This window comes from Trifolium pratense, linkage group LG4, assembly GCF_020283565.1.
Source record: "Trifolium pratense cultivar HEN17-A07 linkage group LG4, ARS_RC_1.1, whole genome shotgun sequence".
In the NCBI taxonomy this organism is placed as follows: domain Eukaryota; kingdom Viridiplantae; phylum Streptophyta; class Magnoliopsida; order Fabales; family Fabaceae; genus Trifolium; species Trifolium pratense.
Window position 1 is genome coordinate 41,188,452 of NC_060062.1, and position 61,919 is coordinate 41,250,370.

The 61,919-nt window shown below is 32.6% G+C and overlaps 7 protein-coding genes across 8 annotated transcripts; 6 read left to right on the top strand and 1 right to left on the bottom strand.

Annotated features, from left to right (window-relative positions):
• Positions 1 to 337: 337 nt before the first annotated feature.
• LOC123919613 (adenylate isopentenyltransferase 5, chloroplastic-like) lies at positions 338 to 2,608 on the bottom strand. The gene is made up of 2 exons (XM_045971574.1): positions 2,350 to 2,608; positions 338 to 1,880 (listed from the first exon to the last, which is right to left on the bottom strand). Exon 2 carries the CDS (start codon positions 1,838 to 1,840, stop codon positions 836 to 838), a length of 1,005 nt encoding a protein of 334 aa, XP_045827530.1. The 5' UTR covers positions 1,841 to 1,880; positions 2,350 to 2,608; the 3' UTR covers positions 338 to 835.
• Positions 2,609 to 13,531: 10,923 nt separating this feature from the next.
• Positions 13,532 to 21,314, top strand: LOC123919614 (UPF0613 protein PB24D3.06c). Its single transcript, XM_045971575.1, has 9 exons — positions 13,532 to 13,899; positions 15,756 to 15,832; positions 16,645 to 16,750; positions 17,967 to 18,059; positions 18,177 to 18,242; positions 18,728 to 18,873; positions 19,779 to 19,887; positions 20,794 to 20,858; positions 20,978 to 21,314. Exons 1-9 carry the CDS (start codon positions 13,663 to 13,665, stop codon positions 21,123 to 21,125), a joined length of 1,047 nt encoding a protein of 348 aa, XP_045827531.1. The 5' UTR covers positions 13,532 to 13,662; the 3' UTR covers positions 21,126 to 21,314.
• A 3,721-nt stretch (positions 21,315 to 25,035) lies between these two features.
• On the top strand, positions 25,036 to 27,470 carry LOC123919615. The gene has a single exon (XM_045971576.1). It carries the CDS (start codon positions 25,324 to 25,326, stop codon positions 27,097 to 27,099), a length of 1,776 nt encoding a protein of 591 aa, XP_045827532.1. The 5' UTR covers positions 25,036 to 25,323; the 3' UTR covers positions 27,100 to 27,470.
• Positions 27,471 to 29,350: 1,880 nt separating this feature from the next.
• LOC123919616 (TVP38/TMEM64 family membrane protein slr0305) lies at positions 29,351 to 33,103 on the top strand. Its single transcript, XM_045971577.1, has 10 exons — positions 29,351 to 29,494; positions 29,586 to 29,688; positions 30,078 to 30,139; positions 30,405 to 30,459; positions 30,535 to 30,633; positions 30,780 to 30,866; positions 31,026 to 31,142; positions 31,390 to 31,482; positions 32,057 to 32,087; positions 32,585 to 33,103. Exons 2-10 carry the CDS (start codon positions 29,593 to 29,595, stop codon positions 32,800 to 32,802), a joined length of 858 nt encoding a protein of 285 aa, XP_045827533.1. The 5' UTR covers positions 29,351 to 29,494; positions 29,586 to 29,592; the 3' UTR covers positions 32,803 to 33,103.
• Positions 33,104 to 36,468: 3,365 nt separating this feature from the next.
• LOC123919618 lies at positions 36,469 to 37,314 on the top strand. Its single transcript, XM_045971579.1, has one exon. The coding sequence runs from the start codon at positions 36,653 to 36,655 to the stop codon at positions 37,124 to 37,126; it is 474 nt and encodes a 157-aa protein (XP_045827535.1). The 5' UTR covers positions 36,469 to 36,652; the 3' UTR covers positions 37,127 to 37,314.
• Positions 37,315 to 38,121: 807 nt separating this feature from the next.
• Positions 38,122 to 41,397, top strand: LOC123919619 (protein BUD31 homolog 2-like). Its single transcript, XM_045971580.1, has 4 exons — positions 38,122 to 38,277; positions 39,297 to 39,396; positions 39,503 to 39,690; positions 40,948 to 41,397. Exons 2-4 carry the CDS (start codon positions 39,303 to 39,305, stop codon positions 41,101 to 41,103), a joined length of 438 nt encoding a protein of 145 aa, XP_045827536.1. The 5' UTR covers positions 38,122 to 38,277; positions 39,297 to 39,302; the 3' UTR covers positions 41,104 to 41,397.
• A 210-nt stretch (positions 41,398 to 41,607) lies between these two features.
• Positions 41,608 to 44,245, top strand: LOC123919617 (probable E3 ubiquitin-protein ligase LUL4). Of its 2 annotated transcripts, XR_006813286.1 has the most exons (4): positions 41,926 to 42,516; positions 43,134 to 43,644; positions 43,766 to 43,958; positions 43,999 to 44,245. XR_006813286.1 is itself a non-coding variant. In XM_045971578.1 (3 exons), exons 1-3 carry the CDS (start codon positions 41,942 to 41,944, stop codon positions 43,880 to 43,882), a joined length of 1,203 nt encoding a protein of 400 aa, XP_045827534.1. In that variant the 5' UTR covers positions 41,608 to 41,941; the 3' UTR covers positions 43,883 to 44,245. The 2 variants fall into 2 exon arrangements, 1 of the variants encoding a protein (XP_045827534.1); XM_045971578.1 differs by having other exon boundaries at positions 41,608 to 42,516; positions 43,766 to 44,245.
• Positions 44,246 to 61,919: the final 17,674 nt, after the last annotated feature.

The following is a 61,919-nucleotide window of genomic DNA, read 5'->3' on the forward strand; positions in this document are numbered from 1 at the left end:
AATATATTCAAACACACACACATCAAATGTCCCAACAACAATTTTGTTTTGTGTCTCAATTTCCCTTACGGGGATTTTTCGGTGCAAGTTTACAATGGTTAGTTATATTACACCAACAATGCAGCAAATTAAACAAGCAGTGTAGTACTGTATAATTAATATCCCAAACTCCATTAATTATTAAAATATATAATGTAATTCAGCCGATCATATCACTATTAGTATTAAGTACTATTATATATTTTGATCGGCCGTTGTAATTGTTGTAACAGTATTACATCGATATTTTACATCCATATGTATAGCATAAATAAATGTATAATCTTCACCAAAATAATAATAATGATAAATGTATAATATTGCACTCCAGTATATGTTAAATATAAAAACTGTCCAGTAGTTTAATTAACAAAAAAAGAAAACATTATCTATATATGTATAGCAACCGCTAGTAAGTATACAAGTAAACCTTTTACTACCAGTGACATGATCACACTAACGAGGAAGAGTGGGATGTGACAAAAATAATGAAAAAAAAATATGTGAAATGCCAAATATTGTAATGTCAGTGGTGAGGTTTGATCTATATAATAATAAATTTTTTTTTTTTTATTCTTCCCTTGCTGGCTCGACCCTACCTCTAATGGGTTACCCCGCCGCCACCTTGGCAGAAGGCACAATACCACCACCATGACCACAGACCACCAACACAGTGATATTAAGATTTGGTGTTCAACTCACTTGTATGGTTGTTCTTGGTCTAAAATGAATGATCTTTCATATTATCTCTTCATGATCCAACAATAGTATTAGAACCAGTGATTCAATTGACTCCTTATATGAATCGATGATTCACACTTGAAGAAGCCATTGATGACCCAACACCACAACCACCACCAACGCGAGTATTGTAACAATCCTCGTATAGAAACTTATTAACAATCCTAAGACTTTTAGCCAAAACACAATCCTCCCAATTCCTTTCCTTAAGAACAACATCCGTTGCATCAAGACGGTGCATGTTTCTTTTCCACATACCATAAAGCCTATTGATCTTCGAAACTTGTCTATTCGCAAGCTTAATATTATTCATTTTAAGAGCATGAATAGAAACTTCTAGAAGCTTCTTCATGGTTCTTTCATCAACTCTCCCATCTAACTCAGCTCTAAAAAATTCGTCAAATTCCGGCACACCAATGGCTCTTCGTACTCCTCTTGTGTAATCACGATTTTTTTCGTCAAAAAATTCACGAACTTCATTTACCTGACCCGCTTCAATCATACGATCAACTCGTGCGGATAACGACGAATGAAGCACGGGAAATGCAACATCAACCCAAAGAAAACAACATTCGTACCTTGTACGAAACTCAGGATAATGATTAACCAAAGCTTCAATGTACGAATTGGATCCACCGGCTATAATAGGTAACCCGTTTCTTGCAACAATAGAAGCAACTGTTTCCGTAGCGTGTTCACAAAAATCGTTGGATGTGAAATTCAAATTAGGATCAACGGTTCCAAGTAAATGATGGTGGACCCCACAACACTCTTCATCGGTAACTTTGTTTGTTGTTATATCAAGTCCTTTGTAAACTTGAATTTTATCGGAGTTGATAATCTCAGCCGGTGAAAAATGTGTTGCTATATCTATTGCTAACTTGGATTTCCCGGTTCCGGTAGCACCCATGACAACAACAACTTTGTTTTTATTGTTGTTATTACGATGATGTTTTTGTTGGAACAATGAATTGTTGTTATTATCCATTAGTGCCGGTTGGAAACTCAATGGAGGCTTGCAAGAAACAACACCCGGAACCATCGAAAATACATTCATCATTTTTTTTTTTTTTTGACAATTTGATGAATGTATAATTAATCTGCAAAACATAAAGTTGACTAATTAATTTTTAATTTACTCGTGTTATCAATTGTATTAACAAAAACAGCTCATATGTTTATTAGTTTAATTATAATTACATCCAACTACAAAATAGAATCTAACAAGGGGGAGAGAAGAGAATAATGGATCTAAAAAAAATTAAAAAATAAATGAGAGGTTAATCTATTAACTGCAAGCAAAGCAATGCTTTGTATATGGTATGAAAATGAAAAGGGGACAAGATATATAGAAAGAGTTTTTGTTAAGTGAGTATAAACATGACAACTAATAGAAGCATGCATGTTTTGTTTTGCAATTAAGTTGTAATTATTGTTTTTATCCATGTAAAGCAAAAGCAAACAGACAAGAAATAAAATTAATTAATTTTACCAACATATTTTTTATATATAATATAAAGTTTTATATTTATATTCTTTGGTCACATATAATTCCAGGGAATACCGTACCTTTAATGTCAGAAACACGCGGCGAGCTGAAGAATATTTGCAAGTAGAGGTTAGGATTAATGGATGAAGTATATAGAGTGTGATAATTTTAATGTTGAATGTATAAATTGATTATGTGTTTTAGTCTTGATGAAAAATATTATGTTCACACACAAAAAAAAAAGTGTGAGGAAAAAGAGGAATCGTGAGAAAGAAATGAAAGTAGATTCCAAGAATGGTGAAGGAGATGAAGGAATTGTGAGTAACTGAAGGTTATGGTAAGACACTCATAGCATAGCTTGCTATATTTATACTAATAGGGAACTCATATAATATGTTCTGGCCCACCATATATATAACGGCCACTGGTCTTTTGTTTTTTCACTTATAATCGCATCTTAAGGATTAATTAATTTTGTTATGTTACATTGTTGGCTTGATAACAACAATTTAACACTGCTATGAATTTTATAAGAATGTGACTCTTCAATTTGGTTTAATATTCATATTTCGGTTTATTGATTTTTTTAAGGTTTTGTTTGCAAGTATGGAGGAGAAGAGAAAGGAGAATTTGGGAAGAAAAAAAAGGAGCAAATGAAAAGAATATAAAACTTTGAGAGTGTAGAGAGCAGGGGAGAATAAGCGACCTATAAGTTATAAACTCATAAACTACTTAAAATAGCATCCGAAAAATAAACTAAATCAATAAAATAAGCTATAAGACAGTTTAGTGGTCTTGCCAAACAAACCCTTATAGAATTCATTTTTCTCTATGATACAAAACCTCCTAATTTGAACGAATTCAAAAACTGTATTGGAGGATATTTTTTAAGGATTTTGAAGGATTTATATGAACTAAAATTAGTCTAAATTCATTCATTAATTTACGTAATTTTTTTCCTCTTAATTTCTCTCCCTCAAAACAAACAACCCAGAACAATAAAGTTTAGGTGCATAACTACAAGCATCGGAAAAGCATAGCCGTGTACCAACTAGCAAGTGAAATCATCCACAGGTTTCCACGTGTTGCTTGCACACAATCAAAGTAAGCGTGCACCTATTTATGGTGTATCAAGATTCTGCAGTTTTGCTGGTCTTATATATTTATGGAAAATGCTAAATAATGTATCGGGGTATTGGTTAAGCATATTAAAATAGAAATTTTATTTCGAAATACATGTATTCAATACCTCAAAAGCATAAAAAATTGTCTATTCAATATAAAGTTTATTTTTTATTTCCTTTTTTTGTATGCTTAACAAGTGCTTCGGGGCACTGTTTAACATATAAAAATTTAAATAAAAGAAAAAATGAAGAGAGATAATTAATTAGCAATAACAAAAAATACCTTCAAATAAAAGATTTCTTTTTATTACCATTTTTTCAAAAAAAAAAAAACGTTTTTTATTCTTGAAAAAAAGAAACAAAATTTAAAAACAATTTTTTTTTAAATGTTCCCTCACAATTTAATAATTGAGATTTTTTGTTTTTTTTTTTATTTTTTTCAAGAATAAAAACATTTTTTTTAAAAAAATAATAAAAATAAATCTTTTTTGTCAAGATTATCCCCTCCCTTCCATCTACTTCGAACCAATCGGCCATAAATGTAAAAAATTGAGAAAAAAAATATAGAAAAAAAAAAGATATATACTTTTTTAATTTAAAAGGAAACAAGATATATACTTGAAGCTCATAATAATATATATATACTAGACGATTACCCGTGCATAATATTAACTATTTTGAACCAAAAATAATAAAATACACAAAATAATAAAATCAAAAAAATAAATTAAAATGAATAGTAACTCAAAATAATAAAAATAATAATAATAATAACAACAATTATTACCACTCATTAAATTAATTAATATAAGTGGGTGATGTGACTAAATAAAAGGTTTTCATTGGTTTAAGTGAGTGATGTGGATTAGGGTTTAGATAGTCAATTGGACAACTATCTAAGATATATATATATATATATATATATATATATATATATATATATATATATATATATATATATATATATATATATATATATATATATATATATATATATATATATATATATACAACGAGACTAGGCATTACCTAGAGAAACAAAAGTCACAAAAAATTAAGCTAAACGATAATAAGAAAGACCAAACTTTTCATGTAAAAAATCATCATGGAGAAATGGAAGCAAAGAGTCATACCACATAGACTCGTTATTTTTTTTAGGAAATGTTTAAGGAATCAAATATAGTAATATGACTTTGGTACTTGTACAGTCAACTTCTCAAAAGTTTAAAAAGTGTTATTTTCAATTTGAAACTTGCTTTTTTTGGTTTCCTTAACCCGTGTCCCGAAAGCACCGGTTAGCATGATCCTTTTTTTTTTATATGACTTCATGCAAACTACCCAAAGTTGGATCACGCTTGAGCTTATACGGGAAAGGCTGGGAAAACACCAAAATAATTTTGACTCAATTTAATACACTGACACTACATTTTTTTGATTTTTTATCCTGACTTATTTTGACAGCTCTATAGATATACTTCACTATGTTTTGTGGTTGAACTCAAGATTGGATACACACACGAAGATTCACTGCCCCCCCCCCCCCCCCCCCCCCTAATAAATTAGATTAACGATAACACTTGGAGTTGGACTGAATGAATAACACACAAAACTTGGTTACTTCCTTTTGTAATTGAAAATTTAGTTACGGGTAGCTGCATAATAATATGCCTATTGGCAAGTTGCACAATCCTTTTTCCTGTATACTACTTGTTAATGGAGCACTCAAGACAGAGTTAAAATCGCAATCAATTCTTATTATTCTGTGGTACATTGATTAAATTATAAAAACAAAGCGACGACGATCGAACACTGAATATTGACTATCTTTTCTTAGTAGTATATTACACTTGTCAGCAATTGATCTCCATTACTTTGCATAAACAATTCAGGAAAAATCAACATCATGTAGTAGTAAAAGCACGAGTCTAATGCACTCAAGTGAATTGCCCACAATAATCATTAGTAGAAATAATTATTTACATTATCTACGGGTACCAACTTGTTAATTATAAACTCAATGCAAAATTATATACTAGGAGTATTCTTTAAAAGAAAATGTTAAACAGAACACTAGTTAAACATATAAATAAAGAAATTATGTCTTAAAATTGATATGCATTTAATACATTAAAGGTATATAAAATTACTAAATATTAGTTGGTTCAATGATGATTAGCGCTAGATTTAGTAGGGAGGACCACGATTCGATCCTCCGCAACTACATTTGGGAGGGGTCTGAAACCACTTGATGCAAGAACTCGCCCCAAACTCTGGACTACTAAGACCCCCTTCTCATAGGAACGAGAAGGTGAAAACCAAAAAATTGTATAAAATTATCTTATCAACATTAATTTTATTTTTTATTTTTGGTATGTTTAATAAGTGTCACGGGAACACCGTTTAGCACGACTATTCTTTAAATTATGTTCAAGTTTCATATTCATCGTATATAAATCTAACTCAATCCCCTTCTTCTCCATCAACATCCACTACAAATCCCTCACCTCCAACCACACCAATCCAATCTTATTTTATGCATCACCAGCAACACTAGATCCGAAGCCACAAAAATGAATTAATATCTTCTTAACTTTGTGAATTTTAGGTTAATTATTTCTGGTTTGTTATTCTCCTTGTTAAATTGCTGGTGTTTTTTCTTGTTTATTGTTGTTGTTGTTGCAAGAAGTCGAAGGTGTTGAAAAAATGGCAATTTAGGGTTTCTAGAATTATTAAGTTTCAGATATTTTTTTCACTTTTGAATCTTTCTTAATTTATAATGAAGAAGATGAATATTTTGATGAACAATATAATTATGTTCTTGATTCTTATTCTTAACGATTTTTGGTTAAAATCGATAAAAAATGACTAACTGAACGATAGTTAAGGGACCAAAATAAAATAGAAAATAATTAAAAGACCGAAATAAATTTGAAAAAAAAAAAGAAAAGAAGAGGACAAAATACTAATTTAACCAAAGTAGAAAGTGTAGTCTTACATGACACTATAATACTATAATGATGACAAAAAGGATGAAATTGACGTTCATATATAAATAAACACTATACTTTCTGTCAAATAAATAAATAAATATAAATTAACACTAAACATCAAAATATAAATCAAACTCATAAAAGACTTATCTTTGTATAATATATATGTCCACATATAAAAGAGTTGTTTGTTTCCCAACAATAATTAATGTGCAATACAAATTTATTGTAATTTTTTTTTAATTGATATGCATTGGCGGTGTAAAATAGTTTTACACGATCGTCCAATAAATAACCATCATTTTGTCATGTCATATCAAGAAAGTGGGGTGATGTGGCGGAAAACATGGTTGATATTGGTTGACAGTGTAAAACTATTTTACATCGTCGGTGTATATCAATTAAATCCAAAAAAATAATAATGTGTAATACAAATGGTAAATATTTGAGCTATTTAATTATTTGGTCTATAATTTGAAATTATGAGACAACAATATTGAAAGATATATCAATACTTTAAATAAATTTCAGTTATTTTGTGAGATTAGTTTTTTAAGTTGCGTGATTTTTTTTTTGTGTGCATAGATGAAATGATAAAACTATCTTAAACTCATACACAAGTGAGAGAGTCGGTTCCAAACTTTAATTATCAAAAAAGGGCCGTTTGTTTTTTTCTTTTTTTTTTGAAGAAGCTAAATTAGCCCACCCAAATTGGCGCCAGAGAGAATCGAACATCAGACCTCAAGAGGAGCACACTCCCAGGTCCCAAGCCAATACCAATGCACCAACCCAAGTGGGTACAAAAAATTAATATATCACCCAAGCCCGTCCCGAGCCGGCCGGACGGACGGACGGCGGCGGCGCGCGCGCATGATATTCGACATTCTGTGCGGTCTCCCTTTCTTACAAAAGTGGGTACCCCAAGGACACCCGTTTGTTTTTTTCTTATTACCAATATCAATCTATTATGGTGTGTTTGATTTGTTAAAGGGTAAGTACTGGACATAACAGTACAAGACAGAACAGCACAACACATGACAGAACAACACAGAACAAACTTTTGGGATATTGAACATTTTTTTGTCTTATACGATATTTTGTTAATAAAATGGTATTTTGGCATTTTAGACAACTTGTACTGCAGACAAAAAGTTGTGATGTGGTTTAGTGAGGTACAAAAAATTCTGTTTTTGTCCTGTCCATTGCTTCCCAGTTTGTCCAGTTCCTGAAACAGTTTTACAATCAAACACAGTACAACTACAGTTATCCTGTCCAGTCCCTTATTTTTAGCGAATCAAACGGACCCTTAGTGCTGGTGGGGTTTAATTTGTGTGAACCAAAAGTTGGTTTTTGCATTTCAAATTCAAAATGCTAGTCGCACTAAATATAGTGAGAAAAGATATATAGCACACTCTAAATTTTAACATCTCTAACCATTAACCATTAATTAATCAAATCAAATATAGTAGAGAAGTAGTCACCATAAAACAATGGCCACAAACTAATCATTAATATGTGAAGCGTGAAATGTAAAGATCAATTATTAGCCATGCTATAGTTTATATACATATGATTATACAGTAGTTTTATTTTGACATGTTTATATATAGTTAGATACTTAGATGTGCTTTTGCTTCAAAAAAAAAGATACTTAGATGTGCTTTCTTCATAATTTGTCATGATTGCTCGTGTAAATTAAACAGCGTTTACAATATCTAGTTTATTGACCAATTTACATCTACAACCACCAAATTCAAAAGCAAATATATATATTTCAAAATAAAATCTAATTCAAGAGTTAGTTTTGGCATGATGATGAGTGCAGCGGCAAAAATGGTGCAAGTGTATTTATATTTGAGGGAGAGATTGTTGTGGCAAGTGTGAGTTAAGTCATACTATTGCTTAGAATAATGGAGGCTGAACACTTTATAAGTGAGATGACCCATAAACCTAACGCGTTAAGAATTTGGGTTAAAGTGTAATATCCAATTCACTTGTATAGTTATTCTTAAACCCAATATGAATGATTCTCAGTTGCCCCCTCGTGACTCAACACCTTCCCGATCGCAGTTGCAAGTGCTCAAATTGTGATCATCCCTACCAAATCTAGTATTAATCACCATTGGACAGACTAACAATTTGTCAAACAAACTTTTGATGTTTAATTCGTTCCAATATAGGGTCTTAGGATGACTATAGCATAAAAGTAATTAATATTGTTGAAATGCAATGATGGGCAATTATAAAGTCAATAATGGGATTTTCATCAATCTTAGTTAAAATTTTATTTCAAGATATGATAACCACTAAGTATGAACCCGTGCAACACCCATTATGATGATATAATAATAATGAGAGACTTTTAACAGGGCACAAACACATTTCTAGTAGTAATATTATACTTCTATACATTTAAATTATTGAAGTGTACGTTGTTTGATATTTTGAGTTTTGATTCCTAACGACCCCACAATTTTTGAGTGCATTTGTCCTAGCTAGAGTTCCATCATGTTCTGTTTATATTTTGTATAAATTAATCACATTGTCACATGTATACTTATATTTATACAGAACCTGGTTTTAACCTTAAAGGGAATAGAACATGAATAGGATATTTGTGCTGAGACCATTTTCGGATGTCAAGATGAGCAAATTCCGGAGCCTATGCTTTTTTTGTCTGGTTCTGTTCTTCATTAGTTATTAGTTAACGTACATAAGTACTCATATTATTAATTAATTAATTAATTAAGCATCTTCTTTATTAAAAAGTTTAGATGAGTTCGGTATTGAAGACTCGCCAGAACTAGAGCGGTTCTTATGGCTCATAATAGCGAGAGTTGAATACAAATCCATTGTGGATATAAGTAAATCAAGGCCGACCCATAGGGTCTGCAACTAAAGCAAGAGCTATAGGTCTCAAATATTTTAGGCCTCTTATTTTTTTCCCAAGTCTTTTTTTTATTTTGAATATATTTACAGTAAACCGAATTTTGTAAATATGTTCATGCCTAATTCAGATGGATGTTAAATGGAGAATCATATAGCTTAGAATAGAATGAAATTCTAGCACTAATGAGTTGTGTCTAGTGGAAGGGGTAGACACTCCCAGTGTGACATACCATGATTCAAATTTCGACTAAGAGAAGTATTCACATTTAGTGTTTGACACGTCTCGATAAAATTACTTTTCTATCAACTTAAAAGCCTCAATTTAAAGTTGGTTTTAGGTCTAAAAAACATTGAACCAATCCTAAATCAATTTACTATCAACTGAACTTTGACTACTACCTCCAATCCTGAATACACAAACTAAATACACAAACTTTTTATTGACTTAATTTGAGAGTATTAATTAAGCATACAACAAAAATTAAAAGGATATAGTAATAGTAGTACTTTATAGTTTATATTTATAATTTAGCAATGGGGTCATGTGCAAACTGCAAACTAAGCAATGGGGTCATAATATAATACTGTAAATCTGTTAGAATCGTGGAATGGCTTATAATGTAGATGGAGCTTGCCAATGAGTGACGGGGTTTTATATCAGCCACAAATTTTTCCCCTAAACAATTAAGATCATGTGCAATTGACACTATTTTATAAATCATATATCCCCACACAATTGTACAAGCTAATTAATATAGCTATGAATATAACCCAAAATGATTTAATAAAATGACGTGAATTTCTTCTATCTTAACCAAAATTTTGAATTTAATTTTTGGTTTAGGCACAAGATAGTGTTAAATTTTCAAGAGAGAGTTTGTCACCTATTTTAAATTTCATATAATTTGACGAATTAATCTCTACAATTACGAGTAGAAGATACTCAATTTCCGGGAAAAAAAAAATGGCCAGGCGTATATTGGCATAAGGGTAATGGTAACTCTAATCATTAAATATCAACATGGGAGTTTTTTTTAATGTAGAAAAAGTGCTGGCAAGCCCTGCATATAACCACTAAGAATCAAAATGAAGGAGGAAATATGAGACTTTAGCTCGGTTGATAGGAACATCATATTATATATGTAAGAGTCGAGGTTCGAACCATGAACATTTCATATTCATTTGGCGTAGAATGGTTAGTCACTAGACTATTTGACAAAAAATATATACGAGAGTATTTGGAAAACGTAAACATGTTTTGTTTTAACCAAGTGGTGGAGGATTCAGGCCAGCCTAACATAGTTAGAGACCTAAAACAAATTTTATTTTAAGGTCTTATAAAACAAAATATTTTTTTTGAAAAGAATAAAACAAAATATTATATATAGCTTTATGAAAAATAAATAAAAAATCTAAACATTGCTATGGTCAAAGATTGAACTTGTGTCTAGAATAATTTGAGTCTTTAACTTTATTAATTGAACCGAAGATACTTGAAATTTAACTGTGCTATCATATATTTATAATTAAATGAAAAAAATTCGAGGTTTTTTTTTTAGTCTAAAATTTTGAAGCCTAAAACTTTTATTTGAGTTGCTTGACTCTTATTAAAATAATCATTGATAAAATTTTACTTTTTTTCAACCGAATTTCAAATAATCATGACATATTTTCCTTAAAGTTAGACGGTTAAGACCCAAAAGATTTGATATATGGCCTAAGACAACTATGTATGTATATTAGTATATGTATTAATTGTTGTTTGTTACTAGTTGTTACCCCAACTTGATTATTGAATTCTACTTGGATTGGGAGTAAATTATGAGAGTGACAGAGCTGACTTCTCATTGCCCTCAACTTCCATCCATATCGTGCATAGGAATTAGGGAAACTATATAGTATTATTATCAATTATCAAATTGCATAACATTGGTTTGGGACGTTAGGCTTTCACTACGTACACTCAGCTAGCACAGGCATATGTATACTGGATATTGTTTTCAATAAGCTTGATATGTGATATGATAAAACCAATTACAAGTCTCAATCAATTCATATTGGCCTGCAAAGTTGCACACAAGACGTGGCTTTGTGAATTTGAGACATGTTGGGTTTATTTCCCACATTGCTATTGTTTATTTTCTTTCACCAAAATAAAAATGATTCCACGTTATGAGGAGACATAATAGTTTCTTGTTTAGGTCTTTGGGTGCAGTTTCTGATTCTAGTATTACTATTATTCCTAACTCCAAAGCCGGCAATTGTTTATGATCAAAATCAATGTGGATTAAGACATTTCTAGTGTTTGATCATACAGTATTCATATATAAAATGAGTTCCTATATATACTTCCTACTCAATTAAGTCATGTCTTTGGATATCGTGAGCAACATACTATTGGAAGGATACCATATTGTTTGATTAGTGTCTCAATAAAGTCAATTTCCACTCATAAGTATCTCTCAATTCTCACACAAGTCATGTCATTTTTAGTTAATTTATTAGCCGTCTGGCCAAATTATAAAAATGATGTTTCAAAAGGATGAAGGATTAGTTTACATTTATTAATTCTAGATTTTTAAGTGCTGTCTATTTTTCTGCATTAACAGTTATCTAAATGAAAATCAAACATAACATTGGTGGCTAGCACTGCCGGTGACTGTGAGTATATTTTTATGGTGGTACTGATATTTCAAAGGGTCAACGAAGCTTGTAATTGAAATGAAATTTACTCCAATATTCTTCACTAGACTTCATGATTAATTTGTTTCATAGATTTTTTAATGTTTTTTACATGTAACTTTAAATTGTATACATTTAGTATAATTTTTTTTTGTTTCATATTTATTCAAGTATTACGTACAAGTGACATATTATACCCAAAAATTCATGGAAAAAGTTAATATGAGCTCTAACGACACATGTTAAAAACTCAATATAAAAATATCTAACTAAAAATTCGTAGATTCAACTTTATAAAAGTTTAAGATATTATTTTTTTCAATAGTATAATTTTTTCACTTTTGAATTCAATAATATGTGTTCTTAGCTAGGATGCATGTTCTTAACACGTGTCCATATGTTAGCAACAAGACCTTTTGCACAAAGCCTCAAAATGGTTCTTAGTAGTTTTTATTGATACCCTCACTTATTATTTGAACGACACTTTGATTTGAGGTCAAAATTTGAGACGGCCCTGGCCATATATTAGTAAAAATAATTAGATTAACTATAATATAAATAACTTCCGAGTCGGCTCAACATTTGTTTCTATCATGTAGCACTTTCGGTTCCCTCTGGTTTCTCGTCAGTTCGTGGATTGGTTCTTCATATTAGTGACTGCTCAGATTCTATCAGATCATTTCGTTCAGTTTACTACTTCAGCAGGGGGTCTACGAGCATGATGCTCCTTCATGCAACTCATGGCTAGCTTGCGTGTGAGTTGTGTAGACTGAGAGAAACCACAGATTGTTCAGAGGCTCAACATCTTCAACACAACACATGTTGAACAAGATCAATCTTTTTCTTATAGGTGGTTAAGAGCGACAAGTAGTACTTTAGCTTTAAACTGTCATAGCTGGTGGTCTAGTCATATACTTTGTTTGGACCTTGTATAATTATTTATGGTTTTTGTATTGTGTTTCTCTTGTAACTCTTCTAGTCTACCTTGATACCCTCATGCAATGCAATGTCGGAGAGAAGCATCAACTCTTTGAAAATTTACAACAAAATCTACATATAATATCTCAATTGTAGAATTTTAGTCTATAATACATGTCACAAATGGTGTGAATCTATTTCACAACTTAAGTAACTTGCTTTCGAGTTTAATAATTCAAAACAAGTTGCTCGAGTTCTAGAATTGTTCAAGTTTTAAAACTCGAACGTGCAAAATACAATTTGAGTGGAATACTTTTAAAAATTGAGGGGGCGTGCAATAAGTTTAGGAAGTGGCAAAAGAAATTGTCTTTTAGCAAATGTATCATTATAAGCCCACATTATGGTTCAATAGACAAAAGTCATTTGAACGAAACACAAAAGATTTAAAATTTCTCTCCTCTCCTTTCCTCTCTTTAATAAAATCTCTCTCATCCCAATTCCCGTGAGTTTAGCGTAGTTACGAGACTTTCAAAGAACAGGAGTGCAAAAAATAATGCAGTTTTGAATTGGTAAATTTATCGATTAACAAAGCCCATGAGAATTTCAAGCCCATGTCCAGAAGGTGATTAGTTCAGTTCAACGACCGCGCTAAACAGATCAGGAAGATAGTTCCACGCGCGTAAGAACACACATTGATGACACGCGCATGCAAGTTTCTTCCCTGAAACTGTAACCGAAAGAGTCCATCGATTAATCTTCAGTATGAATACAATGTCCAAATGACAAGGCAATGAATCCTTCAATCATTCCTTCAAATTCAATCAAGTCGCCACCAAAGTCTCCTTCTTCTTCTTCCACCTCCTGGTTTTCCGGAATCGTTCGAGGTGGCCGTAACAAGTCGCCCACCTCGAATATGTCAGGTAACTCCACCATATCCGCCTCCGGCTCCGGAGATTTTTCCGGTTCCGTAAGCCGTAAAAATCAACTCCGAGGAGTTCTTTTCAAATACGGTCCTAATCCTATTCAGGTCCGTTGTTTTTTTATTTATTATCAATTTTCGCTTTTGATCTGATTTAAATTATCAATTATTTAATTGTAGATTCTAATTTACTTCATGTTGTTTAAATTGATTGTAATTACGGCACCTGATCAAGTTTAATAATAAGATTAATATAAATCATTTCAGTTTCAGCATGAAATGAAACAAATCTGAAACAGTTTGAATTGTCAATTTTCAGTGCTTGACATGCATATTATACGTCCCTTAACAATACGCTAGAGACTAGTTTACCTTGCGTTTTCGTATGGTCCTTGTGTTGGATTACGCTAGAGACTAGTACTCTGTAAATTTGATGATGAACTTTCTTGTAGAGAAGAAAAATTAGCATCCCTAAAGTTGTTAATCTAATTTCACATATCCTTTTTCTTGGTGTCACTGCATTTCAGCGTCATTTTGCTGTTGGGCACAATACATTTTAGACTTTGAACAATCCTTCAATTTGAAATGTCAGTGCTACATAGTGGTGTACAAAACCTGATCTTTCCCATGAACTCTTCCTGGCCTGCAAGCTATGGGTTGGGTCTGACCGTAACCCGAAAAAATAGGGACAAAATTGGGTGTCGAACTTGGTCATGGTCAGGTGGAAGCAGGGACCGGGTTGACATATAGGTCACTCGTCCCGTTCCATTAGTTATCGAGGGCTCTACTGGTGTTACACAATATATGTTGTTTTATTTTATTTTTTGAAGAAGCTAAATAAGCCCACACAAATTGGCACCAGAGAGAATCGAACCTGAGACCTTAAGGAGGAGCACACTCCCATGTCCCAAGCCAATACCACCAGACCAACCCAAGTGGGTTATATATGTTGTTTTATTAGGTGACTTATTTTATTATGCTATATATTTTGTCAGTGTTTATTTCCCCGTAATTGAAACTTTGATCGTATCTTGTAGTTGTATTCTAGAATATAGTATAGTAGTTGCATTGCACCTTGCGCTAATATAAGACTGAAGTAGTTATGCCAAATGAATTTGTAAAAACATTGTTATGTTTGTAAATATGTATTACTATTTGGTGACTTGGGAGCAACCTAGTTTTGTATCGACCCATCCTCATTGAACCGATACCTTATTCGGTTAAGGATCAGGTTCGAGTCTAAAAAATTGGCACAGTATATTGTTAGGGCCGAGTAAGGGACACACATCATCTGGCCTAACCTATCATTAGTACACCTCTAGTGTTATGAAGCACGGAAATCTCTATGATTAGGCGTGTCGCGGTGTCCGACACTTGTATGACACTTGTACGACACGTGTCAGATAGCTCAGACCGGTGTCCAAAAAAATAATTTTTCCTTTACTTTGACACTCCTTTGATCGGTATCCGACACCTGTAAGACCCTCGTACGACACAAGTGTCCCAAAAAAAATGTTTTTTCTTTGGTTATACTCACCTTAGACATATATCAGACATATCTACTAGAATTAAAAATGTGTTGAAACAACATTATTGATCAATGAGGGGTTGAAGACATTACATTTTGATTACAATATTTTTAGCTTTTTCGGTAGTAGATGGATAAATAAAGGTAAAATACTATCATATCTTGTTTTAAAACTTTTTTTAAGAAATAACTTCCTCAACTTAGATTTACATGTATACATTTTAATTCTCAATTTATATCTTTTAAATATGTAGCGGTGTCGGTGTCTTATATTTTTTACATTAGCGGTGTCGCTGTGTCCCTGTCCGTGTCGTGTCGCCGTGTTCGTGTCCGTGCTTCATAACATAACATTTTTCTCTATGGCTTCTAAAATCCACTTTTTCCCCTTTATGTTTTTCGTGAAGTGCCTTGTGATAAATTCTTTTATTTGTTGCAGGTTGCCTTCAAAAGTGGTGATTTCAAACGTCAAGTTATTTTTATTGGTGGATTAACCGATGGATTTCTTGCTACCGCGTAAGTTCAATATTTCATAATTTCTGGCATTGAATAATTTTTTGTGGACTGTATGCCATAGAAGAGCAGAAGCAAGTGTGAATTTTTCAAGCATGTGAATTCTTAGTACAATCCTTCAAAAAAATTATCAAGCCTGTGAATCTATAATTACAAAAAACATTATGCTCACACGTATCAGAAGCAATATAAGCCGCTGTAATACCTTTGGTGCGTGAACTTTGTTATTGTCTTTTGAGCTTGTTGTGAGTTAACAGCTTAGAAAATGTTTCTTATTTGTGATGATCTATATAACTGTGGCCTGCTTCTCAACCCCCTCTATGTGTCTCAAATATAGTATGTCTATATTAGAAGGAAAAAAAATTAAGTTTTTTCCCCCAACATTCAAAAATCTATCATGTTAAAAGAATAAAGTGAAACACTTTATATAAATATAAATATAATTCTTTGTAAATTTCAAATTTATTGTTTTAACTTTTACAAAGACAACTTAATTTTAAAAGACAGCAATTGGTTCTAATCCACTTGGTGTTGATATCTAGTAGTTTAATTGATGTATGGTTTTCTTTTTTTTCATTTGAAGATAAAATTACAAGAAGTTGGTATGATCATAAGTTTATTTGTAAATATGGTATATGATAGGACATTATGACGTCATTTGATCCATGTAGCTTGCCCCACTTAGTGGGATAAGGCCAGTTTGTTGTTGTAGAATATCTGTAATGGGGGCATTCACCTCTCCCTTTTTTAAGCTCTGCATCAGGATATTAACCTTAGAAGAGTTTCGTTCTAATGTCCATTTTCTCCACTTGTAGATATTTAGAACCTCTAGCAATTGCTCTGGACCGCGAGAATTGGTCACTAGTTCAATTTCTTATGTCATCTTCTTACAATGGATATGGCACCTCCAGTTTACAACAAGTAATTAATTAAACTTTAATTCCTAGTGTTCTGTTGCTATTAATTTCCTAGTTGACAGTTTTTTGTTTATTAATTTGACATGTTATGAGCTCAAAAACAAGCTTTTACTTTATATGATTGATATTGAAAATATGAAAAGTAAGCTTCCGGTGAAATGTGAAATTTCTTTTTACCTTGGCATAGCATACATAGTATCTGCACAAACATAACCTTGCAAAGAATCTGCTCTTGGTGATTACATTAGGTTTTTGTGGCAGAGAATCTGCTCTTTGTTTAGGAGACCAAAACAATGCTTGGGGTTTTGTATGAGTTACTTGAGAGATTAGCTCTCAGCCTTATAATTGTTATTTAAGTTGCAACATAGTTGAATGAATTGAATCCCTTTATTTCAGGGATCAAACGAACTATTTATTCATGAATCCAGAATTTCCTAAAATTCTATATTTCTATATTTATGTTCAATTATCTGATTCAGGTCAGAATTTATTCACAACGACAACTAAAGACAATTTTTACTTTTTGATCAAATTTATGTAAATAATGTATTCTGCTATTTAACTATAGACCTTTAGGATTATCACAACCAACAGTGTATTCAGATTTCAGAATGCACTTATCTTTTTATTAAAAAAAAATGTAGCTTTTTGGTTAAGAGGGGTGCTAGTAGCAACACACTCTCTAACCCACTCTTTCCAACACACACTCTTCAATTAGTTGCAATTCAAATGGATTACATTAAATCATGTAAGCCCCACATAAATTTAGCGGGACATATATGAATTTCAATCAATAAAAGAGTGTGTTGAGAAGAGTGTGTTACTAGTGTAATTCATTTTGTTAAATATTATAAACTAAGTATCCTCCTGATAACCCAAGACCATTAAACTAGTGACCTTGAACTAAAAAGCATGTAGCTATTTTCTTGTTTTTTGAAACAACAAATGTTAGTATTGTTACTATTTTATTGAAGGGGGCCCTATAGAAAGGGACAAGTAAATTTCTTCAGAGAGTTCTTTATATAAAGATGGAGATAGTATATTTGGAATGCATTACCTCAATATCATGGCCGTTTAAGACCTTCATTCTCAAGCTTTAATGTGCTCTATTTTCTTTCTCAGGTTTAAGTGAAAAGTGCAATATTAGTATTTCCATCTGATTGATGAGAATAATTATCTTGATGATTGAGTTTGCAATTGCTTGTTAATTGATTTTGAAGGATGCTAAGGATCTGGATCAGCTGATTAATTATTTAATTAACAAAGAAGATTCTGAAGGTGTGGCATTACTTGGCCATAGTACTGGTTGTCAGGTAATATTTTATTCCATTAAAATCCTGAACCACACTTTACTTCCACTTCCTTTCTTGCTATTGGCGCTTTCTGTGAAAGTTAAAAAAACTTTTCTTGTGTTTGATCATTTTCTCCAGGACATTGTGAATTACATGCGTACAAATTTTGCTTGCACCCGAGCTGTTCGTGCTGCCATCTTGCAGGTACTTGTTGATAGTAGATCAGTTTATGAACTTTTTATGTAGAACCAAGTAATCCTGGAGTACTTCTTTTTATTTTAAGTTTTAGTATTTTTAACATTAATAGAATAATATTCTATTACAAAATTAAAAAATGTTAAAATTTATATTCATGTAGTGATATGATAAATTGTAAGTCTGAGTGCGTATTAGTTTGACCACGGTTATGCCGTCAAACTGCAAATTAGTCTCTTAACCAACTGAATGACCTGCCCAGTTTTTTAGAACCCTGCATAAGTTTGGATCAGTTGCTCCTATTTACTTTGGTTTTCTAAGTCTGTATAATTTAAAATATTTAAGTCAGAGGATTGAAATGTTGGAGTGTAGTGTTACCCAAGCCAAAATGAAATTGTAGATGCTTAGTTTGATAAATGTCAATATATAACTTGTTATAGTGTCTGTTCTCTCTCACTGAAAGCTTTGTTTTCTATTTCTATTTAATTGTATAGGCTCCAGTCAGTGATAGGGAATATCAATCTACACTCCCTCAAACAGCCACTATGATTGACTTGGCTGCTAAAATGATAAGTGAAGGCCGAGGTTCAGAAATAATGCCCAGGGAAGCAGATCCTTGTGCCCCAATTACTGCATACAGGTGAGAGTGTACATAGATAATGTAGCAGTATAAATACTAATATTCCAAATATGTGTAATCTTCGTTTTCTTTTAGAAACTAATGATGCTCTTTATTTTTTTTTTAAAAAAAACAAAGAACCAATAATTTTATTCAATTGAAGAAAATCTTTTGCTCTTCATTTATCAGTCCAAAATGGTTGTATGTATAGAAGTCCAATAGTGTTATTCAATTGAAGAAAATCTTTTGCTCTTCATTATTATCATGTATACCAACATTTTTCAAAGATTTGTGTATTTCTAAAAGAGGACCCCTACAGCCTTAACATGTGTCAAAATAATGAGTGCCTATTGCCTATGTATGGGCATGCCCAAATAAGAAATACCTGTAGCATAAAAATTTTAAATTTTTAAATGCCTGCTAATTCACAAGTATGATTGTTTTTCTATATTCATCATACTTTGAATTATATGCTAGCCAAACGCCCAAACCTAATTTCCTTTCAAATAATGGTTTTGGGAAACCCAAGTATCCTTCCTTCTGGTTTCATGTCACTTGCAAAAGCCACAAGGTGCGAAATCTGGATGATGACAGCCTTCCAAAGAAGTCAGTGCTATACTGTACATTCGTACAAGGTTTTAAGTTGTTATATACTTTTTAACTCGGATATATCAGTTATCCAATAGACTACTTGTCCCCTATTAAGTAATCTGTTTTAAAAGACAATGTGTTTTTTACACCTTTTATTCCTCTTATTTCTCCCTCCTTACTTTTGTCTCCTTAGCGGAATAATACCACATGCCCAACTTGTTGATGCGTGAGAACTATTTACTGTTTATTATTATTGACATTGTTTCGATACACCAGAAAAGATATTTTTTGTCTTATGTTATTTCTCTTCTCCTAACAAACAGTTTCTTTTGCAGGTATCACTCCCTTTGTGCATATAATGGTGACGATGACTTGTTCAGCTCTGACCTGAGTGATGATCAATTGAGGATGAGACTTGGGCATATGTCTAGCACACATTGCCAGGTGTGCATATATATCCATGTAACATTATTATTGTTCTTGTTTTTCCCTATAAAACTTTTGGCCAAGAAAAACCCTTGCTAGGTTCATTTCCTCTTTCTCCTCTATGTAGAAGGTATACAATAATGCTCTTTTGAAATGTAATTTGGCAACATAAGAGGGCATAAATTACAAGCTAAAAGGTCGCCTAGAGTTGGCTCAGATGGTTAGGGAGCTGGGTTGAAGATATAAGTTTACCTAGAGGCAAGCATCACCTTCAAGCCGGTTTTGTAGGGTTGAGTTAGACCCAACTCTCAATTTTAAGATGGTATCAGAGCCTCTCCAAGATCCGTTTAGTTTGGTCACCTAGGTTTCCACTATAGGGCCACCCACCAATTTATAAACCGAGGTTTGGGACATCTGATGCGAGACTTCTTAACAGTCTGGGAGTTCGGTTGAAGATATAATAAGTTAATACTTTGCTAGTGATTCTACATATACCAAAAAAAGAGGGCTTATGGTTTTTTACCATCTAATTATCAATAGGAACTCATTATTTGTCTAAGTGATGCTAAACGTTGGTGCCTTTGTAGTGAAATGATACCCTGAGTGCTGCTAAATGTTGGTGCCTTCATAGTGAAATGATACCATTTTGATCATTTTCATTTTGGTGTCTTCATTGTAAAATGATACCATTTTGTAAAATGTTAAAAGCCTTTTCCCAATAAGTGGCGTCAGTTATATAGATCAAACAAAGTTATAATGCCCTCTAAAATGTAGCAAGTTTTACTACAATCAAAGTAGATCTTACTCTAATTTGGAGTCAAAACAGGAGATGTGATAGGTTGATATAGCTGCCTAGTTTTTTTGTAAGTAAAGAAAATGTCTAACTGAAGTTTGTCATCTTGGTATGGCATGGTTTTTTGGCAGGTTATATTTTCAATGGCTGATGAGTATGTGCCAGATTATGTTGATAAGAAAGCACTAGTTGAACGGTAAAATCTCTATTCCTATCTGGTGCTTTTTGTATGCTAAATAACCGGATTAACCGCATTTTAAGAACGCCAACATATATGATGATGATGGTCATTGAGTACATTTTGAATACGTGCAGATTATGCAGAGCTATGGGAGGTGCTGAGAAAGTAGAAATCGAATATGGAAATCACTCCCTTTCCAACAGAGTTGAAGAAGCTGTCAATGCTATTATTGACTTCTTAAAAAGAGAAGGACCCAAGGGCTGGGACGATCCATGGAATTAATGGAGGTGTCTAGCAAATTTTGGTTGCTATTGTAGTTGTTTCCTTTTCGTCAATATTTTCAATCTTTTATTTTTGTCGTTTTTTTTTCTTCATTGTTTGGGTTGGTTATTGCAGCCTTATTTTTTGTTAATATAATAGTAGATGCTAATATACATTACCTTAAGGAAAAAAATTGTTTTTTTCTTTGAATTATTTAATATCATGACCGTAGCATTCGTATAGCACATGTATGTCATGTGTTTGGATCCTCTCTCACATGCAGCAGTGAGTTTCCAGCAAATTGGAAAAGAGAAAGAAAGAGACAAGACAATAAGATGAGAAAGAAAACATGAGAGGTAGAAAGAATAATATAAATATTGGGTGTGGAGATTTTTTCAGGATAGCTCTTAAACGGTGCACCTATCCTCTTTCATAATCTCACAAGAACTATGCATCAAAATCAAATGCGACTATAATATTTTATTTCAATTAAAGATTGGTGGTAATTTTTTATGAAGGCCTAGTTTGCAATATTTAATCAATTAAATACAATACCGTAAAACAATTGTGTAAAAGGTAATTGGACCATTATTTGTGATGCTCTGGTGATAATCAACAGACATGCTTCAATGTCTCTTTTGGTGGCAACTGGCAACAAATAAAAAAGAAACAAGTATTGTGTGTTGTGGGGTTGTCTGCATCATGTTATGTGGTCACATTCCTAATGACATAAATGCCCCATCTGTCCCACATATTTTATCTTTTACTTACTGCTATTGGTATTATCATTCTGTGATGCTGGCTAGCTAGCTAGTTTGTGATTCAAAATTCAATCTTCACAGTTCATACTTCGTTGTGTGTCGGTGTCGGTGAGGTGCACTGTTGTGCCAACGTTCACATTTCAGCTTGATGATGCTCCACACTTGAGGTTAAGGGCACACTATCAAGACTGATTTTTTTTTGTTTGAAAATGAAACTTGTATTCACTGATTATACTACATTAGGACTTACTAGTATTCATCGAATACGGTATAAGTAGGAAGATCCATAAAACTAATGTCTTAAGGTTTTGAACTAAGATGTGGTATCAAACTCACTTATGTAGTTGTTCAAGGTTCAATGACGAGACCCATCATAACCCAACATTTGTGTTGAAAATCTTTGTCACTAGGGTGTTCAGACGGCATGTCCCTTTGATGGATTTCCAACGATAGTGCATGTAGATGAAAAAGCTTATGTTTGTAGGGGATCATACTAAAAATAATGGATGGACTCACACTTGAGGGAGATGAATTTGAGTAATATGCATAAGATCATGAGTTAGATCTTCTACTCTATTATAAAAAATAAAATAAAAACTATATCAAATTATTTTCTCTCATTATTATTTATTTTCTTAGGTTTATCTTATCTCTTTGTCATATATGGTACTAGTAGTCTACTATCTCTAGAAATATATAATACTATACACTTGAAATGACATGAAATATATAAAAAAATTAATAGATATAAATCTTACACTACATTATAAAAAATAGAAAATATAATATTTTTTCAAACCAATTAGATTTGCGGGTTCATGGATTTAAAATCATAAATCCGTTAACCAATTCAAACCACTTCGAATTTGAATGGGTTGGTTCGAATTAGACTCACACTTTAATGGTTTAGAAAAGATATACATTAAATTGACTCACTTGATTTAATGAGTTATCGGTATCCGTGAACATCTCCAAATTATAGTAGATGACTCGACTCAACAAACTTTAAACTGTTTTTAATTTTTATTTTTGGCATTTTATTAATATAAAATTAACTTGTAATACGAGTGAGAGTGATTGCAATTGCATTATAAAGAATTTGTCTCTTCTCAATGTGAGATTTAAATTTTCTACAACATTTTTTTTGTCAAGTTTTTCACAACATATTTGAATATCACAAAAATGTGACATCATATAAATATTTACCTAACACAGTTATAAACAAACAAAGAGATAAAAGAAAATCAATAAAAAAATACAAAATTTTGTCGTAACCAGTTCACAAAGAACTTGTCATGGAGTATATATTCATATTCTCTTGGATCCTTTTGCTCTTTTATTGATGCTACTAAATATTTAATTAGATTTTCATAATTAACAAATTTATACATTGGTTTTGTCTTTTATTTTTACATAGTTCATTTATGTCACCTAAGGAAGTTAGCATTTACCTTCGAAACAGAGAATGAGGAGTCACGGACGGATGAGGAATCTATAAAATAGGAGGCCGGAATAACTAAATAATAAATATTAAATAAATAATAATTATAATAATATTTAAATATACTCAATAAAAAATAAAAAATATATCACATTGTTTATCTAAATTGTACACGACATTGTTCTATATCATAAAATTCATCAACATCTGAATTTGTATTAAACTTTTTAGCAATTCTTCTCTCGGTGTAAGTAATCACACAATTAGTTTGAAATTCATTTTCTAAGTTGTTTCTCAACCTATTTTTCACAATCTTCATAGTAGAAATTAAAATAATCTCTCACTTGTAGCAAACAATCAGAACTAACTTAATTGAATTTGAACTTTAGTAGTGTATAATATATATTATCAAAATATTTTAAAGTAAATTGTTACAATTACTATGTCGTGGGTACATCTTTTGCACCAAACAATAGTTACTAATTTTTAAACACATCTCTCAAATATAAATTTATGTGTACATATGTATTAAGAACAAGTATATGAAAAAAATAAAACGACAAGAGGGGGGCATCAGCCCCTACTTGCCCCCTTATGTCCATCCCTGTGAGGAGTGTCTTTTAAGTATGAGATTAAAAATTGAATAAATAAATTTATGAGAAATAATTAACACAATAATTCAACTTATATTTTAATAATATTATATAACAAATTTTTAAATATTTAATCTTAAATAAATTTTTTACATTAATATATTGACAAACTCAAATATCAAATAAAAGTCAATAGATACGTGCGAATTCACGGATCTCTAACAAGTTTAATATTAAAATTAAAATACAAAGACAGAGGTTAATGTAAAACTCACAAGAAACGGCGGTGAATCTTTATCATTAAATTGCGGACGTAATGTACCACTCGTTAGTTGGTTCAGTGGTGATTGGTGCTGAACTTGGTAGGGAGGACCGCGGTTCGATCCCCCACAACTGCGGTCGGGAGGGGGCTGGAACCACTTGATGCCAGAACTGACCCCCCGAACCAGATTCAACTGGTGGTGAAAAGCCGGAAAAAAAAATTGCGGACGTAATGTTGTCAAACCAATTTCCGGAGTGTGTTAAATCTTACAACTTCCATAAATAGCAACCACAAGAACAACACCAAAAGTAATTAATAAGGGGGGGAAAAAATTAAAGCTTTGATTATAAACAGGATAGGAAGAATCACGGTTCGATCCCCACAACTGCGATCGGGAGGAGGCTGGAACCACTTGATGCCAGAATTGACTCCGAACCAGATTAAACTGGTTGTAAAAAACAAAAACAAAAACACAAAATAAAGAAGAAAAACAATCCAAATTTGAAAGCAAATCAAAGTTCACCAATAATAATTGTGTTTAATTCGTAAAACAGCAAGGACTTGACAGAACAATACAATACAGAACAAGATAACACAGGACAGGACAAAATTGTACCGGAGAGATATAGAATGATAATATTTTTATATTAAAAAATAAAATGAATATTTTCGTATTTTTTATAGTTGTACCGTGGACAAAAAGTTATCTCGTGGTTCAGTGAAGCATAAAAAATCCCTTTGCTACCTAATTTGTCTAGTCTCATAACCGATTTCAAATCAAACAGGATACAACAAAAATTATCCTGTCCAATCCTCTATTTTTTAGCTATCAAACGCATCCTTAATCATTCATTTAAAAAAGGAAAGAATAATGATAATAAATAAAACTAAAAAGATAAGCTAAGAAAAAACTTTGAGGTTGATGGGTTCTTTTTGTACAAGAACCTCCCAAAGATGCTTTTCATGAGTCCAATGTGAAACAACTTCTTCCCTTTACTCTGCAACTTACCTCAAAACCCCATTTTCTGCATACTCTTCTTTTCAACCTTGTAAGTATCACAACAATAATTTCTTCTTTCATTTGTGCTTCTTTAAACAAACTTTTGGATTTTAGTGTATTTGTTGGATTTTCTTGGATTTGTATCTTTTTTGGAACTTTGTGATGCCGGAAAAAGTAGTTATTTCATCACCAACAACTCAATGGTCGATTCCAATACTTCAATGGCGAGTTGGGTTACTCACTGTTTTTGTTTTATTTGGAATGTTCATTGTTTGGAGCATTGATGGTTGCACTGTTAAGAATGTTTTTCAAGCTTTAAGGTATCGTCGTTCACACTATCTTCCTCATTCTTCACCTAATTTTACACTTTCAAATCAAAAACTGTTTCCTATTAGTTTAGATCAAAACCAACCCAATAAAACCCATGTTTCTGTTAATGTTACTTTAGCTGAGAAACTTGGTAAAAACTCAAAAAGTTTTGATCTTGTTAATGGGGTTGGAACTTGGGTTTCAACTGAATTAGAGGCTAATTTGACTTCAAATCTTTTAGCTAGATGGTTAGCTAGGGGTGGTGAACCTTGTAAAGATTCTAAGACTGTTGAGATTTCGATACCTGGTTTGGATTTTGATGGTGGGAATTTGGTAGATTTGTCAGCTGGAGATGTGCATGAGTTTGTTTTTCAAGCATTGGATGATTCGGGTAAGGCTCGTTGTTTAGGTGGTGATTACTTTGAGACTGATCTTTCGGGGGAATCGTGGAAATCTAGGCCTTTGGTGAAGGATTTTAATAATGGATCTTACTCAATTTCGTTGCAAGTTCATCCTGATTTTGTTGGGGTTTATAATCTTACTATGTTCTTGCTTTATAGACATTTTGAAGGTTTGAAGTTTACACCGTGGAGATTTGTTTTTGATCGAATGGTTCGTAGTATTGCTATTAGATTCTATAAGAGTGATGTTTTGATGCCGGAACTGCAGACTTGTAAGGCTGCTGATTTTGAAAGGGATGTTTGGGTTGGAAGGTGGACAAGGCATGGTAAGAATGATGACTGCTTTGTTGGCAATGATGGTAGGTACCGATGCTTAGCATCGGATTTTCCTTGTAAAGCTCCTTGGTGTGATGGTTCTTTGGGAGTTTTGGAGAGTAATGGTTGGGTGTACTCGACGCATTGCTCATTCAAGATGTATTCGGCTGAGTCTGCTTGGAATTGTTTGAAGAATCGATGGATTTTCTTTTGGGGCGATTCAAATCATGTTGACACGATACGTAATATGCTCAATTTTATTTTGGACTTGCCTGAGGTACATTCTGTCCCGAGACGATTTGACATGAACTTTTCAAATCCAAAAGACCCGTCTCAAACCGTTAGGTTTACAAGCATTTTCAATGGTCATTGGAATGAAACACAAAACTATCTAGGATTGGATTCTCTGAGAAATGAAGGGTTTCGAAATTTGTTGAAGAAATACTTCTCAGAAGATACAATCCCGGACACTGTGATCATGAACTCCGGCTTGCATGATGGTGTCCACTTTCGTAATATAAGGGCATTCACTGTTGGAGCCGAGTACGCAGCATCTTTTTGGGAAGATGTTATGAAGACAGTGAAGCAAAGGGGATTGACATTGCCAAAAGTCTTTTACCGAAACACGGTTGCAACCGGTGGATACGCAAGATCACTAGCATTTAATCCCAACAAGATGGAGGTGTTCAATGGTGTTTTCTTAGAGAAATTGAAGCAAGCGGGCGTTGTATCAGGTGTGATTGATAACTTTGATATGACATTTCCGTGGCATTATGATAACCGGTGTAACGATGGAGTTCATTATGGAAGGGCTCCGGCAAAGATGAAGTGGAGAGATGGTCAAATTGGTCATCAATATTTTGTGGACCTCATGTTAGCTCATGTCCTTCTCAATGCACTGTGTGCAAGATAAGCTTCTGTTAGAAGAGATTATTTGAACTTGAAGATTATTAAGGTAGATTCCACTTGGTTACACTTTTGCATTTTTTCGGAAATATTAGATTTGGTATTCTTTGTTGCTCATATATTCTTGTCCACTTGTAGATTAATACAACAGAGGATTTTAACTCCTCAAAACACATTTTACTACTATCATATTATACTATAGTTCAAAGGCCATTATATTCTTTGTTTCAAACACCAATGGACTTAAAATATTACTACCTCAATTCTATATTTCATATTGAGACCGATGTAGTAGAATTCATGCAATAAGTTGTACCCATGTGGAGTATGTAATCTATAATCATGTGGTCAGTTTTGAATGAATTGTTTTGTGGCTTTCTTGTTGGTGGTGGGCAACTGCAATTAATGATGGCACCAAACAAACAACTACCAAAGTTCTTAATTAGTACTCCAGTATTTGTAAGAATAAACCATATATGTTAAGATACAAGTTAATGTTTCATGTTAAGAGAAATCCTTGATTAGGCACAACAGTGGAAATCTTCACCATTCAATATGTTTTTTTCATTACATAACTATATGAGTGTCTTTGTACCAAAAGAAAAAAAAACTTACCAGTGTCCATATATAATGATTCAATGGTCAAATTTATTAAAAAAAAAAAACTTTGATAAATTAACATATTCTCTACGCATAACTGAAGTGGTTAAGTATCGAGATAATTAAAATTTATTTAAATGGTTGATATTTCTTAACAAATGATTTTCCATTCGCACTGCTTAAGGATGAAATTTTGCATAAAACTATTAATTGGTATAAGTTTAAACTTTGATCCTTGATGTATTTTGTTCCAATTTTTCTTATGTAATAATATATGTCGAACTTTTCTCTCCCGACCCCCCATTTCTTTTATACCCCCAAAAATCTCATTTTGCTCCTTGCGGTTTAAAAAAATTTTGCCAAAAAACTTCGGTTTATATTCATTGAAGCCTTATTCCTTTGACAAAGTGTTTTGACGCAAATGATGAATATTTTAAGTTTTTGCTGATATATTAGACCATTTCGGTAACTGCGAACCGAACATTAGCGTTTTCGGTACCCAGAAATCGAACGTCAGCTTGTTCAGTACCTGCGAACCGAAATGTCCTAGATTTCGGTATGTTGTTACCGAAAATTTCATTGGGTCGCTGGAATTAGGCCATTTCGGCAGAAGTTTACCGAAATAAATGTTTCGGTACCTGCGAACCGAAATGTCCCAGATTTCGGTAAGTGGTTACCGAAATTTTCATTGGCTCACTGGAATAAGGACATTTCGGAAAACCGAAGTTTATCGGCATGTCAAATTCCTTCGATAAACCGCAGTACCCCAAGAGCAAAAACGGAAATTCAGGGGATGGAAAAGAAATGAGGGGGTCGGGAGAAAAAAGTTCCTATATGTCGTCATTTTATGTATGGAAAATTTGAAACAACTGTTTTGATCTGTGCTATAGGAGTGGACAGTGAGCTGGGCTTAGAATTTAACCCAAAACTTAATCTTTATCATAAACTCAAACATTCATTTTTAGGGAGTTGTTTTTAACGCCTCCATTTTTAAAAGAAGAAGAAGAATATACCATCAACTGACTTGATTGTTGAAGTGTGCAGAGACTATACCACCCCTTCCTTCACAACGGAGGTACAACCATCAACAAAAAATGATTACAATCTTTTACGGTGTGACTTCCACCGCATTATGAACTAGATATCAAATAATACGGGATTTTTCATTTTAAATTAATCATAAAAAATGTGTGATTTTAATCTTTAAATTCAAAACTGATTTAAAACACACCGTTAACACATAACTTTTGACATATTAATTAAAAAACTAACATTATGATTATAAAAACATAAGATATTTATTAATCAGTCAAACTATATTAAAATCAGTCAAAGAAGAATATATTTAATATGATCATTGTAAGTATTTTTATTTTATTTTTCTTTTTTGGTTACAAAGTAGTACTATTTTGTTTAAAATGCATAATGTAAACAATTTTTTTAGAAAAAATATAAACTCTTTCTTAATTTTTTTAAACAAAAACAACTTAAATACACATTGACTATTAGTAAGAAAAAAAGAGGGCACATTTACTTTTATTTCAACCTTAACGACATTGAGTCAAAAAAATGTCTTAACGACATTTGTCATAATAGCAAAAATATCGCTTGAACGTAAGAAGCTGGATCATAACATTTTTACCAGAAAACAACAATTCACAAAAAACAAGCAAGTACCTAAATTCTTGTTCTTTCTCTTTTTGTTTTTTTGATGCAGGAAAGTACCTAAATTCATTCATTCATTATATCGTTACTGTATTTTATTTTGAGTCATGATTGAATTTGCAGGCACAAACCTTAAGGTAAGACATTATGCATGATAATACCTTATTTATCTATTCAGATTATTGTAAATGAATGTTTCTGAACCAAACAACAACCTCTGATTCGCAGGTTAAACATGTTTTTGACATGGGCCTCTGCTCTAAGGATCACTCTTTTGCTTCTCCTTATTGCTGCTATTGTTTTCGCTTGCTTTACTCTCCCAATTGAAAAGGTTCTTTTTTTTCTTCTGGGTCTCTCTCATTTCATCATTCTTTATGTAACAACATTTATTAAGCTCTTTATAATTGTTCATTATGTTCTATTGGGGTGGCTGCATTTATGTTCAATTGATTAATTTCCGCGTTTTGAATAACTTTTTCATCAAATTGGGTTTCATGATCATTGTGTTATTACTTTGATGCATGTCAATAGAAGATATCTATTGAATTTGAATTTATCCAATAGAAGATAAGATAGCATCTCATAAGTTATAACATACCGATGTACTAATACTATATTAGTATTGCATTCAAATTGCAATGCCATTACATGCACCACATTTGGATTTTCATTCTTGAAAAATCACCACAAACATTTTGGTTCTACATTTTTGCTCTGCAGATTCTGAAGGATTTCTTGCTATGGGTTCATCGCGATCTTGGTCCGTGGGGTCCACTTGCTTTGTAAGTCAATATTAACTTTTAACTACTAACTAAAAATTTCAACTTCCAAACGTCTCCTATTGTATTTTGGTCAATCTCATAGCCTTGATGCCTGTTTATGTTAGTGTCTATGTGCTTCCATATTCTGATTAGTTTTATTTTAATCATAATTACAGAAATGAGTATTTTTTTTTTTATACATATACAAGTGACTTAGTGAGTATAAAATGTTGCATGGATGTTAATATTAGGCCGTTTATGTGGATATTTGTTTGGTTATTTTCAGGGCACTTGCTTACATTCCTTTGACTATATTCGCAGTTCCAGCTTCTGTACTTACAGTAAGTATCGTTAATGAACTCACATATCTTAGAAAATAATTTATTGAGGCACCTTACTTGATAATTTTTGCTCAGCTCGGCGGTGGTTATCTATTCGGCCTTCCAATTGGCATTGTTGCTGATTCTATTGGTGCAACCATGGGTGCTGTAGCTGCATTTCTTGTTGGTGGAACAGTAAGTTTTGCATTTATTTATAGTACCAGATGCTCTTTCTTCATGTACATAATTCTGTGGTTATAGTTGGGCTGCATATTGGTCCGTGCCTATAGTTATTTGTTTCCTCTGTGGTTATTTATTCGTATATTTGTTGCTTAATACAGATTGGGAAATCATTTGTTGTTTCTAAGTTGAAGGATTATCCACAGTTTAGATCAGTGTCAATTGCAATTGAGAAATCTGGCTTTAAGGTTAGTATAGTTAGTCGCGTGCTTACTCATTCCTTTGTTTGGTTAATTTCAGTTCACTTGCTTACATTCCTTTAAGATAAATGGCAATTACTATTCATTGATTACACTGTTCATTTTTCCATTTTTTTCCTGGCTAATGTCTGACTTTTTTCCTTCCAGATTGTGTTTCTGCTTCGCCTTGTTCCGTTACTACCATTTAACATGTTAAATTACCTTCTTTCTGTGACTCCGGTTCCATTAGGCGAATACGCGTTGGCTTCCTGGTTAGGAATGATGGTATCTTCTTCATTGGAATTCTCATTTTAAGTTACTTCTTGCATGCCAGATGGTTTTTATTTAAGAGTTACATTACATATGATTAACGGAAAACAAAACAGGACACCTTTAAGAGCTATCATAGTTGTTCTTTTTTATGTGTGACCAAATAAATACAAAGTTAAATTAATTGTGACTGTTATTATAGCAAACTAGATGGCGTTTCAGTTACAGCAATTTCTTAATACCTCCAATGTTACTTTCGCAGCCAATAACGATGGCACTTGTGTATGCTGGAACAACGCTCAAAGATCTATCTGATGTGACACGTGATATGGGAGAGTTCTCGAAGACTCGTTTGGTAAGAGATGCCATCCTCAATTACGATATACTAGCGTGAGGAATTGTCTCACATGGTCTACGGTGGACTGATGCTTGAAAATTGCTTAAAACTTCAACAAAGACAGATGTCACCACCGTTGAGTATATTTCAGAATCCTTTGTGTCCTTATGGTAGAAAAAGTGACCTGATTGGTGTTGATTCGACAAAAACAAGAGATAACAAATATAAGTTGAGTTTTGAGGATCTAATATTTGTTTTCTCTTGTTTTTTGACAAACCGGCCCCTATTGGGTCACCATCTCAGTCATTAAGAATGAGTCATACTATGAGCTTCTACTTACGAGGAGCGACATCTGTTATTGTTATATTTTGAAACCATTTTCAATCACTGGTCCACCATATACCATATGAGACACTTCCCTATCTTAGACGTCACCATATTAATGAACCTTTAAAGGTAACATTTTCTAATGAGCATCTAAGATGCCTTGGAGGGTGTTATCTTTTTATTATCTTGACGGGATCAAATAGGCGGGATTTATTCAATTTTATCTTCAATTGATATATCGTAAACTTATCTCTTTTGGATGCAGGCTTTCATCATTTTTAGTGTAGTGATGTCTGGTAAGTCACATTTTTTGCACACATAAGTGCTTTATGTCTCTCTACCGTTTGTCTTGCTCTTATTTTCTCTGGCATCAGCTTGGGGGCTGAGCCTGGTGCAATAGCTGAGTTGTATGTTGGTGGCTCACAAGCTTAGAGTTTAAGGGTATGTTTGGATGGAGGGTTTTGGACGGGAGGGGAAGGCTTACTTTTCTCTTTTAAATTATTGACACTATAAAAAGTTTTTAAAAATCAATAAGTGTATTTGAAGTATTATATGATCATGTTATTCTTTTATAGGCCCTTAAAAACCCTCCTAAACAGACCCTAAGGCACAGGCCTGTTTAATTTCTTTTTTTATAAAGAGTTTTTAGCTTTTCAAAATTAAAAAGAACTAGTTCAATTAATTTGTTTTTTAAAACTATATTACAAAACTTGTTTTTGACTATATTACAAAACTTCTTTTTTTCCCTTTTTCTAATTAGTCAGGCTAAATTGTTAATTTTGGTTACTTGCAGTGGTTATGATGATTTGTGTTACTAAAGTTGCCAAGTCTACTTTAGATAAGGCATTGGCTGAATGTGAACAAGATACGGATGAAGCTTCATCTTCCGCGGAACAACCCATGGTCGTTGGACGTTCAGTAGATCTCAATGAGCCTGGACGTTCAGTAGGTCTCAATGAGCCTCTTGTAGAGATAGAACAGGATCAAGAACAAGACAATCAACAAAAGTAAACATTCACAATTTGTAAATTCTTTCTCCATAACAATTTAGTCAAACTACAAAAAATTCAAGGAAATTGCCTATGAGTGGTAGGCCAAAAACATACAATAGTATGAATGAGTGGTATATCTCTATCTAATCTCCGCCTATTCATATATCCACTTGAAGTCGATATCCATTTCATCCTTTACTTCTAATGCTTGAAACATAAAGCATGTATTTCAAAATGTGTCAAACAGGTTTCAGCATAATCCTCATCCTCATCGTGTGATATAGATGGTACAAGAATACTTTCAAATTTACAATCACCGATTACACACAAATATGAATGTGATTGAGTTTCCTAAAGGTTATTTATGTTGTTTTTTTAAAATAGTACAGGTTAATAATTAGAGGAATAACAATATTTGCAACTTACTTTTTATAACAGTATATTTCATCCGTTTCTTTCTTATTATAGGTTCAATGAATAACCATGTATATGGTTCAATGAATAATAGTATGGTTTATATTATTCTAAAAGTGAATTTTCACTTATAGTAGGAAATAGAGGGAGTACGTTAGAAAATAAGAATTTTTAGTACTCGTGTGTTTCCAACAATATGTCTTATTTTTATGCATGTGTGCCAAAATAAGAAATTGAAAAGAAATACAAAAGAATAGAGGAAAACACGTGACACAAATATATAAGTAATTATATTTTGATGAAATAATAAAATATTACAAAATTTTATGCAATCTAAATACTCTCTCCCTCCCAAAATATAAGGGAAAATTGGTCAAAGAAAGTTAATGTACTCCCTCCGGTCCTTTTTATAAGAAACAATTTGGAAAAAAAATTTGGTCCTTTTTATAAGAAACAATCATTAAATTTATTCTTACAATTCCATTTTTACCCTTATTAAATTGTATCCATTCCAAAGTTATGCATTAATTAGAGTGATATATTCCCTAAGGATAAATTAATACACCAAGGTTAATTTTGGAATAGATTGTAAAATTTTAGAATTTTTATTAAGAAAGATAAGGTTTCTTGGTATGTGTGTTTTTTCCAAATTGTTTCTCATAATAAGGACCGGAGGGAGTATTTGGTTAAGAATTTGGACTAAATACATCAACTTTGTTTAACCAATTTTCCCTTATATTTTGGGAAGGATGGAGTATAATAAGTTTTTTAATAAATAATAGATACATAAATGTAATAGGGGTTTCGTAAAAATAAAATAAGTGGGGTTAAAATTTACAATACAATCACTTTTTATTTTTATCATATATAATAGTCATTCTTAGATGACATGCATAATTTAAAGAGTCATATTTAATACATGAAAAAAAAAATATTATTCTTTACGAGATATATAGTTATTAGTGCTATTTGTTGAGAAAATCAAGACTTTTTGACATGTATATTTTCAACCAACAATATTTAATATTGAAATGCATGACTATAGTCATAATTAATTCATGAGAATGAGAGAAAATTAATTGAATGTGAATTATCTAAAAGTAGAATAAACTTTTTAATAATTTTTAAAAGCAGAATAAACAATTTTCTCTTAACAATTTTACACGGACTAGAATTTTCTCTTAAAAAATATATAATATGTGTGTTGTGTACTTGTGTGTAGTGAGTGGATGGAGAGGAGTACAAATTTTAGACTCACGTAACAAGTTTATGTTGGAATGTACTATACTGTAAATGAATGTGGTCAAGAAAATAAAAGTGCAACACACTTATAAAAAAAAAAATCAAATATTTGTGCAGACCAGTGCCCCAATGTCTTCTAAGTGCCTTCCTCCCTGAGTATCTGCCTTTTCATTCTTCGCATATTCTTTTTCAACCTAAAAATATTGACTAGTTTTCATGGTTGTAGTTCATAAACCAAAGGAAAGTGAAAATGGTTTTTAGGTCCCCATGTTAATGATTTTGTACGAAAAAATTATAGAATTTGACTGGCAGTTAGGGGTGTGCAAAAAATTTGGTTATCCTTAACCAAATTACTAACCAATCCATATCCAATTTTAGTTTGCAAAATCCATTTAAAAAAAAAACCACACCACTCCAATAAAAAAACACCAATTATAAACCATAACCACTTTTTGTAATTTGGTTTGGAATTGGTTTGAAAATGTAGGCCCAATCTTTAATTTTTTAAAATTTTTTATTATATAATAAAATAATTAATTAAAAGAGGGGTGGAGGACCGGTGGTCAACCGGTGGTCAACGCTGGACCACCGGCGGCCGGTGCGGCAGCGGGCGGCGGCGGGCGGCGGACCTCCGGCGGCGGCGGGCGGACCTCCGGTGGCGGGCGGCGGACCTCCGGCGGCCGGCGGCGGACCTCCGGCGGCCGGTGGTGGTGCTCCGGCGGTCGGCGGTGGTGCTCCGGCGACCGGCCACCACCAACCACCCATGCTATTTTAATATTATTTTATTTTAAAAATCAGATTTTTAATAATTATTTTAAAAATAATTAAAAAAATCAGTTTTTAATGTTTTTAATTTTTAAAAATAATTAAAAAAATCAGTTTTTTTTTAAAATAATTAAAAAATCAGTTTTTAATGTTTTTAGTTTTTCAAAAATTTAGTATTTTAATTTTTTTCCTATTTATTAGTTTTTTTTGTATTTAAAAATCAGATTTTTAAATTTTAAAAATTACTCTTTTTTAAAATAATAAAATATATTTTTAAAACAATATAAAAAATAAGTTTTCGGCTAAGTAAAAAATAATTTGGGTTTAAAAAAAATATTTTGTGGGTTGATTATAAACCAATTCAATCATAAAATTAATGAAAAATTATGTTTTTAAAATAATTAATAAATCTATTTTTTTTAATCAACTAATAAAAAAAACTAGTTTAAGTAAAAAACCTATTTAAAATTGGATCATGTGAATAACTTAAATTTTATTACAAACCGGTTATAAATTGGTTCGATCCGGTTAATAACCAAATCCAAATTAGTTTTAAAAAATAACCGGTTTGTTATTGAAATGGTTTTGGTTTAGAACCAAAACCATCAATTAGGTGTGGTGTGGTGTGGTTTCCAAACCATGCACACCCCTACTGGCAGCAACCAACACTAACCACCATATCTATCTTCTGTTGTAACCAACAGCCTAGGGTTATGCTTGTTAGTTACAAGGTTCCCTGTCACACTTTTAAGTGTAATTAAAAACAGTTAAGAGAAAAAGGAATCAATTTCTTATCATATGGAATTTATTTATTCATGTTTGATTAAATCAAAAGCAACCCTCCTTGCAATAAAGGTGAGGCAACATCACATGCTGAATCAAAAAGCAACCAATCACTTGGTTAATCAAAAAGCAACTTTAATCGGGTGATTGAACTCAAATGTTTATTGAACTTCAGTTTAGGTCGAATGGTTGGAAAAATTCACAAATTCTGAAACAATTATTGATCAGATTTTATTACCTTCCGACCAAACTCTTAATTACTATGACCTCCCGAGAACCGGATGGTGATTCCGAAAATATCAAAATCAACCCTTGTAGTATTGGTGCCAATAGTCTCATTTTTGTTCCTAGGGAAACAAAAGAAAAGCTATACACTACTAATTTTATTAAATCTTGTCATAAATAAACTTTGCTACTGTAATGTTGCTGAATCTTAGGGCTCAAGGGACCCTACCAATTCCTTGATGGAAGGGCTAAACAGAATTCTGTAGTTGTAAGGTTTCTAAAGTGCAACACACACACACTTTATTTTATTTATTCTATGGCAATAGCCTCATTACTAAGTTTCACAAGAAAAAAAAATAGAGAGATTGGTTCACAAAAGTGAAGTTTCAACAGCAAAGAAACATATACTGCATATGCAATGAGCAAAGAATAAGAAACACATGAAGTCTCTCATGGGAAAAGTGCAATGTTTTACCCTTCCATCTCTTGGCGGTTGCTTTGACGGTTGTCGCGACCAAGCAAAAGGCTCGGGATTCGGAACGAGGATATGGAACCTAAGTGATAAGCCAGTGGAGCTGCAAATAAGGGTGGGATCAATACTGAAAAAGATTCATACATTGAAACCAGGGTCTTCAAAGAGATTGAAATGTAAAAACATTTATAAGGCATATATGCCTAAGAGTGGTAGTGTTGGTGGAAGCTTGAAGAACTTGTTGTATTCCTATGATGAAACTAGTCACCCTTATATTTGGATTCATGACACAGGGAGTCATAATTCTTTAAGGATGTTTAATCAACAATATATTAGCCTTGAGGATATGAAGGATTCTTCTGAGATCAAAATCTTTAGGGATCATCAAAGAGGTTCCATATCAGTTAGGAAGAGAATGAGATCAGATTTCTGCTCAATTTGAATTTCACACTATTTGTTTCTTATGAGTTGGAACTTTTTTTTTTTTTGGTTACAAGTTGGAACTTTTTCTTATGAGTTAGTGACACTTTTTATCCATTGTTTTTTTTTTTTTCCTTTTGCCTATATATTGTTGTGTGATAGTTCTTTTGAACAATGAATAGAAGTTGGGATTTTTATTGTTTTAGATTACATAATAATTTCCTATAATAATTTTTGGTTTGGATTAACTTATTTTTGAGTTTATGCAAAATAGTTTATGTAAATAAATTGAACAAGTTATTTTGTATAAGCCAGAAATAAATTAATCCAAACATTCTCTAAAAGTAGCAATTTGAATTTTAAAAATCTCAAATATGAGTTAAATTAGCATTACCTTTGGGATGGGTCCATTTTGATAAACAACTTAAACTTATAGTATACACACTTATCATGATAAGTGATTATGCATAAGCTTACATAAGTTATTTCTATAGAAAAAATAAAATAAAGTCAACGATTTTATGTTATAAGTTATTTTTATAAGCTATTTTAATAAACTTATAAAAATAACCTGGAAAAAATTTATGAAAAATATCATAAACTGATTTCATAATTCACAAACCCCTAACCTAAAACAATTTTATCCATATTTAAAATTCTAAGATAAAATTAGTACTAATATTTATTTATTTTTAATGAACCTGTTTATGTTTTTCCTTCCAAGAACTAGGACCCATTTAGATTTAGCTTATTTTTGAATTTATGCAAATAAATTTTTATGTGAATTTATAAGTTTTTACTAACAAAAATTGTATTTTTATAAGTTATTTTTCATAAACTACCTTAAAAAATTTATAATATTGCATAAAAATTTATTTACATAAATTATTTGGCCTAAACTCAAAAATAAATCAATTCAAACGGACTAAGAGGTTTCCTCAAAAAGCAAGAAAAAAAAATAGGTAGGGTCTTTACTCTTTTTAAGTTTAGGATGTGTTTGGATTCCGAGTTAATTAATCGTTTATTTATCGCATAAATTACTACTAGACACTAGTATTATTATTGTCTTACTCACTCTTCTTCTCGTCTGTCGACTAGTAGACCGGTAAACTCCGTCTCCTCCGGCAGTTGTGCGACCAACCACCGCTCACCTTTGTTTATTCTCCTCTCAGGGTTTGTATTTAATACTTGTTCATTGCTCTAGTTTCAGCTTTCTTCAGCTTTTCCTTGCATTTGCATCTTTATGTAAATAGTACACTGCCTGTTCTTCCAAAAAAAATAAAAATTAGGGTTCTCCTAACTATGATTTTAATTAAACTTATCATTAAGGTTCTTTTGTTCTTGTTTTCCAAGTTTTATAATTCAAATATAATGCCCTTGTAGTTTGAGATGCTTATTGGTTAACATGTTTGAATTATTAAGTATGGATCCTTTGTAATTTGAGCACATTTGTATTGTGTATTTTCTTAATATTATAAACTGTTTGTCTTATTCACTTAATTTGGGCTTATCAATACCTTTGTTAAGCTCTGATTTAAGTAGACGGTGGGATTGGTGTCCCTCAATTAGTCGGTTTTTAGGCCGGATACCGAGTCTTGAAAAACTAAATTGATAAGTATCTAAGCACTTTGGAAACCCTCCCTTAAAAGCTAGCTATCAAGGGAGAATAACCAAGTCACTCAAATACTCCACTGAGCATCCCATACTACTCGATGTGGAATTTGGGTGCCCTGTAATACCCATAGTGATTTAAGTAGCATAGCACCATCCTGAGAGCCGATGTCCCGACAGTTTCACTATACAACGCTTTATTTGGCCTTTCCGGTTGGTCCTTCCGTAGATAGGCATCTCCAGAAACTAATTGGTATTATATTACTACTAGAGAAAATAGGTAAAATCCCACAATTTACAGTAAAACACCTAGTGTATTGGAGAGACAGAGACTCTAGACTCTCCCAATACCGGAAGGCCCCAACTCTATACAAATGATAAGATAGCTCACTCTTATTTATAGGCAGCATGTCTTACTATATCTATTAACTAACTCAACCTAACTAACCAACTCAACTCTCCATAACTAATTACTAATTGAACCTGTTGACAATAAAAAATTGACCTATCACAACTTCATAGCTTGTCTTGCTAGAGTGATGTAAACTGATCCTTCTATATCATACTTTCATATTTCACAGATAAAAATGCCAAAAGTGATGACAAGCCGAGTTAAATACCCAGAAGGCTGGGAACTAATTGAGCCTACGCTTCGTGAACTTCAAGGAAAGATGAGGGAAGGTTGGAATATTATATGTTTTGGTCATTCTTTACTGTATATGTTTTTTCGTTCTGAAATCTTTGAAAATTATTATATATTTATATCGTTATATCCTTTGTGTGGCAGCTGAGAATGATCCTCATGATGGCAAAAGAAAATGTGAGACTTTATGGCCTATATTCAAAATTGCACACCAGAAGAGCCGCTACGTATTTGACCTCTACCATCGGAGAAAGGAAATTTCTAAAGAATTGTATGAATTCTGTTTAGATCAAGGATATGCCGACCGCAATTTGATTGCAAAATGGAAGAAGGTATTTTTTATTTAATTTGAAAGTGCATTTTTTTTTCACAGGGAAAGAAATTTCATTTGAGGGAAATTAGAATTAGTACAACCAGGAGGAAGTGAGAAACCCATATCTAAGATAGCAACACTTCTCACACCAAAAGGGTAGGAAGATGTAACCCTATTTCAAATTAATGGTGAAGTAACCTTATGTATCAGGATATTTCTCAACAACCACATACACCATAGGCCTGCAAATGTTGCACACTGCCTTCAATTATAATCACCTTGTATCTGTCAAAGATTTTCTGTAGAACCGTAAAAAATTTAAGGTAGAGCACCTAGTGCTCTCTGATCATCCTAAAAGTTCATTCATTACATAGGAGATGAGTCACCTTATAGTACAAGAAGAAATTGTCTAATGCTTCTGAGCTAGATCCATATATGACACAACACGCATGTTAGGAGACGCAGTGGTATAAAGATGTGAACTTGCAACACGTCATTAGTATTAAACATGTTGAGTAACGTCCACAGTAAAAGACTTTATCTTTTTGCGAGCTTTTGGTTTTAAAATGGGTTTTTCAGTGAGATCTTTTAAAGTTATGCATGTCATCTAAGTAAGGAACCTACAATGTCTCAAGTAAATTGATTGAGAGATAGATAGACTCAATTAATACCTAAAGGTGATTTTAGTTCCCAGCTTTAGCCATAGATTTTGGAGATTCTACCACAATTTTCTCCGCACCATCGTAAAGGACCAGATTAACATTAAATGAATGAAGCAAATGGCGTGAGTCTTGGAAACTCCCCTGACTGGCTTAATTGAAAATGTTGTTTGAGTTTCCTACTTTAAGTATGTCTTAGCTGTGGTTCTGGCACTGGCTCTATAATATGAAGATATAAAATCTGAGCCAATGCCCCCTGCTAAAGCAATTGCTTTACATTAAAACTTAACAGCATAGCCATCATAGTTGCTACATGGATGTCTTTGATTGTGAGATATACTATATCTACTCGATACAGTTGGAGAGTCTTATTGTCGGTCTGTTATTGATATCAACGCTTTGGACAACTTTTTTCCAAGAGATAAAAGGTCAATGTTATTGGCAAAAAATTGTTTAAATATTCTGAAAACCACTAATATCACTATCTGTTTTTCACCTTTTGATTGCTGTCAGTTAATTGATCTATAATTTTTTTTACTTTTAAGAACTTTTGAAAATGAAATGTATAGCTTTTGTCTGAGTACTTGACTCATGGTGCTTTTGTTTCTGAATTGCAGCCTGGTTATGAACGCCTATGTTGCTTGAGGTGCATACAGCCACGCGATCACAATTATGCCACAACTTGTGTTTGCAGAGTGCCCAAGCAACTCAGGGAGGAGAAGGTTATTGAATGTGTTCACTGTGGTTGCAAGGGTTGTGCAAGTGGGGACTGATCGAACCTCAATTCTATTACCTGGAGCCTGGAGGGTTTGTTGCGGTTCAACTTCTCCACTTTGTATTACCGTTTACTAACTTCACAAGAGCTATGCATTGGGATATTTTAAGTTAATTATTATATTATCTGCATAGTTCAAAACCTGACTCGAGTTTTGTAACATTTGGAGTAGAATAATCGAACAACTTGTAATACTTTTTTTGCTCCTTGTTGTATTATTATTATTTGTTAGACTTCTTCTGCCTTTTCTCAATAGTCAATACAAAGCATAAATAATGTTTTGTTACTTCAAGTTTATCCATAACTTAATCAATTTTTCATATTGCTCCTTTTTCTAAGCAAAAAACTAAAAAATTCGGGTAATTTCGAGATACTGCTTGATTCTTGTCATCCATCTTCAGTCAACTCTTTTGATGAGGAAATCTTCAAATTTGATTGACAATTTTTTGTGAAATGTACTTCTAACTACTTATAGTGTAAATGCTTATTACATAAGTAGTTTTATAAGTTATTCTGATGATTGTGTGAGAAAATAAGTTGAATACAACTTATGAACATGTCAATAACAATTTTTATAAGCTCTATTGAATGGTTTCACAATGTAAGACCAAGAGTAGTTGTATCAAGTGCTTCTTAAACCTTTGACAGTAATTTCAAATATAAGATTAAGACAAGAATCTCAACTACCTCCTTTGTTTGCAGTTTTAAACAAAAATCAATCCTTAGACCATGATACAATAAAAAATTGAAGATTTTTATCAACACCATCTTTTACTTTTTAAACACATTATATTTTATAATATATTTTTTAACTAAATAAATTTATACGCCAAAGAATGAAAGTGAAACAAGGATTAAAAATTAGCAAGTGGTGTTCTATTTCTGAGGAAAGAACTGGATCTGGTGGAGTTGACACAAACATTGTCTGTCCTGTCTCTGTGTCTGTGACTGTGTGTGCTTCAGTTGAGATGGGTGGTTCATGGAGTAACGGTAATAACAGGAACACAAGAAGAAGAAACAGTTACCATGAACACTATCCACCACCACCTCCTCCAGCATACTATTATCATTACTCTTCTCAGCCTCTCATGCCACAACCACCTCAAGGTTACTTTCCTCCTCCTCCTCTTCCTCATCAGTACTACTCAAATGGATACACTCCTCCACTTCATAATCATCACCCTCCTTTTCATGCAACAACAAATACTCAACCATCTGATGTAGATTTAAATTTAAATGTTGTTCAACCTCTACCACTTCCACCACCACCTTCTTATGTTGACCATGAAACCACTAAGAAAGTAAGGAATGATGTCAACTTGCATAAAAACACTCTCCAGCTCCATCTTGATCCCAACAATCCCCATCACCACTTGATTTCCTTCGATTTCGATGCCCTTTTCGATGGCAGGTTTGTAACTCTCTCTTTACTTATATTTCTGTCTAGTTTCACTAATGAGTAATAATTAGGCTATTAGTTTCTGTTTATCTTAATTATATTTGTCTACTTACCTATTAACTGAATATTCAGTCATGTAGTAGAACAACAACTCAATGTTCATAATTGAAATTCTTTATGCTCTTCAATTTTACTTTTGTCTGTGCAATCTCCTTATCAGCAATTTTTCATTTATTTATTTGAAAGCATCAAATTACCTAAATCCTGACAAGTTTACCTGTCAATGAAAGAGCAGTTTGAAACCACAATTAATGTGTTAGGTTTAGAGCTTCAATCAGTTTGTTTGACTAATTATTATTTTTGTCTTAATAACTCTCCAATTCTCAAGGGAAGGGACTCTGGTAATCCAGAGTTCGGCCGGGAGGTAAGAAAAGTATGGCCAAGGATTGTTCCAATCAAGATTCAAACTTGAATTCTTTTGAACGATTTGTCTTTAACTGCCTGAGTTCAACCACTTTATTTTGTTTGACTGATTATGAAGAGAATACTTGAATGATTATCAAATGTATATAATGGAATTGGTTTTGCTTGTATAATGATGTAATACTTCTTTTATTTGTAATGACCAGAATTACGATCTTCTACTTAGCCAAAGAAGAAGAACATAAATGTAGGTTTGTTCCTCTATTTCCCGAAGCATTTGAGCCGATCACGTTTCCATTCGAGAAAGGAGTTGGCCAGAAATTTTGTCAGCCTTCAGGAACAGGCATTGATTTAGGTTTCTTTGAGTTGGATGATCTTTCAAACCCTTCACCTGAAGAAGATGTATTTCCCCTTGTAATATGTGCCGAAACAACCCCTTTGGAAGATCATGAAACTCCTGCTAGTTCCTTACTAGATGCATCCCCTCACATGCAAATAACTCAAGCTGTCTTGGAGAAAATCGATGGTAATGCTCCTTTCCAGGTTAAAGTTATTAGGCAGATTCTATGGATCGATCAAGTTCGTTATGAGCTCAGAGAGTTATATGGAATTGGTAACTCAACAGCACCTGATTTTGATCGTAATGATCCTGGAAAGGAGTGTGTAATATGCATGACTGAACCCAAGGATACTGCTGTCTTACCTTGCCGACACATGGTACCATTTCTTCTCCAATCTACTATGTTATATGCCGGCACCAACGGATACTAGTTGTTTGGTTTTCACATCTGTATTATGTTGTTGCATTATTTCATATTATATTTGTTCTCTTTTACAGTGTATGTGCAGTGAGTGTGCAAAAGCTTTGCTGTTACAATCAGATAAATGCCCTATATGCCGCCAAGCTATCGAGGAGCTTATAGAGATCAAGATAAACAATGGCGACGACCAATGACATCTTTTTCCCTGAAGCCAGGCTGAATTAAGTACATGGTTTTATTTTTATGTTTTATTCACTTTATGTAAATTGCAGTCAATAATCTGTTTATAGTTCATATGTACTGTAATTGTAATCAATAGAAAATTAGATTCTATGTGGTTATCCTGTTATTGAATGTTACTCCTGCTCATTTAAATTGTATAGGTGATTATTTTGTTTTGTTTTGGTCTGTGTGTGATATTTAAGAGAGGATCATTATTCATTTGTATTGTGTAGATCTGATTTGATCACTGGATGACCTCTTTGTATGTATCTTGAGGGTGAAGGTTCCTCTACTGTATTGTGTTCGAAAGTTATCATAACTTTAATTTAATCATATGCTAGGGAAAATATATTCAAGGATCTTTAAGTTTCGAATTTGTGTCAGTTAGGTCATTTGGCCTATATATAAAGCAATTAGGGAAAAATTTACAGTCAGTGGCGGAGCCATGATTATTAAAGAGCTTGGGAAAAATTTCACATGTGACATAATATATAAATAGTCCAACAAAAAATCCAAGTTTTGCCCTAAACTAACCCCTAAAATACCAACAATTTTGGCCAGAGACGAGCAACTGCCTAGGCTTGCTGGGCCTTAGAACCGCCACTGTTTGCAGTAGTTAAAATTTTAAAACTTCTGATCTTAAATGACTTTGATGAAAGAGTTGGTTTATCAATGAGTGTGAAGTGAGTGGTATAAAGAAAAAAGTAAAGAATTTAGGTGTTCTTTTTCTTCTTTTCACTAACAAAAAGAAAGATGGTCACCTAAGATTGTCACACAAGGCACCATCTATGTAGATACAAATACAGAATCTTCCAAACTTGGAGATGTTCTCAGACATTAACTTTTGAACAAATGTAAAAGTAAATTAATCATAGGTAACAGGTCTTTTTTATCTGCACACTTTATTTGAAAAATGGAGCTTTCACCATTTCAGTTTGCAACAGCTGAGGTGTAGCAAATATTTAATCCTCAAGATTACTAAAACATGAACAAGTTTTACTTGTATCTCAGAGTTTTCAATTGCTTCACTATTTGGAAGTCTGCATTGCAAGGTTTTGGCTTCAAATTAGCATAAAGCTGATTTTCATAATTTTACATACTTGCTAAGTTGGCAAATGAAAAGTGGTAATTCTGTACTTTTATAATGTGAAAAATTGCATCACATATGCCTAAATAATTTTGAGCTCAAAATATCATAATTTATTAGTTCAACTGTTTATTTTTTTATAAGCAAATTTTAGTGATGAATTTGTTAAGGGTGGATAATTTATTTCCATCAAGAATCAAACCTTAAACTAGCTAACAGAAGGACCAAGTGTTGGGTTATGACTTATGAGGGGACAGCCAGAGGATCATTCATATTGGACCTCAGAACAATCATACAAGTGAGTTTGACATCATATCTTTACCCAAAACCTTAAGGCATTATATTTATGAGTCATCGATCTCACTTATAAAATATTTAACCTCCATTTCTTTAAGCAGTGTGGGACTTAACTCACATCACATTTGCCACAACGTATGGGAAGAAACTTTATCACCGAAAAAGTCATTGGTTTTCAGTGATGATATACTAGAAAATGATAACAAATGAAGATTGGGGCATTTTAAAGAAAATTTACAAGCTGTGGGTATTATATTCATTATTCAATGCCAGAGATTCTCATTATTACTTGGTAAACGGTCATTCTTGCAATTCACTACAAGTCTGTCTCTAAAAGTAATCAATTGACTCAAGATTAATGGCAAACCACTCAAGATTAATTATGAGATGAAGATAAGATGAATGAAGCCTAGTTTAAATCTTGGTTGCCTCTCATTTTCCTCACAAATTGTTTGAAAAATTAACACACTTGCAATAATAATGTAATTATATTTGTAGGGTTGGCACAAATAGTTAGACACGCTACTTACACCTACTTACACCGACTTGAATCAAGTTCAAATTTCACGATTGATAAGATACATACATTCAATCGTAAGTTTTTTTTATTAAAGTTGATAGTTCTTTCTGACTTTGCATTAGGACGTGTCTCTCATTAATATAGATTTTATATTATAAAGGAAGTAACTTTTCTTAATAATAGGAGTATAAAAAAGTATTTTTTTCATATGAAAATTACATGTAGAATTATAATAGTTTGCTGTTTTATTTTTATTGTCAAATTGAGGAGCTTTATATATATATATATATATATATATATATATATATAGGGAGGGATCAAATTACACCGGTGTAACATTTGAGTAATGTTACACCGCTCAATAACGCTTTAATGAATACAAATTTTACAAAATCCACCGTTGGATTGAAAGTTTATATCGTATAGATCATCCATATTAATTTTTACAAAAATCTAAAATTGTTTGGTATGTTATTGAGACCAATCAAGATTAATGGTTTATGCGTTTTTATTGAATATCGTTCATCTTGATCGATCTCAATAACATATCAAACGATTTTAGATTTTTATAAATTATAACATAGATGATCTATGTGATATAAACTCTCAATCCAACGGTGGATTTTGTAAAATTTGTATTCGTTAAAGCGTTATTGAGCGGTGTAACATTACTCAAATGTTACACCGGTGTAATTTGATCCCTCCCCTATATATATATATATATATATATATATATATATATATATATATATATATATATATATATACACACACACAAAGAAATGCTTTCCTAGAACATGCGCTATTAGATATGACAAGAGACAAAGTATAAGGGTCTGTTTGATCTGCAAAATATAAATACTGGACAGAACAGTACAAGACAGAACAGCACAAGACAAACGTTTAAGGTATTGAACAAACTTTGTGTTGTACGATGTTTGGTGGACAAAAGGTTATTTTGGTATTTTAGACAACTTGTGCTGAGGACAAAAAGTTGTCTCGTGGTTCTGTGGGGACAAGAATTTCAAGTTTTGTCATGTCCCTTGACCCCAGTTTGTCCAGTACCAGGAACAGTTTTAAAATCAAACACAGTACAACAGGAGTTGTCCTGTCCAGTCCCTTATTTTTTAGCAGATCAAACGCACCCTAAGTATATAATTGAGCTTTTTATATTTTGTCGAGCAAAAGAGAAAAGAAAAAGTATAAAAACCAAGAAGCAGGGCAAGGTACCACCGTATCAATCAAAGTTAAACAAAAACTTGCTACAATTTCAAGACACCGACTCAAATATATTCTAGTATCTTTTACTAAGAAACAACCAAAAATAAAATGCCTGAATATACAAAGTAAAAAAGAAATAATTGAGGCATCTAGAATAGATATTCATGTGTCCTTCACTTGCATGCTGTCCCTTTTCTCCACTTGCTTTTTCTAGACAAAGTACTAGTAATTACCACCAAAAATTTATATACACAACTACAAAAAAATTGATTTGAATCCGAATGAATGTGTTATATTTAACAAACATATTCATTTTCCAGTTGAATTAAATTTTACATTTGACTAAAATACCACTCATAAAATGAATATAAGTAAAATGTTTGAAGTTTGTATCCCAATTTTTACATGTATAATATCAATAGTGCGTTAGGATTTCACACATTCAGATATCCGAAATAGGTGGTTGTACCATCAAGATCAAACAGTTTAAATATAAACTTCGTGTTTTGAATGATAGAACAAAATTTTTTGTTTCACCACCATCAGTATTCGGTACACTGAACCGCCTAATCTCGTTCTGAGATCAGTTATGGCGTCAATTGATTTCAGTCTCTTCCAAATCGTAGTTACAGGGATCATACCGTAATTCTCCTTACTAAGTTCAGCGTCTATCATCACTGAACTAAACTATTGCTAAAATATATATATAGTTTTAAACCATTCAATGTTGATGGAACGATCACTATTATCATAAATGCATGAAAATGTGTAAAATCCCCAATTTAATCAGAAATCCTCCCGAGTAAGTAGAAGGAAAGGTTGAAGTTGAACAAAGTAGTGTAAGAATCAAAATTTTCCCATATGGTCAAAGTTTCTCAACACCAACACTCCATTATTATTTTCCCATACCATACTAAAATCTAACGCAAAAAAAAAAAAAAAAAAAAAAAAAAAAGACCATGTGTGAGATGCAAATTACAACTGAAATTGTACTCTTGTAGGTGAAACTCAATAAATACTCCCTTCTCATTGTGCACTATAATCAATCACTATCCAAACACCATGTGGTTCATCATGTGAAGTCTTAAACATATATAGAAGTGGGTTTTGCATGGCTGCCCAAGTAATTCCATATTAGAACCTTAGTGACAAATTTGTAAATATCATATCCCAAATATAGATACCCTATTAAACTCTCGCATAAAAAAAAATTGCCCATCATTCTTTCATTCTTATATTTATGACATCACAGCTGTGCCAGTCACAATCATATATATTAAATTGAACACTAGAGTTATTTTTTGCCATTAATTAATTTGGTGGTATTTGAGGTCAGAAAAAAATCCGCAATATATTATCCACCTTAGCCACAAAACAGAAACCTTTACATTTTAGCCAAATTCTACTAATTATATTATTATGAGAAAAAAAATTAGGCGGGTTAAGATATCAAGACAAAAAAAATTATTGACTATGAGGTCGTGTGGAATCTTAGCTGAATTCTTATGAATTGAATCAGCCCATGTTGTCAAATTTTTCTTATTAAAATATGTTCAATCTATATTACTCCCTCCGTCCCAAAAAGAATGACCCAGTTGACCGAAACACGCATGCCAATGCATAACTTTGGCGACTAATATCTTTAATTGTATAATAGTAAAAATTATAAAAAATTGATATTTTAAAAATACTCATCGAGACGAATCTAACAACATCTTATATGTTAATATTTATTTTTATTTATTAGTAGAAAAATATGGTCAAAACAATATATATGAATAGTGCATATATTCAAAATGGGTCATTCTTTTTGGGACGGAGGGAGTATATTTTTTGGTGAATAAAAATTTAAGTGAGTTGGATTATAGAAACTCATCAGAATCGAGACAGACTTCAAAGTTTATAAATAATTTATTATAGAAATTCTTGCCCTGACGATAAAAGTTGAACATATATCTTTGTGAATTATTTTTTCCGTGATATTTTATAAGTAAAAATATATTTTTTAGATTTATTGTATATTTAATGTATTGACTTATATTATTGATTATATAAATTAAATATACAATGAAACTAAAAAGTATATTTTTACTTATAAAATATTACGGAGGGATCACTCCGTATAAGTCAATTGTTTACCGATTGAGTCAACCTTCATCGATTTAATCAGCTCTATATAATATAGAAAGAGACCATGTGTTGCTAAAATGTACTACTAGTAACTAATAAAAATTATTCTAAATTCTAATGCCTCTTTGATTAGACGGAAAACCAATTTGCTACATTAATTGTTCCTTAATTAATTATGACCACTAACCACCGTTCAAATACACTTTGACGGGTAAAGTGTCATATTGAAAGGAGAAAAAAGGAACAACTTGATCACGGTTAAGCTTTTAAGAATGGAAACAATAATTTTGTTTAAAAAAAATCTTAAGTGAATAAAACAAAGAAAAAAACAAAGAAACCTTGAACGTGATTCTTCTGTGTATCCAGAGGGCTATGCTAGCTAGTTTTTTGTTGCTTTCTTTTACCTAACTTTGCTGTTAAAGTAGGACATGCATGATTTAATTTAATCACCAAAAGCATTATTATTATTTAAGTTGAAAATTTTGACCTATGTCTCTACTTTCCCTTTTTGAAAACCCATAAAACGTGACAAGCTGCATCAAATCCATTTTCATTTCACACAAATTAAGTTTGGTACCAACACAAAGAAAAAACATAAATGAATTTAATGCAGTTACTACATTAACACAATAATCAGTAGAGGTTGTCCAATTAAATTAGTCGGTCCTAAGGTTGGATATCAAATTTTCAAAAAAAAAAAAAAACGAACGAACGGTTGAGGCCTGAGATTAATTAACAATGTAAAACAATAGTCAAAACATTGAATCAATCAGAACTGTTGGATTATATTTCTACGGTTGAGATCATTTACACCGTCAAGTTTGGGTGTTAAAAAACACACCCCCCATAATTTCTGGTGGTCACACGGTTTTTCATACAATACAAGGATGTTTTTACTTTTTTAACCAAAAACAAATAAGTTGTATTTAATAATTTCCTGTTCCGGAATAACATACATAACTGTCTTCCATTAGGGTAGAGTAGAGAGAGGCACACCCACCCTTCCTTGTGTGATAAATGATGACAAAACTCTTTTTCAATGGAACGGAATATTTCCTTAGTTTGTTGATAACTATGTATCATCAAGGGACACTCCGTATTATTTGGGTTTAGTTACTTTTCAAAGAGTTCAATGAATCTCTTTTTAATACTAAAGCTTGTACGTAATTTTAAATTTTAAAAAATACCTATTAAAATACGGTGTTCATCATAAGTTATACTCCCTTCCCTTGTTATAACCTTCTTCATTCATATTAAGAAAAGTTTATAGTGTAATTAATGTGTACTTTTTAGATGTTATAATTGAAACGAGACTTATATTAATGTGTACTTTTTAGATGTTACAATTACTAAATTGTACTTGGTGAAAAGATATATTTGTAGTTGACTTTACGGATTTCAATGCAAAGTATGGTTATGTTTGGAAAAGTAATAATAAACGTGTCTAGGAAATTGAAACGGAACTTATATTTAGGAACAAATTTTATGTTTGAAAGAGTGCTTATAACAGAGTGATTAAAATAGTCCCTTAAAGACATTTTTGGTTTCACATCGGTCCCTTAAAGAAAAAAAAGGTCTGAATATGTCCCTTAAAGAAAAAAATGTCTGAATAGGTCCCTTAAAGACATCTCTGTTAATCAGTTTGGTCCTTTCCGTCCATTTTTTCGAGGACCAAACTGATTAACGGAGATGTTTTTAAGGGACCTATTCGAACCTTTTTTTCTTTAAGGGACCTATTCGGTCTTTTTTTTTTCTTTAAGGAACCAATGTAAAACCAAAAATATTTTTAATGGACCATTTTACTAATTAAGCCTATTAAATTTTAATCGATATCTTGTGGCTATGTGTGAATTTAAGTGGTTTTTACCACTTGGTCTGAAGACAAAAAAATAAAATTTGACATCAAAGTTTGATAATGTTAGAAGTCTAATATTTTCTAGAGATATGACATAGATAGCCTTTATAAATGTAGTGCGAACCTCAACTCTTAAGCTATTTTTGTGTGGTTGAGTATAGGTCTCTTAAATTCTAATAGATAATACAATTATAAATTTTTTAGTTAAGAATTTATTTAAAAATAAAAATGTATGTACCGAAAAAAAAATGAATAAGTTTGAGGTCATTAGAGTAAATAAACCATACACTTTTGATTTGCTTATTTATTTTGTTGCATAAATTCATTTTGAGTGTTTAATTTTACATATTTAAAATCATTATCTCATTCGAAAGGCCTAAAAAAAATAAGATGTTTCATCGTAAGGTTGAGAATTTCTCTTATATAATTATAGAGATATTTAGAAGCGTCTTCCAAATATCAAAAATATCAAAGATACTAAAAATCTAATCTATATAAGAAAGTTGATTGTTCTTGTTAAGTCCAAAACATTTTTACTTAATTTGCTGCCATGTGTCACAAATGAAGATAATTGATGTCCAAAAATTTGATAACTGAATTAAAAGTACACAACATTTTTGTCAAGTAACCAAGTCATCTAAGTCATATTTCATCTTATGAGTGCAAATGTTACTTTATTGAAAGACATAGTTACATTTTAACCAAGCCATTTAGTTACTTTTGAAAACAAATGAATGTGACAATGTCTTTTGTTTTGCAAGTTGTCATGAGTTATCTTTTAAAGACAAACTATGTCTTTTGTTTTGCAAGTTGTGATGAGTTATCTTTTAAAGGCAAACTATGATATTCAAATTTCAAAAGTAAAAAATAAAATCTATATTTTACGCGGGATAAATTTTAACTATCATATATGGAACAAATTATCACTGATAAAAAAATTAAAATAATTATCATATGTGATACAAGTTCTTACTAATAAAAATTTCAAAAAACAATTTTACACGGGGTAAATTCTAACCGATATATAATTATTATTTTTTGGTACAAACTGATATATAAGTTTTAACTATCATATACGGGATAAATTATCACTGATAAAAAATTTAAAATAATTATCATATGTGAGATAAGTTCTTACTAATAAATTTTTTTTTTAAAAAAAAAAAACTATTTTACATGGGATATATTCTATATAAAAAATATATTTAAAGTATCTAAAAAATCATTAGGACACGTGAGTTACCTCCAAACTGTAAGGTAAACATGCAAATTAAGATATATTCTATGTAATTATTTCTTTCAATTTAAATATTTAAAATTGCAACCAACAAACTATAAATTAAAAAAATATCGTCGTAACGTTATGACGACTCGTGCGACAGCACGAATCTATTAGTACTAGTTTAATTAAAAGCTCAGCTTTATCAAGGAAAACAAATTAGAGAAAATGACTTGGTTTAGGGTTTAGATTATTATAGAATAAGAATAGGACAAACAAGTTAAGGCATGCTCCAGTAAAATTTAAAGATAAAAATGCAATTACTGGATTGTAGGTGGGGGAAAAATTGGCTACTGTCTGATAATGATGTTAGCAAATATGTGTAACTACCGTACCTAAGTATTTAATGTTATTCCGAAGTGGAATTGAGTTGAGTACAAGTGTCTACTTGTGTTCTACTATATCAATTAATAACAAAAAAATGTGTATAATAATGTTTGATAATGATATTACTACTAATTGGTGGTACAATTCGTCAAAAAAAAAAAAAAAATTGATGTTAATTGGAACAAAGGATTGTGAATGATGTATTTTAGAAGTGTCAAATCCTCACAACTTACAAGCAACAACATGAAACGGCGTTCTAATATCCAAAATCCAGTGTTTAGCCTATAGTTTAAAAGGTAAGAACTATAGGAATTTTTAAATTAAATTGGAAGGCACCAACTAATATTAAAAGCAATATGAACACGTAAGATGAAGTCAAAAGTGTCCGATTGGTAGTTCCTTTTAAGAAGTCAAAATAAAAATCAATAAACATTATTCAAAGCACACAATGTCTTAAGAATAGGATAGTAGCGGTTAAACTATTTGAGAAAAAAAATACACAAAATACAACCATTTTTTTAAGGTCACGAGAGGAACAAAGACAGATAAAAAGAAAGTAACTACAAAATACAACCATTTTTTCTAGGTGTTGTATCGTGAATTCATCATAAAATCACATCAATAAAAGAACTTGATGTGTGGAGCAATAGAACGGCAACCAAATAATTAAGTGGAATAAGCAATAATAATAATAACAGATAAACAAGATAAAAGAGAAGAAAGAACACGATAATTTGTTTATTCAGTTCGGTCCAATAATGACCTAGTCTGAGGGAGAGAGCAACCCCTCCGTTCCACTATATCAAAGAGTAACTTTACAAAGAAATTCTCAATTAGGTTACAAGAATTAATCATAATTCTACCCAAAACCCGAATCTCTTCCTGTTGCCAAGAGACTCAATTTGATAAATGTTTCCCAATGTGTAATCAATCCCCTTTGCCCAACCCTAGAGTCAACCTGAGAGACAACCTCTCTTGTTTCTCTCCAAAACTCTAGCCTTGTGTCGGCGGCAACTCCTAATTGAAAACCCTACATTGTTGCTTCCTTAATTTTCTATGAATAAAACACTCCTATTTATAGAAAAATATATGTCAAAAAACTAGTAACAAATCTATTTTAAAATAAAACAAATCCAAGTAAGAGTATCCTCCAAGAAAATATTTTTTTTCACAAAAAATCAATAAACCCGCTATTTCTGCCCGGGGCGCAGACAATTCCGCCTGGGACGACAAAACAGAAACTTTTGCTTTCCCTGCACACAAATTCCGCCTGGGGCGGAAAAAACAGCAACATGAAAACTTTCACTTCTTGTTACCGAGATTTCAAGGCATATTCAACAATTATTCACCTTGCCTTTAAATCAATGGTGATCCCATCAACCACCATCCTTCTTCAGCCCCCGGATTGTGCATTTTCCGTCCTCTTGAAGAATCGCTTGCCTTCGACTATCCATGGATTTTTGGGATAGCCCTATAAGCCTTCACCACCCTTCGACCCCCGGAATGTCTTCCGTCCTCTCGAAGTATTGCTTGGCTCCAAACCAACCTTGGAATTTTAGGCGATTCCACAAGTCGCAACATCAAACTCCCCTTGCACCCAACTAGCTCCAGCAGTCCTACAAGTTCTCAAGTTTGATCATTGTTGCTTTCAATTGCCTCCCTGAAGATCCTCTCAAGGTCTTGCACTTCTTCAGCCACAATTGAAACATAATCCACAAGGTCTCCATGGTCATCCCCTTTGGTTCAACAATACCACTCTCCTCCCTATCTCCGATTAGATAGCCAAGAGTTAATGTTGACTGTCTACCACTATTGGAAGACTCCACCTCAAACTAATTCTACCCAAAACCCGAATCTCTTTAATTTGATAAGTGTTTCCCAATGTGTACCACAAAGATAGCTCGCCCATCCTAGAGTACGGCAGAACAGCTTAAGGAAAAAGCGCTGCAATTAGAAATACATAGGCAGCTATGGATTGATAATGATTATGTTTGCAAAAACTATATCATTAATGGTTTGGAAGATGATCTGTATGATTATTACAGAACTTATGATACAGCTAGTGATGTGTGGGAGGCTCTGAGTAAGAAGTATGATACTGAGGAAGCTGGAGTGAAGAAGTATGCTGTGAGCAGGTATTTGAAATACCAGATGGTTGATGAGAGGTCGGTGGAAGTGCAGTCACATGAACTGCAGAAGATTGCTCATGAGATAATAACCGAAGGTATGCCTTTACATGAGCAGTTTCAAATTTCTGTGATTATTGATAAGCTGCCCCCTAGTTGGAAGGACATTAAGAATCAGCTCCGTCATAAGACAAAGGAGTTTTCCATTGAAGGTCTGATTACCCGTCTTCGTATAGAAGAAGAATCTCGGAAACAAGATATGAAAGAGGAAGAAAAGACATTGGTTGTTTCTAACACCAATAAAAAGAAATTCGGTGCAGCTCTGAAGCCTACGGGCAAACCTTTGAAAAATCAGAATCAGAGCCGCATTCAAAACCGAGTTAAGAATGGTAACCCGGTTAGGGGCCATATTGCTAAGCAACAACAGCAACAACCACCTCCTAGAAATGACGCTGTTGAGCCATTTTATTGCTTCAATTGCTGGAAAACAGGTCATATGTCAAAGAAGTGCAGAAATCCAAAGAGGCCTAAACCGGCTAATCTTGCACATATTAATGTGAATGTGGCTGATGAGCCATATGCTTGCATGATCACCGAAATTAATATGATCGGTGGTACTAATGGATGGTGGATAGATACTGGCGCTACCCGCCATGTCTGTTATGATCGTGCTATGTTTAAAACATACACGAATGCTGAAAATAAGAAGGTGCAGATGGGTAATGCGCATACATCTGATGTTGCTGGTGTTGGAGATGTTGTTTTGAAGTTCACCTCTAGAAAGACTCTTATCTTAAAAGAAGTCCTTCATGTTCCTGAGATGAAGAAGAATCTTGTTTCTGGTTTCCTCTTGAATAAGGCTGGGTTTAATCAAACTATTGGGGCTGATATGTACACCATCACTAAGAATGGTATTTTTATTGGGAAAGGGTACGCCTCTGATGGCATGTTTAAGCTTAATGTTGAATTTAATGTTATGAATAAAATTTCTCCTTCTGTTTACTCCTTGTGTGATTTTAATATTTGGCATTCTAGACTTTGTCATGTTAATAAGCGCTCAATTTTGAATATTAGTAACTTAGGATTAATTCCTAAACTTAGTTTTAATGACATAGAAAAATGTGAATTTTGTAGTCAAACAAAAATAACAAAGAGCAAACATAAATCGGTTATACGAGAATCTGAACCAATGGACCTTATACATTCTTATATATGTGAACTAGATGGAACCATGACTAGAAATAACAAACGCTATTTTATCACTTTTATTGATGATTGTTCAGATTATACTTTTGTTTATTTAATGAAAAATAAAAGTGATGCTTTTGATATGTTCAAAATTTTTGTGAATGAAATAGAAAATCAATTTAATACGAAAATCAAGAGACTTCGTAGTGATAGGGGAACCGAATATAATTCTAGTTTATTTAATGATTTTTATAAATAACACGGAATTATACATGAAACGACTGCGCCATATTCCCCTGAAATGAATGGTAAAGCAGAAAGAAAGAATAGAACTCTTACTGAATTAGTTGTTGCTATTATGTTAAATTCTGGTGCCGCTAAACATTGGTGGGGGGAAATAATTTTGACTGTCTGCTTTGTTTTGAATAGAGTTCCCAAATCTAAAAGAAGCGAATCTGCTTATGAAATATTAAAGAAAAGACAACCAAACTTGTCTTATTTAAGAACTTGGGGATGTCTAGCCTATGTCCGTAAACCGGACCCGAAGCGAGTTAAACTCGCTAGTAGAGCCTATGAATGTGTATTCATTGGTTACGCAGCAAACAGTAAAGCATATAGGTTTTACGACCTAAATGAAAAAGTGATCATAGAATCTAATGATGCAGATTTCTATGAAAATAAATTTCCCTTTAAATCAAGAAATAGTGGGGGCACTGAACAGGATAATATTCCTGAATCGAGTCACTTACTAGTGATACCAAATGCGGATAGCAATGACGAAGTAGAAAATGAACTTCGTAGAAGCAAACGTGTAAGAGTTGCTAAAGACTATGGTCCGGATTATGCGACCTTTACATTTAATGAAGATCCAGCAAATCTTCAAGAAGCCTTGTCATCGATGGATGCAGATATTTGGCAAGAAGCTATTAATGATGAGATGGATTCTCTAGAATCTAACAAAACATAGCACTTAGTAGACTTACCTCCCGGCTGCAAACCAATTGGTTGCAAATGGATTTTGAAAAAGAAACTAAAACACGACGGCACGGTTGAAAAATACAAGGCTCGCCTTGTAGCCAAAGGTTTTAGACAAAGAGAAAATATAGATTTCTTCGACACATTTTCACCTGTCACTAGAATAACGTCCATTCGAGTACTTATTTCAATAGCAGCTCTTTATAACTTAATTGTACACCAAATGGACGTTAAAACTGCTTTTTTAAATGGTGACTTAGAAGAAGAAATCTATATGGAACAACCTGAAGGGTTTGTTATACATGGAAAAGAAACTAAGGTCTGCAGGTTAGATAAATCTCTGTATGGTCTTAAACAAGCTCCAAAACAATGGCATGAAAAGTTTGATAATTTAATGATATTGAATGGGTTCAGACTCAATGAGAGTGACAAATGCATTTACTATAAATGTGATGGCAACATTTGCACTATAATATGTCTCTATGTAGATGACATGCTGATATTTGGTTCAAACCTTTCTGCCATAAATAATGTGAAATCACTGTTGGGTAACAACTTTGATATGAAAGACCTCGAAGAAGCAAGTGTGATTCTTGGAATAAAAATCACTAGGACCATGAATCTAGGATTACACTATCAGAGATTTCCAGCTGTACTTGAAGGGTACAGTGATGCTGATTGGAACACCTTGTCAGATGATTCCAAAGCAACTAGTGGCTTTATATTTAGTATAGTCGGTGGAGCTGTATCATGGAAATCTAAGAAACAGACCATTTTGGCACAGTCCACTATGGAATCTGAAATGATAGCACTAGCAACTGCTAGTGAAGAAGCAAGCTGGTTGAGATGCTTGTTATCTGAGATTCCCTTATGGGAAAAACCTATGTCTGCTGTCTTGATCCATTGTGATAGTACTGCAGCTAGTGCTAAAATTGAGAATCGTTTTTATAACGGTAAAAGACGTCAAATTAGAAGAAAGCACATCACAGTGAGAGAGCTCATCACTACAGGTGCTGTGAGAGTGGATCATGTACGCGCTAATGATAAACTAGCAGATCCTTTGACGAAAGGACTGGCTAGAGAGAAAGTCCAAAATACATATGTCAAGATGGGACTAATGCCTATGAATTGAATTACTTATGATGGTAACCCAACCTAAAAGACTGGAGATCCCAAGAATTAGGTTCCAATGGGTAAACAACAAGTCATGAGTAATATGAGATGAACATGCAAGTTTAAGAGGCATGAATCCTGAAATGAGAAAGGTTGAGTTAGCAAAACTCTTAATGAAATCTATACTCTATAGGAGTGGAGTACATCAGGAGTACTCTTGATAGAATCACCTATGTGAATGTGGAACTGAGGCCGGTTCCTCTGGAGTTTCGAGGCGAATTCCTAGAGCATTCATGAAACTGGGATAGACGTGTAGGGCCATTAATGCACGAGCCTTAGAATACACCTTAAGAAAGGTTGTGTGCTGGTTTGAGAAAAATCTGAGATAGAGTTCCAAGACTAAACGTCACTCTTGCTTAATCAGGCTCTTACTGGCTACGTGAAGGTTCCAGGACATAGCTCACCTTCGCTTATGCACAATCTTACTGAAACGTTTAACGTTATGACTGGAACAACTTTTTTAAATTCAAGTGGGGGATTGTTGGAACATGATGAGAATTGGAGTAAACTTGGTATTGAAGTAAACACATAGTGTTAGAACCATGTATAGTGTGAATTGGAAAAAAGACTCTTTAAGTCCCACATTGCTAAGATCACACTTGTTGGTAGTGTTTATATACCACAAAGTGGCAACCAAGGGTGTGCCCTTGGGGTACCCACTTTTGTAAGAAAGGGAGACCACACACAATGTCGAATATCACACACGCGCGCCGCCGCCGCCGTCCGTCCGGCCGGCTCGGGACGGGCCGGACTTGGACTTGGGCTTGGGTGATATATTAATTTTTTAATACTAAGAAAAAGAAAATTTTGAATTAAATTTTCTTTATTGCGTGTCCCCTTAATTCGCACATTTTAAATGTGCTTAGACCAAGTCTGAAACAGATTTTCAAATCTGTTAACGGTCAAATTACGTGGCCTATTCTTTTGCCCACGTTTTTTCATTTGACTGAGCAAATTCAGCTCCACCAATTCCTCTGAAACTGCTTTCTTTCTCTCTATTTTTCTTCTTCGTTTTAAATTATTGTTGTTTCACTATTTGAACGGTTGTAACCGTAGAATTGATATTCGTATATCAATTAGAGTGGTTCGAAGTTTCGAACCATATTTGGTGTTATTCTGTCCGATCACTGCAGTGCAGCAGTGCTTCGGTATTTTATTGGAAACGGCTGTTTTATCCTGGGGACTTCGCGGTCGATATACTACAGTGCACTTTTCGAGTAGTTCCGGGAAACGTCTTAAAGAAAGCAACCTAGTACGCGACTCAACCAATAATTTATTTCGTTGCCAATTTTTTGAAAAAATTAGTTTTCTATTTTTGAAAGTCAGTAAACCAGTTTTTAACAGCCGTATATTGACCGCGAAATCTCCAGGATAAAACAGCCGTTTCCAATAAAATACCGAAGCACTGCTGCACTGCAGTGATCAGACAGAATAACACCAAATATGGTTCGAAACTTCGAACCACTCTAATTGATATACGAATATCAATTCTACGGTTACAACCGTTCAAATAGTGAAACAACAATAATTTAAAACGAAGAAGAAAAATAGAGAGAAAGAAAGCAGTTTCTCAGAATGCAGAGAAAAGAAAAAGTGATTTTAAAACGGAAGAATGAAGTGGTATTTATAGGCAAGCAAGGAGCTGGAATCAAAGGAATTCGTGGAGCTGAATTTGCTCAGTCAAATGAAAAAACGTGGGCAAAAGAATAGGCCACGTAATTTTACCGTTAACAGATTTGAAAATATGTTTCAGACTTGGTCTAAGCACATTTAAAATGTGTGAATTAAGGGGACACGCAATAAAGAAAATTTATATCACCCAAGCCCCAGCCCGAGCCGCACGGCCGGACGGCGCGCGCGCGTGATATTCAACATTGTGTGCGGTCTCCCTTTCTTACAAAAGTGGGTACCCCAAGGGAACACCCTTGATTGCCACTTTGTGGTATATAAACACTACCAACAAGTGTGATCTTAGCAATGTGGGACTTAAAGAGTCTTTTTTCCAATTCACACTATACATGGTTCTAACACTATGTGTTTACTTCAATACCAAGTTTACTCCAATTCTCATCATGTTCCAACAGTTGTACCAAGAGAAAACTCTTTTTCCTCTCTAAAACCCTAGCCCTTGTGAGGTGGCAAATCCTAATCCTTGCATTTACATGTTGTATATATACGGAACACTGAAAATAAACACCAAAATAAACACTTTCAAGTCCCCAGAGAAGACGCCAACCCGATCCAAAAAGTTGTCTCTAGACACTAACTCACGAACTCAAAGCAAAAACGATCGCCCCATCGATTAGAATGCAATCAACAACTTCACGAGGCAAAGACTATGAAATTAAAAAAGTACTAAATAGTCAGAATAGAAAATGACTCTCTCCCGTGAAAAAAACACGGGAGAAATATCCCTTCCCACTAGTACTCTTTTCTTAAGCACTCGTCAACTTGAATTGCTAGAAAAACAATTTATTTTGTCTTGATAATTAGGGTTTAAGATAAGAGAATGACATCTATTGCATATGTTAAATAATTAGGTTGGATCACAAGTTTGCTTTACCCTTTTTGTATTGATTCCATTTAATTGTTTGACTTTGGAGGAATGGTTCATGCATGCTTATATCTTTGTTGATAAACTTGCTAATTTCACAAAAGAGAAAAACAACTCATATGTATTTTGAGTAATGTAGGTTATATGAATTGGTGATATAGTTCTCCTTAAAATAGTATTGTGGGTTCGGGCCACTCAACATAGATTAGTTCGGATAAAATGTCATTATACAATATACTCATCTAGTCCTTAATATAAGAGAGAGTTTGTTTTATAGATTCATAGAATGTTGAATGTATTTGGTCTATTTTTTAGTCAAAATACATCAATCATTCCATGAATCTAAGAAGTTAATTTTTTCTTATATTAAAGATCGGAGGAAGTATATATTATAATGTGAAGAACTACCCTTATTGATTTTGAGATGAAATATGTTGACCTTTTTACTTCTGGAAAAGAATTGCAAGAAGGAATTGAATTGGTTGATTTCATAATATCCACCCAAGTTTTCTACATCAAACGGTTACAAGTAACTTTCCGTTTCTTTAAAAGGAAGGTTATTCTTATCTATTACTAATATATTAAAATCGATTACTACCAAAGTTTCTAAATTATCCTTATCGCTTTTAATCACGTTGTAAGCTTTATATCCTTCATTGTAATTTCACAAAAAAAAGTAAAAAAATATATAGAAAGAATATAAGATAAATACAAAAAAAAAAAAAATATATAGGAAAAATATAAGATAAATAAAAAAAAAAAAAAGCTTAAAAATAGGAACAAAACAAAACAATCCATGCGCATAAAAATAGAAAAAAAAAACACAATAAAAACATTATATAAAGTTTAGTCAATAAAAAAAAATTATAGATTGAATATAGAAAAAAAATAAGAAGAAACCGCATAAAAATAAGAATATAGAAATAATTAATAAAAAAACAATACTTTATAAAAAAAGAACATAAACAATATTTTTTCATCATAAAAAGAAAAGAAACATAAGCAATACCAACCACTAAATAAAGTTTAGTAGTATCAAACTTATTAGATTACCCTAAATATTTCTAATAAAATTTATTATTTTTATTAAAAATATACACGGGACCATTATTTATCACTAGAACATAAAAAATTGAATAAATAAATTTACAAGAAAAAAAACAATAATTCCACTTATATTTTAACAATATTATATAATAAATTTTTAAATATTTAATTCAGTTAATGACAAATATTTAATTCAAATATTTAATTTTTTACCTTAATATAATGACAAA

Bases quoted from the DNA above. Each gene is read 5' to 3' on its own strand.
- LOC123919613 (XM_045971574.1), bottom strand. From the start codon at position 1,840: ATGATGAATGTATTTTCGATGGTTCCGGGTGTTGTTTCTTGCAAGCCT.
- LOC123919614 (XM_045971575.1), top strand. From the start codon at position 13,663: ATGAATCCTTCAATCATTCCTTCAAATTCAATCAAGTCGCCACCAAAG. The intron at 15,833-16,644 runs GTAAGTTCAATA...CTCCACTTGTAG, and splicing joins GATGGATTTCTTGCTACCGC to ATATTTAGAACCTCTAGCAA. The intron at 19,888-20,793 runs GTGTGCATATAT...GTTTTTTGGCAG, and splicing joins TGTCTAGCACACATTGCCAG to GTTATATTTTCAATGGCTGA.
- LOC123919615 (XM_045971576.1), top strand. From the start codon at position 25,324: ATGCCGGAAAAAGTAGTTATTTCATCACCAACAACTCAATGGTCGATT.
- LOC123919616 (XM_045971577.1), top strand. From the start codon at position 29,593: ATGTTTTTGACATGGGCCTCTGCTCTAAGGATCACTCTTTTGCTTCTC. The intron at 29,689-30,077 runs GTTCTTTTTTTT...TTTGCTCTGCAG, and splicing joins TTACTCTCCCAATTGAAAAG to ATTCTGAAGGATTTCTTGCT. The intron at 32,088-32,584 runs GTAAGTCACATT...GGTTACTTGCAG, and splicing joins TTTTAGTGTAGTGATGTCTG to TGGTTATGATGATTTGTGTT.
- LOC123919618 (XM_045971579.1), top strand. From the start codon at position 36,653: ATGAAGTCTCTCATGGGAAAAGTGCAATGTTTTACCCTTCCATCTCTT.
- LOC123919619 (XM_045971580.1), top strand. From the start codon at position 39,303: ATGCCAAAAGTGATGACAAGCCGAGTTAAATACCCAGAAGGCTGGGAA. The intron at 39,397-39,502 runs GTTGGAATATTA...TTTGTGTGGCAG, and splicing joins TCAAGGAAAGATGAGGGAAG to CTGAGAATGATCCTCATGAT. The intron at 39,691-40,947 runs GTATTTTTTATT...TCTGAATTGCAG, and splicing joins TGATTGCAAAATGGAAGAAG to CCTGGTTATGAACGCCTATG.
- LOC123919617 (XM_045971578.1), top strand. From the start codon at position 41,942: ATGAAAGTGAAACAAGGATTAAAAATTAGCAAGTGGTGTTCTATTTCT. The intron at 42,517-43,133 runs GTTTGTAACTCT...TGTAATGACCAG, and splicing joins GATGCCCTTTTCGATGGCAG to AATTACGATCTTCTACTTAG. The intron at 43,645-43,765 runs GTACCATTTCTT...TCTCTTTTACAG, and splicing joins TCTTACCTTGCCGACACATG to TGTATGTGCAGTGAGTGTGC.